This window comes from Cajanus cajan, chromosome 7 (assembly GCF_000230855.2).
Source record: "Cajanus cajan strain Asha chromosome 7, NIPB_CcT2T_4, whole genome shotgun sequence".
NCBI lineage: Eukaryota > Viridiplantae > Streptophyta > Magnoliopsida > Fabales > Fabaceae > Cajanus > Cajanus cajan.
Window position 1 is genome coordinate 52557617 of NC_138523.1, and position 60948 is coordinate 52618564.

Below are 60948 nucleotides of genomic sequence, written 5' to 3' on the forward strand. Positions count from 1 at the left end.
TAAACAACAACATTCATTCACCAAACAACTTCAATCTTATCTTCAAGTACTACACAAACAACTTGCAACATAATACAACATATAACAATTTCAGCATATCACATTCTCAACATCAACATTAATAATCAACTAATGTGTCGTCACACATCAAATAAAAGGATCTCTTTCAACAAAGGTGAGCAATTTAAATGGCTAGACCCTACCGAATCATAACATTTGACCTATTGTAATCCGGTTAGGTATAGACAACTTCATGTCTCTTAGAGAACCTATTTAACAACTTAATTTGATTTTTCAATTTTTGCTACTTAAACTAGGAAGTCTAGTACTATTGTCAGGGTAAAACAGTTTAGGTATAAGTTTATATTACGATATTAACTTGGAACACTAAACCTCCTATGAAATTAGCCCATCAATTACCTCCAAATACTACGTCCTTCTAGTACCCATTTAGGAGACTAAGTTCTCGACCCTATACCTTACTCAGTTGCTCACTTTATACACGTATGTCTTGACCTTACCCACATACGGATACCACATAAAATTAGAGAATACTACTTTTAAACAATTACTCATTCAGAAGCCAACTTACTTACTAAAGGGTTTTAACATGGACTCTCAGAACATCGTAACTTATATCCACACAATGAGTTATTCTAATTTCTGAAACAACTTTTACTCTCTAATTTTTATGTATCTCAACAAAGACATATATCAACACCACATGCCTAAATATTTTAACATCTTAATCAAATATAGCATCATACGACTTCACAACTTAAACATCTATCAACTTGCAACTTAACAACATAAACACAATCATATAGTATATCAACTTGATACACAATGAACTATCACAATATTATCTTCATCATACAACTTAATCATCATCTTTTAATCATAAAACAACTTAAAAAACACATCAAATCATGCAATTCGCGCTCAACGCACGTTCGATGCCATTGAGGTAGGGATTTCTTTCCTTGCTCATGCTCGATACCAAACTTCCCATGCCTCGCATGGCGAAGGTAGAGAGTCTCCCACCTCTCATGCTTGGTATGTCAAAATCCACGCTTTGCCTCAATTAGGTAGAGGGTTTCTGCTTGAATCACACTTAACATCACTCCGCTAGTGCTCAGTGTGAGTTCAAGTAGAGACAATTTTCTCTCCTCATGTCTGACACCACTAATCTTACATCCAATGTGAGCAAGATAGAACCTAATAATTGAAGGCACCCCTAGCATGTGATATCAATTTTTGCACTACACAAAAACTTAATTTTTGCCTAATCTACCTAAAACTAAGCAATTTTCTCACATGAACACTTAGACAACACCACAACCCAATTCCACCATCAAAAGCAACATGCATTCATCAAAATCAAGAATCATGATATTTAACTCCTAAACAACTTCAAGAATCCCACAACTCTAAAAAAACTTTTCACTAACTTCTCTCTAAAATTTTTAAAAATGTGAACTTATGAGATCTAGTCTTAAGAAAACATTATATATCCTTCTTGAACTAAACCTACTTAACTATGTCTGAGACTACTTCAAAAATAATTTAACTTTTTGAATCTATTGACGTTAGAGTTCTCAAATAACATGAACAACACAACAATATTTAATCAAATAATTAAATTAAAACATCTAAAACTAACATCATTAGATTTTAAATTAATTATAAATTGTTGATGTATATTACTCTTAATTATTAAATATATATATATATATATATATATATATATATATATATATATGAATCAAAAATATATAACTGATCAATCGGTCGTCTACTGTTCAAATTACGAAATTTCCTGTGACCCACCCAAAAGTCCGTTGAAAGCTTGAAAAGCTGTCATGGGACATACAATACATAATTTCATACCAATCAAGGTCATTTGAATCGTAACTAGTAAATATAGTATGGTTTATACTTTATTGCAAACCTATTTAAATCAAGACAAAAATATAGGAAGCTGTCATCCAAGACTATAATTCATGATAAACATGATCTTTTTAATCTAAAGTTTTACTTACGATATTAATTAGAAAGGCTTAAAATATAATTTGTGACGAAAATGCTTTGAATTGTGCAGGCGCTCAGTTTCTAAATTTCTCTGTCGGGTTTTTTTCAGTCACTCTCAATTTACGTCCGACAATTTTAAATAAAAAGTTACCTGCGGGAGCACACATACTATTCAGACTGCACGTAGACAACATCAACAAAAAGAAAAGGAAATAAAATAATCCAATCTTTAAATGATTAAAAGTATTTAACTTGTTAATGATTTTTTTCTTCTTCTTTCAAACGCGAAAACATTATCTTGATTTACTTGAAATTTGAGTAACAGATATATGGAGAGAGAGAGAGAGAATATAATTTATTTAATTATATAATAAGTTTTACAACCCCTGCAAACGCAGCTGGTTGAAAACTACAGTGCATGTATTATTGATTAACAGGAGTGCGTACATGAGCATGCAGAGCTTTACAAACGTTTAAATAAAAATTAAAATACAGCGAAACTTATAAAATAAAGAAAAAGAGCAGCTATGATAGAAAAGAAATAAATATTTTGATGAAAGACAAAACGCGGAAACTTTGCTTCCATTTTTCTCTTTCGTGCGTGCATTGCGAACTCTTCCATCGCTTTCTTTATTTGCACATCCTACAAAAATACGAACACATTCACATATTATTAGTGTGTCCATCGGTCAACGTCAGAAAGTGGTCCCTCGACTGAAACCGAACGTGAGAAATCATTTTCGTATCAGTGTTTTCTTAGTTTTTATTGAGAACAAAACATGTTAAACAATATTGTGTTAAGTTAGAAGATGAAAATGTGTAGTGATTATTATAGTAATATGGAAAGTATAGAGAATAAGCTTACCACAGAGGTATGGTAATTAAGTTGAGGAAGCAGTATCTAGTAGTGGTAAGGCGGAGGAGGTGATGCATAAATGTAAGGCTTCTTGTGAGGAGGAGGTGGAGAGTGGTAGACTGGGTGAGGAATGTAAGGTGGGTGAACTGGTGGTGGAGGAGATGGGTACTTGTAGGGCTTCTTAGGGGGTGGAGGAGGAGAGTGGTACACATAAGGAGGATGAGGGTGAGGAAGAGGGTGTGGGTGTGGGTGTGGGTGTGGGAGAGGGTGAGGGTGAGGGTGTGGAAGAGGGTGGGGATGGGGGAGAGGATGTGGGTGGGGGTGTGGAAGAGGGTGGGGGTGAGGGTGTGGGTGAGGGTAAGGGTGTACTGGAGGTGGTGGAGATGGGTACTTGTATGGCTTCTTAGGGGGGTGGTGGAGGAGAGTGGTAAATGTAGGGAGGGTGAGGGTGTGGTTGGGGTTGGGGGTGGGGGTGGGGGGTGGGGGTGGGGGTGAGGATGGGGGTGGGGGTGGGGGTAAGGGTGGTGCACTGGTGGAGGAGGAGAAGGGTACTTGTATGGCTTCTTTGGTGGTGGGGGTGGTGAGTGGTAGTAGTAAGGCTTTGGAGGAGGAGGTGAAGGTGGAGGTGGAGAGTGGTAGTAGTATGGTTTCTTTGGTGGAGGAGGGGAAGGTGGTGGTGGGGAGTGGTAGTAGTAAGGCTTCTTAGGTGGTGGGGGTGGAGAGTGGTAGTAGTAAGGCTTCTTTGGGGGTGGAGGTGAAGGTGGGGGTGGTGAGTGATAGTAGTATGGCTTCTTTGGTGGAGGAGGTGAAGGAGGTGGTGGAGAGTGGTAATAATATGGCTTCTTGGGTGGTGGGGGTGGGGAATGGTAGTAGTAAGGCTTCTTGGGTGGGGGAGGTGAAGGTGGAGGTGGAGAATGGTAGTAATATGGCTTCTTAGGTGGAGGAGGTGAGGGTGGTGGTGGAGAGTGATAGTAGTAAGGCTTCTTTTTTGGTGGTGGTGGAGGAGGAGAGTGGTAGTAGTATGGCTTAGGTGGAGGAGGTGAAGGGGGTGGAGGAGAGTGGTAGTAATAAGGCTTCTTAACTGGAGGAGGTGGTGAAGGATAGTGGTATGGAGGAGGGTACTTCTTGGGTGGTGGAGGTGATGAATACAAGTAGTTGTCTGCTGAGATTTGAGATGGCAAGCTTAGAGAAACTATTGCCAATACAAGAGTCAGTGTGGCAGAGGCCATGAGAGACCCCATTGTTTTTCCCCTCTACAAGGTGGGGTTTTCTTATGCTCTTTCTGAACCAAGTGCCACCCCTTTTATAGATACATTCTTTTACCCCATTCAACACCAACTAATCATCTTGGTAAATTTCTTTTCAAAATCTGCATTCCAATTAGCTAGCTGCTGTTCTCTTTCTCTTTTCTGACCAAAACCTAATGACCTATCACAAAAGAAAAAATATCGATTAAAATACAAAAGTGTATGGCAATCTTTTTGATAAATGGTCAATATTTAATTAGATAAAAGGAAAGGAAAATTAAATATGCGTGCAGAGAAAACTACATTCCCCGATATTCACGTTCGAAAACAGAGATTAAAGCCATAAATTATGAAAATTGGTCTTTGTTTAAATAAATAATTTTTATTATATTTTTACCGATTAGATCCAAGTGGGGTTTGGAATTCAGATTTAGATTTGACGGGGCTGCTAGCTTAGCGAAAAATATTTAAAGAAGCTATTAATTCTGATTTGTGACTTGAACCTTTAATTATTTAGAGTGTGTAAGGTGATCTTGCTAGCTAATAATTTTAAAATATTGAAAGAGGAAGACATGTTGATTAAATTGTTGGGTATTTCTAATTTGTCATTTATCGTCTAAACTTTGAAAACTACATGGGTGTGGTGTGCCTAACACTGATATTTGTTGCCATTCGGAAGAATTAAAAGACTTACTTGTGCTACATGGCCCGTAGCAGCCTTAATGATTTTTAATCTGTTTCTCTCTCTCATCAATTAATTTATGGTTCTCAAGAGACTCTAGAGTCTCACGGCTTGCACATGTTGCATGGCATTGCTTCTGTCCTTTTCGGATAAAGACAATAGTAAGACTAGCCGATGACTCCTTTACTTTCCATTTTTTTTTTTACTGTCTAAAAGTATATAACTTTGTTATAAAATTTGGGTCAAATATCTTGTACTTCTTTATAATCATTTTTATAATTGAGAAAAAAATAATTTCTTTTCTTAGGATTACATGATTACACTACAAAATAAATATATTATTATGTAATGACATATATCTTATAATAATATAATTATTGTAAAAATTACGTTTACTTATAATATAAATATAATATTTATTATTATTTTCTTTATATTTAACTAGAAAAGTCGAGGCGTGTCTCTAATAATTAGGGGTGAGTAATGGGTGGGTTTGGTCGGGTTTGGGTGAAAAATGTCCAACCCGTTGTAAACCGACTTTGAAAAAATGTGACTCATATCCGACCGACTGAGCTTTCGATTTGAGGCGGTTCGGGTTGAAACGGATTCGGATTTAAGCGGGTGGGTATAATCGGGTTTGAATTTTTTTGTAGACCAATTTATCTTAACGAAGATGAAGCTTAAAACGATAAAAAAATATTTTTAAAATAGTGTATAGAAATAGAATGAAGGTGACAATAGATGGTGTAAATAGATTCGTAGTTGAAACATTTACAAACTAAAGAAGCAAAAATAAAAGATAACAAAATTCATAGTTGTTACATGGAAAAGAAATATAAAGTTAGATTACAAAACCATAAGAAATCACAGTCACACAAAATGTACTCAAAATGGAGATAAGAAGATGGAAAAGAAAGACAAAGAAAGAAGCAAAAAAATAACTCTAAAAATGGACTAGTGTGTTGAGAAGTTGAATGAGGAAGGAGAAGACAAAATAAATATCTAAGTTATGAGAAAAAGGAAAAAAATAAGTTACAAATAGATGGCTATATTATACTTGAAATAAAGACTTTTAAATTTGGACCATTGTTGTTTAGTTATACAAAAGTAATAAAAATTTAAACTTATCTCATTTTCGGTTGGGTTCGTTTTTTAGCGGGTTTAAAAATTCAAACCCGAACCCGCCCAATATAACCCGTATAAAATCAAAATTTTAACCGATTTACCCATAAGACCCGTCCGAACCCACCCAAAAGTAATATTTTTTTTCGGGTTTTTCGGGTTCGGTTCGGGTGTCGGTTTAATGCTCACCCCTACTAATAATTATACATAAATAAAAATATAAAAGATTGTGTGTAATTATTTAGAAAGAATATATAAGATTTTTTTTTATGTTTGAGGGATATAATGATCTATTAAAAAGTGGACACTAAAGGTAGTTACACATTCAAGTATTCCTTTTATACATTAATATAGATTATGAGAAAAAGATTCACTTTACATATATTAAAAAAATTAGTTATATATATTATTTTATTATTTTTATAATATTTTTCCTAATCAACTCTTGTTATAAATTAAGTATTTAATTAATTACTTTTCATAAATTAAATATTATGACAAGCGAATCTAGTTTCCTTTTTAATATGCACGTAACATTTTTTTTAAGACTATACATGCAACAATTTATTTATTAGCAAATAATCATGAATTTTTTAAGGCTTAAATATGTTTTTAGTCCTTTAAATTTAAGATTTTGTTTTTATCCCTCAAATTTGAGACGGTTGATTTTAGTTTCTGAAAATTTTAAAAATTTTGTTTTAGTTCTTTAAATCATCAATAACATGTCTGAAAGTGATAAATTAAGATGGTTAAATAATATCAATTAAATTTAATGTGATGTTTTCACTAATAAGAATATTAGTATGTAAATTTTATACAATAATATTTGATAAATTTCTTAACAAATTTTAAATATAAAAATTAAAATAAATTTTTTTAAAATTACAGGGACTAAAAACAATAATTTTAAATTTGAGAGATAAAAATAAATGTTTCTTAAATTTAAAGGACTAAAAGCATTTTTTTTTTAATAATTATCATTCAATTAATATATTTTTTTATCCATCAAAATTATAATGATAATATCAAATTTTAAATTTAAAACTTTGTACTATTTCAATTTTATCATCAAATCCGCTCTAATTATTTTCTTCCATAAAACATGTGCATGTGCCATTTGTATATAAAAGGAAAGTTGTCAAATTATTATGACATGATACATATAAATAACGAGATCTCGTGTATTGTTGTTCAATTTTTATAATATTGACCATATACATATCAAGCAGGGTGGGCTCTTACAAATATTTAGTTGATCAATTAAAATATATTGGATAACTTATTTAATTCTTAGTACTTATCTTTAGGGACCAAAACTTTCGATACTGGTTTTCCTGTCCTCATAAATTATTAATACGGATTAAATAAATGGTGAAATGATTATTCAACATGCATGGTGTATTCCTTATTCAGCAAACTTTTTTTGAGTGGAAAAACCAAAAATAATTATCAACAAAAATAACTAAAAAAATTATTTATTAACAGTTTTTTGTTTGATTAACCCTCGTTAGTGTAGTTTTTTCCCTAAATAAAATGAACAATAAGTACAAACAGTATAAGTTATTTATTAACAATATATAAAATGTACTATACAAACAATTGATATATTGGATATATATATCAATTTTCTATGTTGAGAAAGTTATTTACCAGAGAAACATAATATCTTGTTAGTATAAACTCTTATGGTGTGTTTGCATGCGATATTTTAAAAATACAGAAAATTTTAAAGTTTTAGAATTTGATTTATTTTTAATTGAATTTTTTTAAAATATTTTAATTGAGTAGAGCATTTTTCAATGATTTGTAGTTATATTTGAATTAACTTATTTGGATAGAGTATTTCAACTTTTATTGAGTAAAAATTTATTTTTAAATATTTATTCAAAAAATTAAAGTTTAATATTAAATTTTATTAACAAATATTTAATAATTAGAAATTAATTTTAATATTAAATTTTTTAATAATTCATAAATAATACTAGACAGTATATTTAATTTTTTTTAATAAATCTACAAAATATTTTAAATTCATGATATATTTTAAAACTTCAAAACATCATTAACATCTAAAACAATTAATACATTGATTCATGGTACAAAGTGAGTCCATTTTAAATTAAGAAGAAAAAAATAGGAGTTTTTAACTTTGACTATAAATGGTTCAAAATCACATTATCATATACAATTCAAAATAAACACTAATAAAATCTCAATTGTATAAATGTCCATATCAAGATAACAAAGAGAGAGAGAGAGAGAGAGAGGAGAGAGAGAGAGAGAGGGAGAGAGAGAGAGAGAGAAGAGAGAGTTTCTCAAAGATATCATGATCACATATACCAAAGATCTTCGTCGCCCCATAGATATAAAATCTACATAAAAATAAAAACAAATAACAATTATAATAAAATCAAAGATCAAAAGTCAAGTAATAAGTTTTTTGTTATCATCCTTCAAAACTTACACAAGTATATAAGATATCATAAACTACAATAAATGTCTAGTAGAGTAACACTAGAACTATTGTATGTCATCTTAGAAAAGGTATTAATCCAAATCAAAAACATAATAGAATAAAGAGAGAAAAAGGAAACTGAATAGGAAAATTTAAATGAGATCCTATAATGAGAAAAGTGGTCATTAAACTACATTATCCATGAACAACAACCGATTAAAAAGGCAGAACAGGTTGCCATCATGAGATTCACTAAAAATAAGAAAGTTGCCAAAAATATTGTCCATGAATAATAACTGTACGAGCTAAGTATAAAACTTATAAAGTAATTGACCTAATGGTAACATCAAGTATTGCTGGAATACTTAAAAGCTCCAAACATGGAATATATATACGAAATACATGAAAAAGTTAGAGAGTTAACTTGTAACAATCAATCAAATTAATTTAAAAGTAAGAAATTATGTTTAAAAAAATTACATCAAGAAATATATGTTAAAACATAAGTCATTTTTTTCTCAATTGGAAAGACTTTCACAATAGCTATCTACTTTGGAGTGTCAAATAACCATTTAACAACTTTGACCTATTGATGTTGATTAAGATTTGGTATCAAAGTTGTCTCAACTAGCAATTCTTGAATAAGAGCATCTCCATCAACTATAACATCAATAGTTTATAGATTAATTTTTAGTCCTGATGCAATTTATGTGACTCTAGAAGAACATATATAATGATTTACCAAATCAATAGTAGGAATTGAATCTAAATAAATCATTACTTTTCAAAATCCTTTTTTCTAAGTAATATTCAATCCATGAAGAATGGGATGCATTATTTAAAACTGGTAAATATACAAGAGCTTCTAAAAGATATGAGAGGACGTAATCAATGCTTAGAAGCATCTGCAACTACAACAATTAACTTTGTTTTCTAAGGATCATTTCACTCTCTGTGGTTCCTTAATAATAAACTACAAGTATTAGAAATAATTTTTCAACCAAAGCATATATTGACACATAGTCACAATATGATAAAATTAGTACAACAAGCAAAAATGAATCAAAATCTCATCAAACAAACAACTAAAAGAAATTAATTACTAAACAAACTTACAAATTAGAGAGGAAAAATCTAATTGAAAAACTCTATTTGAGAGAAAGAGATTGGTCAACCCTGTACAAATATAAAACAAATGAATCAATACACTAATTTAATGAAATCAAACAAAAAATTGAAAATAAAACCCGAGATCATTAAAGAATTCAATAAAAAAAATCAAATAAACCCTAAAATTGAAAGAGAAGAAAGACAAACCTCAGTAAAGAGAGAGAACAAGGATTGTGAATTAGATAATGACAATCACGAACAAGAGAGAAATCGAGATTATGAGCGCACGAGAGAATGAGAATCGCAAAAGAGTCAATTATGAGTGCGAGAGAGCTAGTCGTGCTAGTTGCGAGAGCACAAACATATGTGACATAACATGCGACTCTGTGTGAGAAATTTCAAATCCCTCACTTTTTTTGTGAAATTTCAAATTTTATTGATTTTTTAGTTAATTTAAATACTCCAGAATTTAAAATTCTTTTAAAATAAATCCAAACAACACAATTTAAAGTAGAGTATTTTAATTTCTTTTAAAAAATGAATTAATTCATAAAAATGATTTATCTAAACGTACTGTCAAAGATTAAGAAAGTCATAAATTACTTGGAAGAATATATATATATATATATATATATATATATATATATATATATATATATATATATATATATATATATATATATATATATATATATATATAGGGAGCATATCAAGTGAGAAGAATTTATTATGAGAGGGTGAGAAGGTTAAAATATAACCCTTAGATTAATTTTCTCTCACTTGATTAAATCCCAAATTTTCTCTCACTTGATTAATCTAAGGGTTATATTTTAACCTTCTCACATTCTCATAATAAATTTTTCTCACTTGATATGCTCCCTATATATATATATATATATATATATATATATATATATATATATATATATATAATTGATCAGTTTAACAAAGGAGTTGAGAAGAAAAAAGGCGTTATTAATTTCGTACTCTTATTTTAGTAAAATTCAATGGGTGTAAGTGTTATCATTTGTCCATGCTTCCTAACGGTTGGTAAGCTTGTAACTTTTGTTTCAATGTATCCCAAAATAGAAAAAGTCATTAATTAGCTATATAGTCATCATTCATCACACACCTAGTATCATTACATCACTATTAATTAATATATAACCTAAAACAATAAAAGAAGTGGTATACATATATTGCATTTATAGAGGGATAAAAAAATAAAAAATAAAAATGAGATAAGATAAATAATGTAATAAAAGAGAATTTATAAAAAAGAATATGAATAATATAATTCAATAAATAGACATTTAATCAAGTATGTGCGAATCTTGCGAGTTCCTATACCAATGCTAAACTAGTAAAAAAAAATTATGATTTAAATATATTTTTAGTTAAATTTAAGGTAAATTTGATTTTAGTCTCTTAAATTTAAAATTAGTTTTTTAGTCTCTTTAAATTTTGAAAATCTTATTTTAGTCTCTCAAGTTACTAATAACATATATAAAAATAATAGATTAAGACAATTATTCAGTATTAACTGAATTTAATGTGATATTTTCACTAAAAAAAATACCATTAGATATATTTTATATGACAATATTTGATAGACTCCTTAACAAAATTTAAATATAAAGACTAAAATAAAATTTTTGAAAATTATAAGGACTAAAAAGACCAATTTTAAATTTGATGAATTAAAAAAATATTTAAATCTAAAATTTATATAATATCACATTTACTTTATCATGTAATATAATCTTACAAAATACTCTAAATACTAGTTGTAGCACTGTGTTGTAACTTATTGTTTTATAATTAGCTTTATATGTTTCTATATTATGATGTTTTCTTGTTTTCAAAGTTTATCCTTATATTTTTTTTTATTTTTGAACTACAATAATATGATTATTGTGGGAATAGGATAGGATTAGGTTGAAGAGCAATTTGAATTTGAGTTCCATATTGGAGATGGCGGCATTTTGTTTGGTGTTGTTCTAAGTTAGCTTGTGTATAATAGATGTTTGACTGGTATTAAAGTCTTTATGTTTTTAGCACTTATTACTAGATATATATTTAGAATTAATCACCTGTATACTGTCAGTGTAAAAATTTTTTATACTGCAATCAATTATATCTTTTAATTGTGTCATGTCATTGTAAACACATTTATTTTTAACAGTGACATGTCATAATTAAAAGATATAATTGATTGCCAGTATAAAAAAACTTTACACGGTTAGTATGTAAGTGATTAACTCGTATATTTATATATATGTATATGATTTTATTGTAACTCCATAAGAAATTTTTTGTTTTCAAATTAATTTGAGAGGAACTATATTCATATTTTTTGTGCTATTTATATAAATTTGTTGCATGAATAACGATAACTCTAATGTAGTTGACTTATTTAATTATATTCTATTGTTTAGTTACTGAATTATAAAATATACTGATTACCGACTCATCAGACAACTTATCACAATTCGACGATTAATTACCTGAAGTAGTTAAATTAATCAAATCTAAAATAGCATGGACAGGTGGTTAATCTTAAATAAGGATTGACTATGCAGCTCGCAGTTCAAAAACGCAACGCGTTGTTAGGGAACTTTTATATTTATGATAAAATTAAAACAATTTATAATCACCGTCACAGTGTATCAGTAATCAACTATGAAGCATATATACAATAAGAAATAATAAAATTATAAAAGCATATGAATCCTAAAAAAGGAAGGCACCAACTCGAGCAACGATATCTAGACTTTAGAGGTTGATCATATGTGAAAAACATTTAAAATATAAAAAATATTGTTTAGCTTTCAGATCCAGTCTGGCCATATAATTTGACCCTTCATGATCACATACATGTCACATTCCCATTGACCAATGTCCTTTTCCATATGTGTGATTGAGACATTTAGAGATAATACTGTGTCTCAAGCAAATATCGTATTCCTAATTTTTTATTCTTTCACTGTAGCTTATAGGTGTAGGTCATCACTAATATAAACTAACTAATCTCTCTTTCTCTGGTGATAATGAACAACGGTTTAAAGAGTGGTAAGGTTGATGTTGTGGCCATTTTTGGAGTAGAAATATATCTAAGAAAGTAGAACAAGCAAAGGAGCAATCACCAGCTTCTTCAGTACTGTCTTGCAATGTATTAGGGTAAATTCCCTAACTTGAATATGAAGTGAAAGTGACTTGACAACACACAATTTGAAAGTTAATTTAAAACGAGATTCCTTGTGTAAAAAGACAATATGAGAATCTAATAATGGATTTTAAAATAATGTGTTTTAATGGTGGGTAAGTGTGCATACTGAATTTGATGTTTTCCGAACCAAAGTAAATATAAAACCAGGTTTTTTTTTCTTCTTTCTCAATGGCTTCAAACACAGTTTAAAAAGATTTTTAATTATTAGAATTGAATTAAGGCCTTTACTTTCTTGTGACTTATTGTTTAATCGATCAAAAAATATAATTTGAAGGGACAAAAATTGCGAAGTTAAAACCCAAACCTGAAACGATTATTAATGAGCAACAGATCTACCTAGCTTGGTGAAATTTTGGAGGGTTTGTCGTATAAAAGTCATGATTGACTTGTTTGGGGAAGACTTTTGCGAGTTATTCATAATCCTTGGCCCATGCACACTCTATAGTGGCAACATGCGCGCATATGTACATAATGAAAACGAAAATTATTATCTATTAGGATATTATTTATATTTTATAGGGTAAATGATTGATTGTTTAAATAATAAATAATAAATAATAAATATTAAAAGGGCAATGAATATAAGATAGGTAGGGTAGTTAGGATGAGATTTTGGACAGGATGTCTGGAAGATGGGTGCAGAGTCCAATAGAGACCACGCATCTTAAAATTTGAGTTGGATTTTTACAGCTAAATTAAAACGTGCAGACAGACACCATGCAGGTCCAATTCTGATTTCTGAGATGTTCGTACAGAGTCGTTAATGAAATAATAGTACAAAAATATTACATCACATGCTTGCTTTAACAAGATAAGATAACCACGTACTATATAATATAAACTATACATCTACATATGTGCGCTGTAGTTAGGAGAGTAGTGATATTCATTTATCCCAAAATCAAATGAATTGAGTCCGTCGGAAACAGTAGAAATTGAGAGGTAAAAACTAGGAAGAGAAATAATAAAAAATATAAGTATGGTAATGAAAATAAAAATGAAAAAGTAGACATTTCAATGAGTACTCTTGGGCCATAACAAACCCTATTTAGGACAAATAATTTATTTTCTTCTAAGCATTTCCGTGATGACTGACAAGTTATAATCAAAATTTTATTACATAGAAATTCAAAAAATAACATATATACTTTTCATGACATTTTTAATGTAACAACAAGAATGCTTGATATTAATTTTTTTTTCATTGTCATTTTTATGGCCTAGAGAGCTATTATAATAATAATAATAAATAATAATAATAATATTATTATTAGTAGTATTATTGTTAATCACATTATTATTATTATTATTATTATCATTATCATCATCTTGTTATTATACTAATATTATTATTACTATTATTATTATTACACAAAAATATTTTTTTTTAACTTAAAATTAAGAATTTATTAGGATTAATTTATTAGCCTTCTGTTATAATTGAATTTGTTAGAAACTAATTCAATTAGATAATTAGATTTCAGTTTGTTAGATTTCTGTTATAATTAAATTTCAGTTTCAACTATTATATATAGTTGAATTTGTATTCTTTTGTTTTGTGTGTTGATCAATGAATCAAAGAGAAATTCCCAAACTGAGTTGTTTTTCCTCTATTCCTCTCTGCCAAGATTCTTTCATGGTATCAAAGTTAACAAACTGAAATCTAATTATCTAATTGAATTAGTTTCTAACAAATTCAATTATAACAGAAGGCTAACAAATTAATCCTAATAGAATTAATCCTTCAACATATTGAAATTTGTTAAAGTTTTTCATACAGATCAAGAATCATACATCTGATCGCATGATTAAATAATATAATTATATATTAATTATGTCGCACTTTATTAAAATATTTTGATACTTTTATAATCAATAAAAATAATTATATGACTTTTTGAAATTGGATTCTTTTTTTTTAGATTTCATGTATATTTGCAAATATTCCGAACAATGCACAATTTCTTTTTAGCTTATAATTACTTATGTGTGGGTTGTGGGCTCCTATATATGAACATGCAATTTGCTTATAGATCATATATAAAGTTTACATATCATGAGAGGACGTAAAGTATATAGGTGATAAGACATATTTGTCCTTGTTTGTTAAATTTGTACTACTTAATATTATAAAGTATCGATTTAAAATTTAAAATAGCAAAGTACTCATTGTAATTTAGTACTATATAGCTGGAGAGCATTAGATTACCAGTCATTTATATATAATTTATTTCTTTTATTTTTCTATCACTAAACACAGCTGAGAACGATTTCCTTTATCTTAAAATTAGGATGATTCGAGTAGGATATTATTCTAGTTTTTCAAACCCATTTACAATATCACATAGTAATTTTAGTATTTTTTACCGTAATTTTTATATTTATTTCCGTACCTTTACAAAATAATTAAATATTTATATTTATAATTATTTTGGTATGGAGGATAACAACTTGAAAATCTAGCAACTATCTTGATCTAAAACACTCGGTAAGTATTGTTTGCCTCTCCCAAGATTAAGGAAATATGTATTTTCTATGTTGTCTATTATAAGAAAAAAAAAATACATGTTTTATATTTTTAAATATAAGTAAATTTAACTATTTTTTATTATTTATTGATATTTTTTCTAAAATATGTTTCATTTAATATAAGACTTTTTAATTTCACGACTTCTTTTACCCTAAACCCTAAATCCTAAACTTTAAACTTCTTTTACCGTTTATAATAAAAATAATTTAGAAAGAATTTTATGAAAGTAGTAAAATTTAATGTAAATAACTTACTTTCTTAATATACATAAAATCAAGATTTTTTACTTATAATTAAAAGTAGGGGAAGCATATATTAAGGCTAACTCTTCAATAAAAATCCTATTTCTTGCCTCAAGCCTACAAATCATTAATACCCTTAATAACTCATAAATTTTAGTCATTATAATTACTATCATAATTGATGCATGAATTTCTAGAGTTTGTCCATCATTGTATTAGGGGTGAGGTATTTTGATTTTTGCTCGAGATCACATAGTCAAAGTAAATAACTAGGCTACAATTTGAAAAGCCGATACAATCAAGACATAACCGAGTTTTGTGAATCATGTCCAAGAAGAAATCATCGGTTTGATATAGTATAATTATTAATATACAAAATCTTAGGTATCATTTTCTATGATCATAGAGTATTCATAATAAACAGTCTAGATAAAATATCGAGTAGTTAAATATATGACTTATCCTTAATTACATTGTGTGCTTTAAAAAATATTCGATAAAATATCAAGATGGTACATTTATCTCCTAGTCTTAAATGTTAAAATACAAACAAATAGAGATTTCAAAATAGTTTACACTCAGTAAAACATTGAAATAATAAGGTAATATAGACTTTATTTACATATTTATAATAAAGTTATTAAAAGAATGGTGCAACACATCCACAAAATCAAAACAGAAGCGTTAGATAATAATTATCACTTAAATTTTGAGTTGAAAAGACTAAGTCATTGATTTTTTAGTTATAAAGTTATAGGTATAATTGTAATATTAATTTAAATTTAATACATTAAATAATAGTATTTAAGTATGAGGTGAAACGAGCAATAAAGCACTTCAAATCATAGTTCGCACACTTTCAAAGATTCGATGCAAAGGTTCAAATGAATAGATCAAAGCAAATATATAATTATGATCAACAGGGTGAAAGCAAGAGATTTAGTTTTGGGATGCTATTGAAAAGAAGACGCACGCCTTCTATTATTGTACGAGCATCAAAAGTACCCAAAAAAAAAAAATGAAACAACGTCAAAAAAGAAATGTGCATTATTATCATTATTTAGCACTTGTTTTATTGTTTAAAGAATTACATAGAGTGCGTTAAATTCTGGTGCATGTGATATAGTTACCGTGTTGTTCATCGTTCAGTCTTCATTCAATGACTCAGAATGAGCCACGTCAATTTAACGCTGACAACGTACCCATGAAAACAAATTAATGTAAGCCATTAGATGAAATATGAAGGGTGCGCGCAAGTGAGGACTAAATTAGATACAGTGAATCCAACCGCACCAAAGTTTTCATCTGAGTTACCGACACAGAAAAGTTGGCACGAGATGGAGTACAGAGTTTAGTTGTACACTGTGATGACCGTGGGATGGATCAGACGGTCACGATTAGATGATGTGGAGTGAGTCGCTATTGTTTAGGTGCATCGGCCACGTCACGTGTCTAGAATCCATAAACAAAAGTCAAAGTAGCATCACATCATGGGCTTGGCCCCTAGTATATGCTCTCTTCGAAAGTTCCCCAGTTTGAAGAGTCATCAACACTTCAAAACAAAATTCAAAAATATTGATAACGAAAATCTCAAAGTAATAGATAAACATGGTTTAGTTCGCAACAAGTGCCCAAGATTTGGTTCGATTTTCCCATGTAGCATTCTACAAAGAAGTGGAGATTTTTAAGTGTGACTTCAATTTTTTTGTTGTTTGAGCAAAGAACCAAAAATTAATGAAATATAGTAAATACCCATTTTGCCAAATCCCTGGTATGTGATGAAGGCATGGCCTTGTTGAATGTTGATTCCATGATGTGGACCACATTTCAGTATGAGTGTAAGGTCTCTCTATCATATTTACCTCACACTGCAAAGAATCCAAAGATTTTTCCTATAAGATTCCATGTGCTTTATTGGCCTCGACACCTCCAATTAATTCAATACATATGATATGACCACCTTCAACTCCTCCTTAGTCACCGTAATAACTCAATTTTATAAATAGACAGGTTATATATCGAAGTAATGTTTAAGTACTGTAGGAAAGCATTACATTAATATATAGAAAATTATTCATGTGGCTAGTCACCGGATCTGTAGTTTTGCATATATGAAGTGAATCACATAGTGTAGTTACAAGTTGCAAAAGTGATTTTGTTTTTAAACAAATTATGTGTATGTGGGCAATTGATTATTGACATTAGTTTGGCAAGACAATGATATGAGGTATATGCTTTTGAAGATGCCATGCAAGGGAAAGATAAAATTTCTGAATTTGAAACTATGCTTTTGCACATGGGAATTGCAATGATAGGGGGCCAGGATTTATCTAGATGTTGCCTTTTTTCTTTTTTTCTTTTCTGTTTTTCATTTCCCCTTTCCCTAACCCGGGAGCTTTGAGTGCAATCATGTGCATCATGTTGTATACAACGTAGGAGTATGAAGTTTAGATAATTGAATATTTATATATTTGATGATAGTCTGATAGCAAGTAACTCAATAAACCTAACAATAATTGTCATAATAGACTTTGATATAATTTTAAAAAAGAAAATCATTAATTTATGAAAATAATTCAATTCTACAAAATTAATTTATAAAATAATAATTATTTTTTACTTGTATACATTAATTTAATCATACATACGAAATCTCTATAGTTGATGTTATATATGAGCTTTCATTTTATGTAAATCAAAGCATTATAATACCCTTAATAAAGGACATTCATAATGATTGTAAGGAATCCCATTTAATTGTGGAAGATGAGAAAACTCACAGCAGCACCAGTACAACTGAACCAGACCCCACTGTAATTTCACCGACGAATAAGGAAACATTATCTTAGCTGTGTTCATGTTGGCAAGGTAAGTAATAGGGATCCGCATTATTTTTGCTTGGTTGATTACTTTCAGAGACTAACAATGTACTTAGTAGGGAAATGAGAAGAAAAGTCAGACACCAACAGCACAAATGATGCCAAAAAATGATAGAGATCGAATAAGCCAGCACTACTACTTTTAATAAATGTATACAACAAGACTTTAACCATTTCAATTTAGTCTTTTAATATCTTTCCTAGTATATTTTGGCCTTTCTCTTTCTTCTAATAGTGAATAAAGCCATTTGGGCACGTAAATAACACCATTCAATTAATCTATTTTTAATGGCCCTGAAAAATGCAGCAACGTAACATCGAAAATTGAAATTCATGGTCCAACTATATGGTACCGTGTAACTTTCATTGCAACTTTTTAAGTATGGTCATGTATGTATGTATGATTTGGAGGGCTTTGTTTTTGGATGAATATGATCGAAATGGTTTATGGAATAAAAATAGTGATAACAAAACAACGTGAATAACCTATTGTTTCTGACACCATCAATAATTGCATTTACTTTTACAAGAGCCGTACGATATCTTTAACTTTTATTTACCCGCGCACGTCAAAGTGGACCACCTGCCGACACATATTAACCGTTTAGGAGAATATAAGTCAAGCTCAAGTTACCCTTCCAAAGAGATATAAAGCTTTTTCATTATTATAAAATGCTATCATTAGCTTCAAAATCACCAACCTCGTGTAAAACAAACATCTCAAAATAATTAAAATATATTTCTGTTTTCTAAATATTACTTTTCTCTTTAAAAACGACAAATGTTAAATAATTAAAGAAATGTTAAAAGGATTCCAACAAGCCCAATAAGAAATGAGCCAAAAAGAAGTCAAACACGAATTTAGCAAGTTAATAACTTGAAGCCACGATCAAGAGATTACAATATATTCGGTAAGTATATATATAAATATATCAATAAATGAGAATATAGCCATTTGCACTATTTTAATATTCGATAATTTTACATTAAATTTAAAATTATATTTAGCCAAATAAAAGCATTAAATAATTTATTATTGTACATATAAATTGTTATACAAAATTTTAAAATTAATAAAATAATAATTTTACCGTATTTAATTGTTATCCAAATTTTACAAGATTTATTACAAGCGATCCAAGAAATGAAAATTTACAATTTAAAGAATAAATACAAATATTTTAAAAAAAAATCAGCGTTAAATCTTACAATGTATCTAACTAAATAAAAAGCTATCAAATGTAATGAAATTAAAGTTTGTTTTTTAACATTATAAGTGCAATTAAGCATACAACACAACTTATTTGTTTACAAATAAAATAAAATAACAGTCACCCTGCAAAATGGTATTTAACACCTTTCCCATCCACATTAATTAATATTTTTAAGAAATGGGTGAAGGACTGAAGGGGGTTTGTAAGATATTAACAGTTTAAAAAAAGAAAAGAAAAAAAAAAAGAGGGTTGAAACAGTAATAAATATGAACCGAAGATAATATAACAAAAAGGAATTATGTATAAAACACATTTTATTTTTACATTAAAAAAAATCAAATTAACAGTCACCCGGCTATTTACCATCAGGCTACAGCGTTCTGGTACTGGGTTAACAAAAAAAATTAACACTGAAAAAACACCATGGTAAAATTTATATAAATATTATATTAATATTCGGTGAATCCATGGTACTTTTTAATTATAATAATACTCAAATAAATTTATAAAAATGAAATATTTTCTTTTAATGTAATAAAAAAATATAACTCTTACTCACCAAGTCAAATCTAATAAAATTAAAATGATATATTAAATCGCAACTGTATATCTAATTCAGAGATCAAATTCCTTTTGAAAAAATAAAAACTTAACATATTTAGAAAAGTCAAATACATTTCTAAAAATGAAAAAATAAAAAGATTAAAACATTTTTTTCTTCATAAGAAAACATATCCATATAGTAAATGTTTGAGTGGAAATCACCTATTTACAACATCTCTCTCGGAAATAAATCATTATTTTGGAGAAAAAAACTTTTATATTATAGCATGACCATGATTCTCTACTATATGTTAGGAAAACCAACAAAAAAGAAACACATGTTCCGATGTAAGAAAAAGAATAACTTATGTGCAACTTTTTTTTTTTATCAGTTAAATTCATCTCAACCGAACTCCAAATACACATACAATAATTTAAAACTATGCGTGGTAAAAATATTAATAGCGAAATACCAGAATTTTTAGATACTCACCGCCGATTACCACAAATTATTTTCACAAATAAATTATCAAAAGGTAAACGGAACCTTAACGGATGCAACTGCAGGAATGAACAGTAGGTGATCATATCGTGAGTTTTTATAACACATCCCAAATTCCGAAACTCCCTTGACCAGAGAAATTATCACACACCTTTTCAGTTCAATGGAGAAAAATGGGAAAACAACCATGCTATACGTGGAAGTGAAACACAATCCTTTTCAAGCTCAATCTTCGTACTAGTCAGTATATTTCCTATCTTTTGAACCGTGGCACTAAAGCCAAAAGCTTGTAACAGTTGTCAAATATATGCCAGATATCAAGGCAACAGAATTCAGGGGCACAATGTGGATAAACTTTTCTAAAATTATTTCTAAGAGTAAAATAAGAAAAATAAACAAATAAGATTCTCTATAAACTAAAATTAACTTATACATGAACTATTTTTAAAAAAAAAAATTCATATTAACTTCTCCAAAATTTTCTTTTTAACTCATACATAAACTACTTTCAGCCTATTTTAATTTTTCTCTCTTATAAATGCTTTTAGATAAGCTTATCCAAACAAGTCCTAAACTACGACAGCTCCCACAAGCACACAACCAGTATAGCAGATATTATTGAGAAAAAGTACTACATTTAAACCTTTATTTGGGCAACAAAAAGCAAATGCTACGATATGACATTGTTCATACATAAATTTTCAATATTTGTACAACACAGTAAATTGACTAAAACAATCCCCAAAATCTCCATGTTAGATTTGCTCAAATGCAATTTTGTACTTTGATCTCATCCTGTTAAAATACTATGTGCACCTCACGATCTGAAATTAGGAGGGAGATACTAAATTTGCATGTGGTGAACATTGATTCATGAATTCTCACCCCAGAACGATATGGGTAAAGGAACACTTGAGACATTGTGATAAGCATAAAACCTAAATGCCATGGGTGAACCAGCTCATCTCTTGCCACGAGGTCCAGGTCCAGATCTGGGACCAGGAAACCGAGAAAACTGAAGTCGTAAGTGGCTAGACTCGGGATTGAGTTCATCAACTTTGTAACCTGTGCCGTCCAACCACAATGTTAGCAAACACACGAAATTTTGGGTACATAATTATGTGAAAATTATATACACTGAATGACAAAATCCTAAGTAACACGGCCATTAGCTTGCAGACATAACTTAGATCAAACTTCATTGTTTTTTCACCCTTGTGTTCAAGAATTAAAAAAAAAAAATCCAAGTGTCATCATTAATTAATTGTAGTTGGTGACAAAGATACAAGAAACTTAATCTAAATTTAGTCCTTAACTTGCTAACTGCACGTACAGCTGACTGTTATAATGACAGAATTTTGGGCTTAGGTAACACAAAATATGCATGGTATTGGTGAGAATGATGGTGATAACTTACAATACCATACCTTTAAGAAGCAGGAGTATATTCCTAGTAATGATCATTAGTAAAGCAAAGAAAGACACCCTAGAGAGCAGGATGACGATGTTTCAAAAGGAACAGATATATTCGTGTGATAATTTTATGTACAAATGAAAGAAAGAGGATAACAAAAGGAAACATAGAAGTTGCCATGTTGGCACCGCACTTGGCACTCCTTTCTCATGTGTTCTATGAAGTACCAGTTTGAATAAACCTTGACATCACACTTTACATTAAATACTTTTAGTTCAATAGAATATTGAGAATTTTATGAGTTAGATAATTATCATGCTTCTACACTTGTAAATGTGGAATTTTACTGATAAATTACCACATCAGTGCAGCTTAAAATGCCCACCCACCAACACCAACCCCCCCCCCCCACCCACCCAAAGAAAATCTGAATCAAAATTATACCAAAGCATCCAAAATTCAGGACAACTTAATAACCATATATTGGTTTCAAAACGCCAAAAATCTAAATGCAGTCTTCCAAATACACAACCTCCATCAAGTCGTCTTATGCTGAGGTGATTCCCTATTATATAACTTCAACAACCAAAACACGAAATTAATTTACTTTTATAGTCAGCAGGTAACAAAAAGTGATACCTTGCAATGCACTCAGAGCTGTTGCTGCACAAGCCGGATTTGCAAAATCCACAAAACAAAGGATTAGAGGATCTCCCCCACGCTGCAATAAGCAAGCATTTCATCATAAAGAACATAATGGAACTTTCAACCAATGAGCAGAACAGCAATAACCTAAGTTAAAGCGGACATCCAAACAAGGATGAAAAACAGTACACTTACATGTTTGGATTCTTTGCTCACGAGTCTTACTTCTCTATATCCAACAAAAGGGCGAAAAATATCTATAGATAACATTAAGGAATTTGAATAACTAAATTAAAATAAATGCTCATAACCCACAGTTGAAAGTATGATGATACAATTCCTAAACATTATCTGAGAACAAAAAGGATACGAGCCACTTCCCTTCTAGTGCTGTCAGATGGGAGACCTTCAACATATAAAGTACTTGAAGCATCTGGGGGTAGAGGTACAGTCTCAGGTCCAGGCCTGGAAGCTGCATCAACTGGTAACTGACCACCATAATTGACGTTCCGTCCATTTCGTGCAAGGTCAGGACCACCACCAGGATGCCCCATGACAGCAGGATCAGTTAGTGAATGGTTTGGCAATCCACCAACACCTCTTGCCAATCCAACACCACCAATTGCACTGCCTTCCCCAGAATTAAACGAAGTAAGCTGCTGCTGCTGCTTCATAACCAAAAAAAAGGAAATTGCAGAAAATAAGCTGTGAAAGCACATCTAATCATACATTTATGCAAATAAAACAAGATGTTACCCCTGTGCTCTGAAGGTAGCGGTCATAAGCAGATCCAAGTGTCTTAGTGTCCTTCAGCATTCGATGACCAATATGGTCTTCATCTCGGGAAATATAATTATGCATATCATTTCCCACTGAAGTCATACCAGAAAGTGACATGTCTGCAATGTAACAGAATCTAGTTTAGAAACATCTCTAGTAAAAAAATACAAAGCTGAAAATGCCTACATTCTATCAAAAGAAGTTTTGTTCAAATGCAATATCGTATATTATTGCTATGCTAGAATGCCAATCGCTGACTATATATATAATACATCTAAAAACTATGGCAGATGCTAGCAAAACTCAGATAACTAAACAGCACATGCTCCAGAATGCAAAGTGCTCATAACAATACAAAGAGCAGGGTGCGGAAGCACACGTGTTGACACCTTATCAAATTATCAGTATACACCAAGTAGCATAAAATGTCAACTATCGTTACTTGACTCGAATTAGAGTAACCACACAAATTTTTGGATCTGTTTCCACTCCATGGCTTCACAACTGAATCCTTTCCAATCTTCAGATCCACCATTATCTCTCAGTGGATCTTCCACCCCAAACCACTCTTCTGCTCCTGTCTCAATGTCACATCCAATTTCAATTTTCAATGCGACTTGATACAAAATTAATTCCTACTTTGGAAGCAGTAGGTGGAGGCAGTAATTAAGACTAGCTATGAACTCAATAATCCAGCTGCAATTCTATTGAGGATGATAATGCATTTTGATATGAAAGCAAGAGCTGCTTGCAGTGGGAACATCAGGATCATTATAAAGGTTTGACTCTACAAAAATTTATTCTTATGAAACAGACTTACGTTGTGCAAGGCAGAAAACAGAGAAAAATATTAGCAAAGACACGGACACAAGATCAGAACAGAGAAGAGAAACTAAATCAAAGAATGCTCAAACAAGGCACCAACATAGCAAAATGTGAGGATGGATTATAAATTCAGAACAGAGAACATGATCACAAGGGGAAAATGATTTTGACAACAATCATTCCAGTTCCTCCCCTGTATAAAATACAAAATAGCAAAAGTATTTCCAGAGACATTGGCAGCTTGCAATAATCAGCAACAGCATACCAAACCATATAAAGTAATTTAATCAAATATTGTTTAAGGATGATTTAGAGTTGAACTTGAATTTTCCCAATGCTGTCACTCGGTCACAGTTGCACCTCCCAGAAAATCACAGCTCAAAAATGCGCAAAACGATCTTCCTCTCTTTAGCACAAATTAAACCCGGTAAAATTTCAATCACTAAAACCCGAAATAATAAAAATACTTTCCACAGGGTATACCTCAAAAAGCCCAGAAACGCATCTATATTCTGCGTCTGTCCAACTAGTTAACAAAGAACAAAGATTATATACTACACTCAAACTCCATAATACCATACATTGAATTGTTATAACATAAAAAAATCCAACTTTGAAAAGTCCAAGAATTAGAGGCCAACTATCAATCTGACAAACCCTATATAAATGAAACCCACAATCTAATAAATCATAAAGACCTAGTCCAGACACTAACATTGAAATTCAAAATACTAATTGGCTTAGGGTATGTTCGGAAGGTCGAAAATGTAAAATAGAGGCATTTCTTGTGAAGATAAAGAGAAAAGAGAGCGAACCGTATTCAGTGCGAGGACGTTTGAGCATGGCGGAAGAAGGGTGCATTGGCTGCTTCTGCCGATTCCAGAAGCCGTCCGTCATAGCGAGAAAGAGAAGACGAAGGTGGTGGATCTGACGGTGAAGAAGGAGATCCAATTACAAACCCTAATTCGCAAAACACCAAACCCCAAGTCTCGACCTGTCTCTGTAGACAATAAAACAAAAGACAAAATGTTCATCCGCACTCTTTTCGTGTTTTTTTTTTAAAAGACTTTTTTTTTCTTCTTTTTTTGATTTTACAATTTTTAAAGAGTTTAAAAGGTCTGCTTATAAATATTTACACTTTAAGTGAACTAGTATTAAATTTTAAAATAAATTATATATACAATAATTACTATATTTAAATTATAAATAATTTATATTATAGTATAAAATTATTGTTAATTATTAATATTTTATTTTTAAATATTAAATTTTAATTCTTAATTAAATATAATAAATTTAAATTTAAATTAGATAAAAATTAAAAATAATTTAAAATTATTTTTGTCAAAAAAATTTTTTTTTAAATTCTCACATAAAATAATTGTTTGTATTTAATATATAAAAGTTGATTAATTAATCAAATATTATTTTAATATAATTTATTCAAGCACATAGTACTGTTGTGTGACAATCACACAAAATCTGGACCATAAAAAATATTTTTTTTCACACAATTATGTTAAAAAAAAAAGAAGATAAATTTAGTATTATATGCATCTGTTGGATGCATCTATAGTAAGGACGTGTAGAAGGGGGATTTGATGATGAAGAAGGTGACCAAAACACATACCTAGTTTGCTAAACATCAAACCCTAAGTCTTGACCTATCTCTATAAACAAAAGACAAAATGTTCATCCACACTCTTCTTTTGATATTTTAAGAATGTAATAGATGTGTTAAAAAAATATAGAGTGTCTTTTGTGAAATTAAATTGTTTCAATTATCAATTATATAAATAATTAACTATTGTTATAATAAATTATAATTAAAATAAAATTTTGGTTAAATAAACTTGATCATAAATGTGTTAAATGTTTGATTTTGTTTAAGTATAATAAAAAATCAGTTTTTATTTAATAAAAGAATTTTTAAAATAATCCTAATTTTAAAATTTTTAACTTTTTTAAAATAAATTTTTTTAAAAAATAGTTTTTTATAAGTCTTGGTTAATTTTTCAAACAATTAACTTTTCTTACAAACAATTTTTTTTATAAAAATAATTGAACAACAAAATAACAAGTTATCTCATGCACATATTTATTGTAACAATGTATATTTGAGGTGCTTAATTTAATTATATAGTTAGTTGTAAGTTATTGTTAGTATTATTATTTGAAAATTATAAAGACAAGGAACTCTCAGAGTTGAGATACCTTCATGGTAGTGGGAGTATAGTCAAGTTCGTTAAGCTTATGGAATGGTATATAAGATTTTTCTTGAGATGTGAGCTTCATAATTTCATGTTTTAAGAAATTATAAAGAGAAGTTCTCTAAACCTAAATTTTCTTCTCTTTCTTCTAAACTAAAAATATTTTTCCTTCTCCCTCCATGTAGCTAATTCACTTGGCTAATTGGAGAATCAAAGATTGCAAAGCCAATAATCTCAAGTCAGAGGTTGTATAAAGTTCTTCCTTATCTTCTCCTTTTTTCAGTTTGGATCGGCAAGAGGTAAGGAAAACTCTGTGGTTTGAATCCTTTGATGTTGAATGTTTATTGTTATTGTCTGAATTCATCATTTGCATGTTTCAATTGGTGAAGTTTATGAATTGAATATGTTGTTGAAGGTGCTTTTGAAATGGTGTTCTTGAGTCACTTTGAATTTTTTAATTTTGTTGGTTGCATATTACATATGATGTAGTTTTTAAGTTGTTTACAGTATTTAGATGTTGTATATCATGTTGCATGTCGATAAATTTATGGTTTTAGGTAGATTAGGCAAAAAAATGAGTTTTTGTAAAGTGCATAACTTGTCATCACGTTAGGCACACTTTCATGGTGTTGGGAGTGGTTCGAAGTTAGGAATTCTCATTCTCCCGGCATTGGATGTAGGATTAGTAGCAACAGGTATGAAAATAGAGAATCATTTCTACTAGTATTGACGATGGGCGTCGCCAATGGAATGGCGTCAAATGTGAGTCGAGCAGAGGCCCTTTTTCTTAATTTGGATCGAGCGTGGACTTTTGTCACACCATGCACGAGAGAGTGTGAGACTTTTTGCCTTAGTCACGTCGAGCATAGGTAGTTAGGCATCGAACGTGGGCCAGACAGGAAGTCCCCTACCTCAATGGCACTGGATGTCTAGGCAATGGTGTCAGAGGTGAGTTGCTTAATTATAATGTGATGTTTCAAGTTGTTTTGTGATTGAAAGATTGTGATTAAGTTGTATGATAAAGATGGTATGATGTTACTTATTATGTTTTGAGTTGATATACTATTTAATGATGTTGGTGTTTGTTGCAGGTTGCATCAATTGTCCCGTGGCGGAGGCTAGGTGGGCCAAGTCACTGTCGAATCATGATGCTTGGGCTACTGCACTCTTAAGTAAAAAGAGTTGCGCCCTGACTATCAACTATAGCTTTTGGCCTAGTGGTAAGCGCTCGATCCAACAATTGGTATCAGAGCCAAGGTCATGAGTTTGATACCTAGCGGGGAAATTGCTGAGGGGGAGATTGTTGCAGGTTGCATCAATTGTCCCGTGGCGGAGGCTAGGTGGGCCAAGTCACTGTCGAATCATGGCGCTTGGGCTACTGCGCTCTTAAGTAAAAAGAGTTGCGCCCTGACTATCAGCTATAGCTTTTGGCCTAGTGGTAAGCGCTCGATCCAACAGTGTTGACAAGTTATAAGCTACTGGGCATGTAATGTAGATACATGTCTTTGTTGAGATACATAAAAATCAGATAAGAGTAACAAATGTTTTAGAAATTAAAATATGTCACTATGTGGATATAAGTTGTGGTACTTCGAGAGCCTAGTTGAAAATCCTTCAAGAGTAAGTTGTCTTTTTAAGTGGATAATTATTTTAAAGTTGTCTCCTCTAAGTTTTATGTGACATCTATATGTAGAAAAGGTCGATACATATGTGTATAAAGTGATCAATCGAAAAGGTACAAGGTTAAGGACTTAGTCCCTAATTGAGTATTGGAAGGATATATAGTATTTGAAGGATAGTCGGTAAGTTGTATTCATAGGGAGCTCAGTCTTGCAAACTAACATCGTGGTAAACTCATACCCAAATTATTCATGAATATTATACTTTGTAGTTTAAATGTTGAAACCTGAGAAATCAAATTAAGTTTTATACTTTGCACTCTTTGAGGCTTAACACTATTTGTACTTGACATGGTTGTGATAGATCAGACGATGTGTTTCAATAGAGTATAACCACTTAAACTGCCCACTTTTATTGTAGAAGATTTTCATAGTTGATATGCGTGATGAGGCATTAGATGTTTTACATGTTGCTTATGTTGAGCATGTTGATTGAGTTGAAGTTGATAAGTTGTGTTATGTAGAAAGTTGTATGTGTTTTATTGATGATAAGTTAAAGTTGTGTTGTTGAGTTAATTGTCAAATATGTTGTTTTGTTGTCCCTTGGTGTTGTTTTAAGTTATTTTTTCATAAGTTTACCTTTCTTTTCCCTGTGATTGAAATAGCAATGATCGTACTTGGTATAGAAGTATAGCAAAATTAGTAGGTTGTCTTATTTACTTGATAGAGGATTTTTTATTGATAACTTCTTTTGATGTCACTCTATTATGGCTTAGTAGTTGTATAGATGTTTGATCAAAAACCATGATCATTTTGTGTACAATTATGTAAGTGATGTATGTTTTATATGTATACATGGTGTGTGTATAACCCCATGAGAGAATTTATAATTCCAATTGTTTTTATCTATTGTTCTATATAGGTATAAATTACATGAATGTTTAGGTGGCTATCACATAGTAACTATATGTTAGTTGATTATTGTTTTTGTCTTTCCATTGCGTATTAAACTAAACTATAGTGAGTATAGTAACCTATTAAGTTGTTATACTTATAGTATTATGGTTAAAATATCTTTTTAGTTCATATTATTTCACTTACTTTACTTTTAAATCTTTATAATTTAAAATAAATATTTTTAGTATTTATATTTATATTTTTGAATCCTCTATAGTCTCATAGTTTAAGATAATTTTTTTTAGTTTCTATATTTGCTTAATCCTTTCAATATCTATCATTATTTTTTTTTTGTAGTCTTGTCTATTTTATGCTAACATGATAAATATATTCAATTTTGTGAGAGTAAAATAAAAAGGGACAAAGTTTAAAAAAATTAACAATAGAAACAAATGATTAAAAAACGGTAAGTATAAAAATTAAAAATATTTACCTATAAGTACTAAAAATAGTTGAAAATATAAATATAAGAATTAAAAATATATTTTTAAATTACAAGAATTAAAAGATAAAATAAACGAAATTATAAAAACTAAAAGAATTTTAACATACAGTTATTAATTCATTTTTAATATAATACTGAAATAATTATTATAGAAATTATAAAGAAATTATCATATAACAATACTAAAATTTTAACGAGTATAATATATAAGATAAATATTTATTTAGATAAATAAAATTATAACTAGTAAAAATATTCTTATCTTATATATGAGAACTATATTATAATTAAAATTTATAATAAATAAATATTTTAAAGTATATAACTTATAATTTAATTTTTAATAAACAAATGAGATAAAAGTATATATAGTGTAAAAGTTTTTTTTTTTTTTTCATTCAATATATTTGTTAAAATCGATAATAATACACCTAAAAAGATAAAATCTTCACTCTCATAATTAATGTGACAGTCAAAGTATATTTTACAATTTAAGTTAGATTGAGATCGGACAAATGTTAAGCATCCGAATTTATTCATCATACTTTAAGTAAAAAACATTGCGTATCTATTAAAATTAAAAATTTATATTATCTTCGTAATACAATATACTACTTTTTTAATTAAAAAAATTACACTTAATTACTTCATAGAACTCACTTCCTTATAAGATAGTTGCAATTTTCAATTAAAAAGGTGCTATGACAATTAACACTAAACTCGAGAAAAGTAAATGTAATCCCCTAAAAATACTTGCATTTTTTTTTTCTTTATGTTTTGGTTATCTTAAAATAATGAAAATATTATTGTTATTTCCAACAATTAGGTGGGGTAGTATTTTAGACTATGATCAAACCTCAGTAAAGTGATAGATTTTTTTTTTTTTAAGACTGTTATGAGGGTTGGGCTTACAATTTGATCGTTCCCATGTAAGGGTACAGGATGCAGTGTTTTCAGGCTAATTATGAAATTCAAAATAACCTCTGCCGTTCCATACCGATTAAGAGTAAACAATTCAATTGATGCTAAATTTATAAGAGTTTGTTATATTAGTTTTTAAAATTTAAAAATTATAAATAAATTTTTAAAAGTACAAAATTATAATTATAGTTACATTATTTCAAAATTTTAAAAACCAAAATAATACTAAGTAGTTAATTTCAATGACTTATTTAACATTCTATAAACTTATTGGTAATTTTTAATTTTAAAAATTAATACGATGACGCCTTCCAATTTGATGGATCAAAATGGTATTTAACACCCTAGGACGGGTATATATGCCTTATATCAATAACAATTAACCACAGTTTTTGTTCCCATCCACATTAATTAATTTTTTGTAAGAAATGGCTGAAGGGAGTTTGTAAGATATTAACAGTTTGAAAAGAAGAAGAAAAAAGGTTAAAACAATAATAAATATGAATCCAAGATAATATAACAAAATGGATTTACTCTAATATAAGCTAGTACCATTCAATTCAAAACTTAATATTAGATTCGTATTTTAGAACATTGTTGAATTAAAAATATTTTATCATAATTCGTAAAATTTTACATTAGTAAACAATTATTTAATACTTTTTATAGTACATATAAATTAACATTATATAAATGTTTGTAATTGATAAAAATAATTGATATATCCTAACTGTTATACAAATTTTACAACATCTATCACAAGCAATCCGAGTAATGAATATTTCCAATTGAATGAATAAATCCAAAAATCACAATGTTAAAATTTACGTAACTGTATAATCTCTAAATACTATCAAATTTAATAAAATTTCAATTTTTTAGCATTATTTGTGCAATTATGTATAAAACACATTTTTATGTTTACATTAAAAAAAACAAATTAACAGTCACCCGGCTATATACCATCAGGCTATAGCGTTTTGGTACTGGGCTGACCAAAAAAAAAAACAACACTGAAAAACACCATGGTAAAATTTATATAAATATTATATTACTATTAAGTGAATGCATAACTTTTTAATTATAATAATACTCAAATAAATTTATAAAAATGAAATATTTTCTTTTAATGTGATAAAAAAAGTATAACTCATCCTCACCAAGTCAAATCTAATAAAATTAAAATGATATCTCAAATCGTCAGGCCAGATATTCAATAAGGCAATTAAGGTTAATGCTTAGAACCCCCAAACTTATAAGGTTTCCAAATTCTTTTAATAGTAGTATTATTTATATAACATATTTTTTAAAAACTAATAATATTTGAGATAAGACCCAATATTTTATAAGACACATATCTTATATTTTTTATATTATTATAATTACTTAAAAGATCACAACCTATTTATTAGTTTTTGTAAATGAAAAGTCACTACTACTTACTTTTATCTTTTACAGATGACAGATTTTCAACTTCTTTATTTCCTCTCTAGTCTATCTCTTTCTCATTCTCTCTTGTCGGGAATATGTCTAAATATCTTTAGGAGAATAAATTAGTTTTTGATAAGAATATTTTATTTATATTTTAAATATTTAGATTTAATCTGTTTTGATTATTTTAGGATTTGTTTCCTGGTTTTTAGAATAAGATAATATCAATATTTGATTTTGTGTAACAAATCTTCTCTATAAATAGAGACCTCATGAATAAAATTATATTATGCTCCTCTGATAAAAATAATTCTTATAAAACATCCCCTTAGACAAATACCATAAAATAATCTCATCATCTCTCCATTCTCATTCTCAATTCCTTCTTCTAGTGTAATTTAAGGGCTTGATTGGAAGCAATACGGTCCTACTCTGTCTTTTTTCTTGGTTGATTCCTATTTTGTAAGATCCTTTAAACTACTAAGTTAGTGTAATTCTGGGTGCTGGTTCAATAACATCAACACATTTTCTTAGTTATCACCATTGACAATCCATTGTACTGCACTTCTTGCATGATATTGCATTGACAAACCCTTCTATAAAGGAGAATTTTGAAGATCCTAAGATAAAGAGTGAAGTCATGTATTTAGCGACTTATGAGATGGAGAATTTTGAATTTTTATTGGGAATGAATATTTGGTATGATATACTTTTTGCGGTTAATTCTGTAAGTAAGATTATGCAATCTAAAGATATGTATATAGACGTTGTTATAGATCACTTAAGAGGCCTTATAACTTATTTAAAAATTATAGGAAAAATGGTTTTGCATTTGTATTAGAATCCACCAAAGAAATGGCTATTGAAATGGATATAGAGCCTAAGTTCAATGAAAAACGTAAGATTCATAGGAAAAAATATTTTGATGACATTGATAATGATGAAATATCTCATTCTGCTGAAGATTCTTTTCGCATTGATTATTTTTTGTATATATTAGATCAATTTATTTCTTCTATTGAAAGTCGATTTGAACAATTTTTAGAATATGAAAATATGTTTGGTTTTTTATTTGATTCAAATAAATTTAAAACTTTAGGGGAGATGAATTGAAAATTTTTTGTAGCAATCTTGAAAAGATTTTGAGTTTTGAGGACCATTATGATATTCATGGTCTTCATTTGTTTTCAGAATTAAAGTTATTGATATAAATTCTAACAAATGAAATTAACACACCATTAAAAATATTGAACTATATAAAAAGATCATGTTCTTTTCTAAATACATACATTGCTTATAAAATATTATTAACATTACATGTAACTGTTGCGACTGCTGAAAGAAGTTTTTCAAAATTAAAATTGATTAAATCATATTTAAGATCAACTATACTACAAGATAGATTGAATGAATTAGCTATATTATCTATTGAGAGTGAGATGTTAGAATTACTTGATTATAAAATTTTAATAAATAAGTTTGCAACTTAAAAAGCCAGAAAAATAACATAAAAATTATTAGACTATATTAACATAGGCCATGTCTTAATTTTTGCCTAAGATCTCAAAATTCTTAAATACGGCTCTGCAAATCGTAACTAATATAATTTAGAGATCAAATTCCATTTGAAGAAATACAACTTTAACATATTTAGAAAAGTCAAATACATTTCTAAAAATTCAAAAAAAAAAGATTAAAACATATATTTTTCTTCATAAGAAAACATATCCTTGTAGTAAATGTTTAAGTGGAAATCACCTATTTACAACATATCTCTTGGAAATAAATAATTATATAGGAGAAAAAAAGTTTTATACTATAGTATGACCATGATTCACTACTATATGTTAGGAAAACCAACAAAAAAAATACATGTTCCAATGTAAGAAAAAGAATAACTTATGTGCAACTCTTTTATTTTTTATATCTCAGTTAAATTCATCTCAACCGAACTCCAAATTCACTCATATAATAATTTAAAACTATGCGTGGTAAAAATATTAATAGCAAAACACCAGAATTTTTCGATTCTCACCGTCGGAACACATAATATAATACAGTAGAATGGCAACTGCAGAAAATCTGGACCACAAATTATTTTCACAATTAAATTATAAAAGGTAAACTTAACCTTATATGCATCCGTTGGATGCAACTGCAGGAATGAACCGTAGGTGATCATGGTGAGATTTTTTAACACCCCAAATTCCAAAACTCCCTTGACCAGACAAATTATCACACGGACCTCTTCAGTTCAATGGAGAAAAATGGCAAACAACCATGCTATACGTGGAAGTGAAAAACAATCCTTTTCTAGATCAATCTTGGTACTACTCAGTATATTTCCAATCTTTTAAGCCACGGCACTAAAAGCCAAAAGCTTGTAACAGTTTTCAAATATGTGCCAGATATCAAGACACCAGAATTCAGGGGCTCAATGTAGATAAATTTTTCTAAAAGCATTTCGAAGAGAGCAAAATAAGAAGAAAAAATAATAAGTTGCTCTATAAACTAAAATTAACTTATACATAAACTATTTTGTAAAAATTTTCTTGTATTAACTTCTCCAAATTCTTATTTTTAACTCATCCATGAACTACTTTCAGCCTATCTTAATTTTTCTCTCTTATAAATGCTTCTGGATAAGTTTATTCAAACAAGGTCCTAAACTACGACAGCTCCCACAAGCGCACAACCAGTATAGCACATATTATTGAGAGAAAAAATACTACAATTAAATCTTTATTTGCGCAACAAAAAGCAAATGCTACGATATGACATTGTTCATACATAAATTATCAATATTTGTACAACACAGTAAATTGACTAAAACAATCCCCAAAATCTCCATGTTAGATTTGCTCAAATGCAATTTTGTACTTTGATCTCATCCTGTTAAAATATTATGTGCACCTCACGATCTGTAAGTAGGAGGGAGATACTAAATTTGCATGTGGTGAACATTGATTCATGAATTTTCTCACCCTAGAACGATATGGGTAAAAGGAACACTTGAGGCATTGTGATAAGCATAAAACCTAAATGCCTTGGGTGAACCAGCTCATCTCTTGCCACGAGGTCCAGGTCCAGATCTGGGACCAGGAAACCGAGAAAACTGAAGTCGTAAGTGGCTAGACTCGGGATTGAGTTCATCAACTTTGTAACCTGTGCCATCCAATCACAATGTTAGCAAACACACGAAATTTTGGGTACATAATTATGTGAAAATTCTATATACTGAATGACAAAATCCTAAGTAACACGGCCATTAGCCTACAGACATAAATTAGATCAAACTTTATTGTTTTTTTACCTTTGACCTCTCCATTCAAATGTTGACATACGAATGTTCTATCCAATAATAACTAACTTCCATCAAATGTGTTCAAGAATTAAAAATAAAAAAATAAAAAAATCTAAGTGTCATCACTCATCATTAATTAATTGGAGAAGTTGGTGACAAGGATATAATAAACTTAATCTAAATTTAGTCCTTAGCTTGCTAACTGCAGGTACAGCTGACTGTTATAATGACAGAATTTTGGGCTTAGGTAACATCAAAAAATATGCATGGTATTGGTGAGAATGATGGTGATAACTTACAATACCATACCTTTAAGAAGCAGGAGTATATTCCTAGTAATGATCATTAGTAAAGCAAAGAAAGACACCCTAGAGAGCAGGATGACGATGTTTCAAAAGGAACAGATATATTCGTGTGATAATTTTATGTACAAATGAAAGAAAGAGGATAACAAAAGGAAACATAGAAGTTGCCATGTTGGCACCGCACTTGGCACTCCTTTCTCATGTGTTCTATGAAGTACCAGTTTGAATAAACCTTGACATCACATATAATTTATTAATTTACATTAAATCCTTTTAGTTCAATAGAATATTGAGAATTTTATGAGTTAGATAAGCATCATGCTTCTACACTTGTAAATGTGGAATTTTACTGATAAATTTCCACATCAGTGCAGCTTAAAATGAACACCCAAAAGAAAACCTGAATCAAAATTATAGCAAAGCATCCAAAATTCAGGACAACTTAATAACCATATATTGGTTCAAAAGGCCAAAAATCTAAGGGCAGTCTTTCAACTACACAACCTCCATCAAGTCGCCTTATGCTGAGATGATTCCCTATTATATAACTTAAACAACCAAAACACGAAATTAATTTACTTTTATAGTCAGCAGGTAACACAAGTGATACCTTGCAATGCACTCAGAGCTGTTGCTGCACAAGCCGGATTTGCAAAATCCACAAAACAAAGGATTAGAGGATCACCCCCACGCTGCAATAAGCAAGCATTTCATCATAAAAAACATAATGGAACTTTCGACCAATAAGCAGAATAGCAATAACCTAAGTTAAAGCAGACATCCAAACAAGGATGAAAAACAGTACACTTACATGTTTGGATTCTTTGCTCACGAGTCTTACTTCTCTATATCCAACAAAAGGGCGAAAAATATCTATAGATAACATTAAGGAATTTGAATAACTAAATTAAAATAAATGCTCATAACCCACAGTTGAAAGTATGATGATACAATTCCTAAACATTATCCGAGAACAAAAAGGATACGAGCCACTTCCCTTCTAGTGCTGTCAGATGGGAGACCTTCAACATATAAAGTACTTGAAGCATCTGGGGGTAGAGGTACAGTCTCAGGTCCAGGCCTGGAAGCTGCATCAACTGGTAACTGACCACCATAATTGACGTTCCGTCCATTTCGTGCAAGGTCAGGACCACCACCAGGATGCCCCATGACAGCAGGATCAGTTAGTGAATGGCTTGGCAACCCACCAACACCTCTTGCCAATCCAACACCACCAATTGCACTGCCTTCCCCAGAATTAAACGAAGTAAGCTGCTGCTGCTGCTTCATAACCAAAAAAAAGGAAAATTGCAGCAAATAAGCTGTGAAAGCACATCTAATCATACATATTATGCAAATAAAACAAGATGTTACCCCTGTGCTCTGAAGGTAGCGGTCATAAGCAGATCCAAGTGTCTTAGTGTCCTTCAGCATTCGATGACCAATATGGTCTTCATCTCGGGCAATATAATTATGCATCTCATTTCCCACTGAAGTCATACCAGAAAGTGACATGTCTGCAATGTAACAGAATCTAGTTTAGAAACTTTTCTAGCAAAAAAATACAAAGCTGAAAATGCCTACATTCTATCAAAAGAAGTTTTGTTCAAATGCAATACCATATATTATTGCTATGCTAGAATGCCAATCGCTGACTAAATATATAATACATCTAAAAAATATGGCAGATGCTAGCAAAACTCAGATAACTAAACAGCACATGCTCCAGAATGCAAAGTGCTCATAACAATACAAAGAGCAGGGTGCAGAAGCACACGTTTTGACACCTTATCAAATTATCAGTACACACCATTTAGCATAAAATGTCAACTATTGTTACTTGACTGAAATTAGAGTAGCCACACAAATTCTTGGGTCCGCTTCCACTCCATGGCTTCACAACTGAATCCTTTTCAATCTTCGAATCCACCACTATCTCTCAGTGGATCTTCCACCCCAACCCACTCTTCTGCTCCTGTCTCAATGTCACATCCAATTTCAATTTTCAATGCGACTTGATACAAAATTAATTCCTACTTTGGAAGCAGTAGGTGGAGGCAGTAATTAGGACTAGCTATGAACTCAATAATCCCACTGCAATTCTATTGAGGATGATCATGCATTTTGGTATGAAAGCAATATCTGCTGGCAGTGGGAGCATCAGGATCATTATAAAGGTTTGACTCTAAAAAAATTTATTCTTTTGAAACAGACTTAAGTTGTGCAAGGCAGAAAACAGAGATAAATATTAGCAAAGACACGGACACAAGATCAGAACAGAGAAGAGAAACTAAATCAAAGAATGCTCAAACAAGGCACCAACATAGCAAAATGTGAAGATGGATTATAAATTCAGAACAGAGAACATAATCACAAGCGGAAAATGATTTTGACAACTATCATTCCAGTTCCTCCCCTGTATAAAATACAAAATAGCAAAAGTATTTCCAGAGACATTGGCAGCTTGCAATAATCAGCAACAGCATACCAAACCATATAAAGTAATTTAATCAAATATTGTTTAAGGATGATTTAGAGTCGAACTTGAATTTTCCCAATGCTGTCACTCGGTCACAGTTGCACCTCCCAGAAAATCACAGCTCAAAAATGCGCAAAACGATCTTCCTCTCTTTAGCACAAATTAAACCCGGTAAAATTTCAATCACTAAAACCCGAAATAATAAAAATACTTTCCCCAGGGTATACCTCAAAAAGCCCAGAAACGCATCTATATTCTGCGTCTGTCCAACTAGTTAACAAAAAACAAAGATTATATACTACACTCAAACTCCATAATACCATACGTTGAATTGTTATAACATAAAAAAATCCAACTTTGAAAAGTCCAAGAATTAGAGGCCAACTATCAATCTGACAAACCCTATATAAATGAAACCCGCAATCTAATAAATCATAAAGACCTAGTCCAGACACTAACATTGAAATTCAAAATACTAATTGGCTTAGGGTATGTTCGGAAGGTCGAAAATGTAAAATAGAGGCATTTCTTGTGAAGATAAAGAGAAAAGAGAGCGAACCGTATTCAGTGCGAGGACGTTTGAGCATGGCGGAAGAAGGGTGCATTGGCTGCTTCTGCCGATTCCAGAAGCCGTCCGTCATAGCGAGAAAGAGAAGACGAAGGTGGTGGATCTGACGGTGAAGAAGGAGATCCAATTACAAACCCTAATTCGCAAAACACCAAACCCTAAGTCTCGACCTCTCTCTGTAAACAATAAAACGAAAGACAAAATGTTCATCCGCACTCTTCTCGTGTTTTTTTTAAGACTTCTTTTTTCTTTTTTTATTTTACAAGTTTTAAAGAGTTTACCAGGTCTGCTTATAAATATTTACACTTTAAGTGAACTAGTATTAAATTTTAAAATAAATTATATATACAATAATTATTATATTTAAATATATAAATTATATTTTCATTTAAGATAAATACTTTATGTTATAATATAAAATTATTGTTAATTATTAATATTTTATTTTTAAATATTAGTATTTTAATTTATAATTAAATATAATAAATACAAAATTGAATTAAATAAAAATAAAAATTATTTAAAATTATTTTTGTTAAAAAGTAATTTAAAATTATTTTTGTTAAAAAATAATTTTTGAAAAGACTCTCAAGCAAAATGATTATTTGCATTTAATATGTAAGAAGGAGTTAATTAATTAATCAAATATCATTTTAATATAATTATTGTAAAATTTACAAATCTCACTTTTCTTTTATAATTATGATATTGATATGAAATATTTATCGTTAAAAATAGAAAAACATCAGACATTTTTGATTAAAAAATACAAGTCACTATCACTTATATCAAATTATTGATTCACAAATCTAATATATAATAATATCACATTTTATTTGTGTAAGGTAATAAATATTTATTTATATTATTAAATTATGATGAAAATATGTTTTTAAACTTTGAGAATATGTTTTAAATTTGTGATAAATACATTACAATGTAATATATTATAACATAACATTATTTTAATATTAAAATTCAAATATAAAAATAATATATGAAAATGATAGAATTCTTAAAAATATTTTCATGTAAAATAATTATTCTAATTTGTTTATAAAAGAGAATTATATAATTGAATGAATACAGAATAAAAAATATTTATGTATTTTTTTTGTTTAATAAACATCCATACATATAATAGATATAAATATATAAAGAGTTATATAACTTAAAATTAAAGTATATTTATAAAAAAAATTAATTATATATGAACATTTATATAACTTTAGATTAAATAGATAAGAATTGTTCTTTATGAAAACAGTTGAGAATTTTAGCAAAACTTTATAGCTGAAAACAGTTATTCTTTCAAAAGAAATTTGAATTAGCAAGGAAATATAGTTGGATAAAAAATTTAGCAAAAATCCCACATTTACTTTATTACACCTTCCAGGTGTGAATCAATAGAGAGGCAGCAACGAAGAAACCAACTTAAACAAGCCAAATTAATTAATCAGAAGAGCAAGATTTGATCATTTAAATATCAAGAATCCATATATTCATAGTTATTGTCGCTATTAACATTTTATGGGTACAAGGAGAAATGATAAATGTGCAAGATTTTGTCATGCGTGAGAATCACTATTAGTGCAATTTCATGATCTCGGGGGGTGTGATACAAGACACATGCTCTTTGTCTTATTGACGTCTAGCATAAGATTGGTAATGTCATGTGAGTTAAAGAGAAAAACTCTAACTTAGTCACATTAGATATGAGTTGAGGGGTGTCAAACGTGATTATCCTAAGAATTCTTTGATTTTGTGACATTAGACCTACGTAGAGTGGCGTTAGGCGTGATTAAGTCAATGAATCTTTATTCATATGACATCGAGTGCATGTTTTATGGTATTGAGCACGAGTCAAACAAATGCTTTTTGTAAGGTCAGACGTAAGTCTAGTTATGCATGATTGACATAGGGGTTTTCTGCTTCATTCACATTGAGCGTAGGTAGATTGGAATCGAGCGTGAGCAAGTTAGAGACTTTCTACATTAATGACGCTAAGTGTTGGGAGAATGGTATCGGACTTGGGTTACTTAATGAAAACTTATGATTTAATTGAATAAGTGTTGAGCATGTGTAAAGTAGATTGAATTACTCACATGATTTATGTTGTTGTATGACTATAGTTCATCATGCATTAATTTATGATAATGTATAACGGTGTTTAGGTTGCTTAAGTTGTAAGTTGATTATGAATGAAAGTTGAATTATAGTAGAGTGGTTTGATGATAAGATGTGTAGTGTTGAATAGAATGATGTTGTAAATTTTGAATGCATGTAGTTGTGTTGTGTTGATTAACTCGAGACTAAAAGAGATGTGTTGTTTTAAAATGATGAATATCCCATTGTGAGATATGGTGTTGTGGTGCTTTGAAAGGCTAGTTGTTGAAAAACCTTTATTGGGTATATTTGTCTCTTGAAGTAGAATGTTGAGTTTTCACTAGGTCTTTAGTTGATACCATATGGTGTATAGTCGAGTCATACTAGTTTAAAAGTGACCAATTAAGTAAGGTATAAGATCAAGGTCAAGGCCAAAATCCTTAACTAAGTACTGAAAGGGTCATAATACTTGAATGGTAGTTGGTGGACTAATCCAACATAGACTTAGTTATACATGTTAAGGTTGTGGTAAACTCACACCAAAACTATTTTATCCTTGACAAAACACTAGACTTTCCTAGTTTAAGTGACGAAATATGAAAAGTCATCATCTTATATTGGATTTATATCAAAATTTGTTATTGATCTAACAAGTCCAAAAAAATCACATTGTTAAGTTGGTTCGGTAGGATCAAATTATGTAGATTGCTCATTTATGTTATAATATATCTCTTAATTGAAATGTGTGACAATACATCACGTTATTGTGTTAATATGTTGTTAAATTGATTGCATTGGAAGTTGATATTGTGGTTATATTATGATATACATGTTGTTATGTTGTGAAAATATTTAGTTGTTGAATTGATGTTGAATTGTGTTGGTAAACTATGATGTAAGTTGAGAAGCTACCTTATTGTAAATTTGTACACATGTGTTAATATGTTGATAGTTACTATTAAGTTGAGCTTAAGATGTTGTTAAATTGTATTGCTAAATTTGTTGCATGTTTAGTTTATGAGTTAATCATCTATATACTGTCAGTGTAAAGTTTTTTTACACTGACAACCAATTATATATTTTAATTGTGTCATGTCACTGTAAACACATTTACTTTTAACAGTGACATGACACAATTAAAAGATAAAATTGGTTACCATTGTAAAAAAAACTTCAAACTTGCAATGTATAGGTGATTAACTCTTAGTTTATTACTTCTACATTGTGTTGATTCTCTTAAATTCAAGTTTACCCTTGATTTTTTTTCTTATTGCTAGACTACGATTATTATACTTATTATAGGAGTAAGGTGGGAATAGATTGGAAGACGAGCAAGTTTATTTTAGAGTCATGTTGGAGATGATGATGTTGTTTGAACTACTATAGCGTAATTGTTTTTTTTATAGTTATTTGACTGACAATCTAGATTTATGCTTTTAGTCCAGATGACTATATAGTCTCACTGAGGGATTTATTTTCATGATTCCAACTGTTAAGATTTATACATATAAATAAATATTGTTGCATGTATATCCAGTGATTGTTTGCATGGTAAATCCTAGAAAATTAGATTTACATTTTCTGGTGTCTAGATTGTTGAGTTATAAAGTGTAGAGACACGCCGAATCCTTACATAATAGGACCCACCATTTTTAATTTCTCACTTCTTATTTCTTATCCACCAAACTTTTCAACTTATTTTCACTTCCTCCTTCTTATTTCTTATCTATTTCATACCAACCAATCAAGCACACACACATTTTAATTTTGTTATAAGAAGTTACTAAAAATTAGAATAAATTATGTTACTTAACAATTTTTTTTTGGACAATAATAATCAATAATTATCAATAAAAATAAAATTTTTACCAAATTAGTTATCAAGGCAATAATAATCAATAAGAATTGAAGACAATAAAGTATTATGTTTAGTCACAAAGAGATGAGAAAAAATATAAGAAAAATTATTGTGAAATATGATTTTTTTTATTAATATTATTTAGAGTTTAATATGTCAATATTTTATATAATGTAGTCTTATCAACAAATATTAATAATAATTTTTAATTTTCAAATCAAATAATTAAATTCATACAAAAGGAATGAAAATAAATTCATTTTATTACAAATATCATTATTTATAGTTTTTTAAATTGCTATAAAACTTATATAAAGAAAATAAACAATTAAAAAAATCAATTTATGTTAGTAAATAATTTGCTTAAAATAGATTTTTTTTTTTATCTAAGATCATAAAAAGAAAAACAGAATATTTATTAGTAACCCATCTCACTCTCAGCTTAAATTCCTTGTTAGTAATGGCAAACTTGCACGCAAACCACATCCACCACCACCTTGCAGCAGTGCTGCTACTGCTAGTCTGCTAGCATTTTTGCTTCTGAGATTTAACATCAACATCATCATCTGCTAGGCCCTAAAATTATCATTTGTAAAGTGATTTTTCAAACAGTCGCTGAGATACATGAACTTGATTTCTGGATATATAGTGATTTATTATTATTATTATTATTATTTATTACTTTCAAGACTTAGTTTTCTTAAAAAACACAAAAGGAGATTTATTTTTAGAAGAAATGTGAGTGAAAATAGCAATTGTCCCTGTGAAACTGTTATGCACAAACTAGCTTGTTGGGCTTCATATATAGTCCATTACGCAATGTTTCCCGGCTAATTATTAAATTCGAAAGTAATAGAAGCACAAAGCCTTTGCTTCTTCCATATGACTCATATAATTATCTAATAATAGAATAATTATATATATAAATAGAGTAATAATGAAGGTTAAGTCTAAGATGTCATATAATTATCTAAATCTTTTGTCAACTTATGGTATTTAAACTTTCCTTATTTGCTAAGTACACTCCATATTCCTTATTTGTTTTTTTAAGTCAACATATTTAAATAACCTTCCCTTTTCAAACACTTTCCTCTCCTTGTACATCCATTTTCACAACATACTTATATTTTAAAAAATATATAATATTTTTCTTTAAAATATTAAAGATTGTTTTTCTACTCTCATTAAAGAAGATTTTTGGATTTGTTATTATTTTTAATTATGTTTTTTTTATCTACAAAATTCAAACATAAAATTTTACTTAAAGATATTAAAACTAGTACGATTCAGACCAACAATAATATTTTTATTTTTATTTTTATAAAAAAAAACTTTTGATATAAGAAATATTTATGATAATGAAAAATGTGTACTTAACAAACAAAAGAGTGTAAATAGAATAAGTTTCTCCATCCTAATAGGTAGCTATACCAAAAATATACGTAGAAAAGCCCAAGTTTTGGCTGCCTTCTACTTCCTTGTATCATCAAGGTCAAGGATGAGTGGATGAACCTTCACAATTTGAAGGAAGAATAATTTAGATTGTATCATATAGCTACTGCTATTAATTATGTTGAAGAAAAAAAATCACAATTTTTTATTCACAAATTGTAGGTTGCAACAGAGTGCGGTAGAATAATTTGAGAGACGACTATTTTCACTGGTCATGATTTTCATTTCATCTCCTCATATTCTCATATTCCAATTACTTTCCTATAGCCTTTATTATTTACATATGATCCTATATTTAGTACTAGCATGTTTTTATTATGCATGGTTGCAAAGTATATATATGTTATTGTAAATCAATACATAGTGCAAATCACTGTGAAATGTGTTGGAATTTTTTTTGAGGAATATGGAGTTTATGTCATATGTGAAGCACCAATATTTAAGGGAAGGAACTAAGAAGTGTTAGAACAGAGATAACAGGGGAAATATAAATGAATAATAATATACAGGGATAGAAAAATTCGCAGTACCCTTTTCTTTTTCTATCTTGTTTTGGATGGAATATATTCTCTATTATTGTGAATGTAACTTCTGTATTGCCTTTTTGATTTTGAAGCACTGCAACCTCACTCTCACTGTAGAAGATAGGATCATTATTGAATAGAGTAGTATAACTGTGGTTCCAATTTGTACCCCCCCAAAAAATAAAGTATCTGGTATAGTTCCAATATTTTGTTCTTTTCTTCACTTCAATAGTGGGCTTAGAAAGTTCTCAAACCCTTGTTTGCATTTTGGAAACAAAAGGGAAAGAACAAACTAAACTAAAGCAAGAAAAGGGAATGTAAGCAAATGATAGTATAATAATTTTATATATATATATTTATATTTTGTATCTGGGAGGAATAAATAAATTGTATTTGTAAATATGTTATATAAATCTTACAATAAATGAGAAAAAAATGTCTTTTTATAGCAAATATAAAATTTGATGTGCAAGAGAATATTTTAGTTACCTTGCAAACCCTCGTGCCACCCAAAAGAAAATTATGAATATGGATATTGTCGTTTTTAATCGATTTACCTCTCTAAGTTAATGAATTTAACATCTTCATACAATGTCTTTTCCATTTACATGCAGAAATACTAAAGTTTACATTCCAATTCTTTGTTTATGTGCACAAGTCTTTTATTCTTGGGCATTTCTCTGTCAAGAAATGGAAAATTGTCAGCATCAACAGGCTGTTTGGTATCAATAAGCATTTTAGGCGTACATTTAAAGTTTAATCTCTTATTTTTTTTTAGCTCTAATATTGATAAACTGCGGGTAGAATAATGAAAGAGCTTCCAATCCGTATAAGGACAAACTAAGCACACAAATATTTTCTCAACATTTTTTTTATTAAAAATGATAGAACAGAAAAATTCCCTTAATACTACTAGATAGGACACTAATAATATGTTGTGAGCAGAAACTCATCTAAGGAATTGCTGCTCACTCAAACTTCAAACAATTTCACCCAATTGTAATTAATCAACATTTATTTAATAGTCTTAAAAGAAAATTTTGATCTAGGACGTGTCTTTTATTGTTACGATCTAATTAATACCATCTTTACAGACACCCTAGCTAACATGTCCCCGACCACATAAGTGTCTAAATTTTCAGCCCAATTAACTTTGTTTTCTTTCTTCTATTAGCATAGGTTACGAGCACTGATTACAACAAAATGCACCCCTCATCAATCTGTCTCTGTTTCTACACAGAAAGTGGGTCCAACTTTATCCCTCTCTTCTTATTTTTTGCATTTCATGGGTCCCCTAACAAAAACTCATTTCTTTTGCCTACCCTATTCCTATTCATGCACCAGTCGCCTCATTCATCAATATTCAATACCATTGTGCATGTCTACACTGACACTCGGACCCTTTCCATTTAAGATAAACAACCTTAAATAAATTTAGGAGATTTGTAAAAAAAATTAAAAATATGTAATTTTTTTTAAAAAAAGGCAACCATGGTGTTACACATAATTACTTTATTTTACTTAACTAATCATCTTTTTCTATATGGTTTTCTCATAATTGGAAGCTATGACATCACCTCATTGAATGCCCCTATAGATTTTAGTCCCTAAGTCATTGATGAGGGAAATATGAGACTAGTCTCACAACAGTTTCGGACTTTCAGTTCCATAGTCGGCCATTAATTTCCATGCAGGCCCACAGATTCACCTAACCAAACAACATTCACCCTATTATGCTCCCTCTATATTCTATATATAAACTATATAATATTTCCCCTTTGATCTTTTTTATTTTCTGATTCATTTGGCCATACTCTTTTGGCTGGTTTCTATACTGTCACAGCTTGTGTGACTCATAACACCCTCGTCTCTTCTGAGGACTTGTTTCAAGGTGAAATATATATATATATATATATATATATATATATATATATATATATTCATGTAATATTTTAAAATTGATAACTAATAATTTTTTTTTAATTTAGTAATATTAGCATCATCTCTACTCCTCTTGTCTTAGGACAGGTGATACTACCACGTAGATAGATGAATTGATTTTTCCGAGTTGAAATATATTCTTAATCTTTTTAAAATTTTAAATATCGAATAAAAGTATTACTGTTAATTCATATCGTCTCATTTATTGCTACAAGCCACCAAAAGCCTTACACAAATATCACTCCCAACAGCCAAATCTTAAAGCACATGACATTGCATTTACTCCCCCCATGTTTCCGCACACACCGGCCTCGTTCTTCATTGTTGGTACCATTTCCACTCTTTCACATATACTTCACAAACAAGCCATTCTTACCACTCCAAGCACCCCATAAATTCCTTTCATTTATTAGGAATGTGTGAAACTCAAACCATTTTGTAGCGTTTCTTCCCTTCAACAAACTCTCTCTCTCTCTCTCTCTCTCTTTTATTTCCTCTCTCAGGTTCAATTCTCTTGCTATAAGGGAATTAAACTCCTATTCCTTAATGGATAGAAGAGATCTCAATGTGTTGATTGTGTTGCTGCTTATGGTGATATATTTTGTTGGCCATAGTAATGGTTCTAGACACACTCTTCAAGTTTTCAAAGTGCAGCCCAAGGTTGAGGCGTTGCCTCCAAGCTTCTTTGGTTTCTTGCCAAAAGCAATGCCAATTCCACCTTCAGGTCCTTCTAGGAAACACAACGGCATTGGATTACAAAGCTCAATGGGGGAACCATAGAGGGATATATATAAAAATATATTTAAGGGTAATGTATATTATGCCTTAATTATTTGTATTTTGTCTTTACCTTTTTTTTGGTTTTGTATTACATCCCCACTTTTCTGGTTATTATTCTCAAGATCATTTTCATGGGACAAACAGTTTCATCAAAATGAACTGTTAAAGGGTATGTGTAGGTTATTACCTTCTCCACATAACATGTGAAGGATATGTATGTATATTGGACAAGCTTTAGCTAGCTAGCTTCATACTCTGATACCCGAGGGTTGATAGCAAGAAATGTTTAATTTGTGCTTGGCTTAAAGATAAAAGGTGATGTACTTGAAAGCAAAGAGAAAAAAGGTGACAAACTCGCAAAGTTGATGTATATCTACTCGTGACAACCCTTGCAAAGTTGATGTGTATCTACTTCTGCATCTTCTGTTTCTGTTTCTGTTTCTTTCAAGTAAGCTTTTGGTTTGGTAAATACATGCAAGCTGGCACATTATTCTTCCTCTGAAGAAAAGTGGAACTTTCAATGAGTTTTTTCAATGAGTTTTTGTTGACATATATGTTAGACGAGAGAGTTAAAATATAACTCTTATATTAATTTTTTATCACTTGATTAAATTTTAAATTTTCTCTCACTTAATTAATTTAAGGATTATATTTTAATCTTCTCATTTTTCATAATAAATTTTTTCTCATTTAATATGTTCCATATATATATATATATATATATTTGTGTTCATCTAAACTTGAAAGTTGTTTCTCTGAAATCTAGAGTTTGAATGCGTGAAAAACTAATAAAAGGTTGTAACTGTAGCTAAGAGTGACCATACATTCTCATAAACTTTGGGGAAGTGACGTGAGAATCGTCCATTGTTGCGTTTTGATTTGATTATAGTAAGTAGCTAATTAATGTTCGTACGAGGACTTGTTTTCCTAGCCATCCTGCACTACACCCCCTATATTGCTTCCACGTTCAACGTGTCATTTGTGTCAAAGATTTGTGAAATTTTTACTGTTATGGAATTTTTTTTAAAAAAATTTACAAAAATAGACTTCCAATATATTTCCCACAATAGCCTCGTTTACTGTTGTGAAAATTTTCCTGCTGGAATTCAGTCTCCGGAATCTGAATTCCGTGCAGATTTTCTTTTTAATTTTTTCTGTTTTTAATATATATAAATTAAATATTAAAAAAAATATATTATAAAAAAGATTCGTAATCTTATGTACTAATTTGAAGTTTTGGGAGGATGAAAAACTTCTACGTTGATGAATTTAGTGATGGAATTCTACATAATGTATGTAATTATGTCTAAGTTCGCGTGTACATCGTTAACAAATCTTAATTGCAAACATATGGGAAAAACAAAATAGATGACACGTTCAAATTAATCACATGATTAAACTGGCTTGTTCTTGTTCATTTTTTTTTCTGGATTTAAAAGACAATTGAAAAATAAATTAGCCCCTCAAAATGATAAGTGTTTTGGGTGGGTAGGTTGTTTCAAATCATGTCAAATCATCATATCGTGATTACAAACCTAGCTTATAAGCCATGTGAAACACTGAAACCCATTAATTATAATTGTCAATTTCAACGACCAAATGCAAAGGAAGGGTGGTCAAAATTTGATCTGTCTTAAAATGAAATTGATTCGACTTTTTCTTTAGCGCTTTAGCAAAAATATATTTAATTATTAATAATCTCTTAATTATTTAAACACATAATTCACCCGATTGAAAGTGAAACTTATAAAAAAAAATTGAACAATTAAAGATTAATAATAAGATATACATATGTTTTCTAATCTTTTCTAACATAAGTTAAAAGATGGAAATAGAAATTGTAAATTAAAAAACATTATCATCTTAAATTTAATAAACTAAGAAACTATAATAATTTAATAAATGTGCTCTAAACATGTAAATTTCTAATCTTGAAAGTTTTATATAAATTAACTTTGGATTGTATGTTCTTGAATATTGAGATTTGAAAAAAAAATTCAAAATCTTTTAAAACTAATTTTATTTTTTTATAAAATTTTCATTACTTTTTCTCAAAAGCTCATTTTCATACAAACATTATTTTGCTTTGAGTAAAATTGAGTTTGATTTCTTAAGTTTATAAATAGAAAAATCATGAATAGAAAAAAGTGACTAATCATATTTTTTAATTGAAATTAGTTGTAAAGAAAACTAATGAATATTTCACACTTATAATGTTTAATAAAAAAAAATACTTTCTTAAAATCTTATTTGATGGGACTTCTAAGGAAAAGTCCAAAATTAAGTGGATCAACCACTACTTACTATTATGTCTAGAAATTAAAGGCATTTTCTCAATGAAAATAATAAATATAAAAACAATTAAATTTATTAATGTCTATAATTTTTTAACATTATTTATGCGATTTTCTTTTTCAATTCATGAAAATTAAACTCAACACTTATAAAATTTACAACAATTCATACATCTGATCAACCAATTGATGCATACATCAAGAGAAAAGATATAAAACGACTCAGATTTTAATTGTTCGAATTGTAATTGAGTCAAAAGTGATTAATTAATATTAACCTTTGCGGAGACAAATTTCCAGTGAGTTAGGTGAAACAATGAGAGTTTTTTTTTTCAAATGCCACTGGATTTGGTTAAACAAAGATGGCTCCTCCCCTTCCCCTCCCCCTCAAATTTTATAGACATATAGTAGTAAATAGGGAATGGGACAAAGCAATTAGTATTCTCATGTTACTTATCTATGAATATTTGATAAAATATAAAATTTTAAATAAAAAATAAAAATAAAATAAAACTAAATAAATAATTTAAAACATATATTTATATTAAAAAAATAATTTTATAACATATGTTTATACTAAAAATAAATAATTATGATAAATATATTTAGCTTAAAAATAAATTAAATCAAATTATTTTATATATAATTAAGAGTACTTTTAATTTTTTTTAAATGTGAATATTCACAAATATGTATATTTTATTATCTGTTTCCACTCCATTATTAAGAAAGTGCTTATTTAATTATCAATTTAAAATTTATAACAAGTTTTATCTGCATATATCTACAAATACGAGTATTTTTCATTTCTTCAACCGCACTATTTATTATAATACGTACATATGTTTTTCCAGGTAAGAACGTTTCTTGCCAACCATCGAAATTAATCAGGTTTGACTTGACTCATAAAGTTGTCTCTTGACTATTAGCGAAATCCTTTCTGAATTTTATGCAAAGAGAAGACAAAGAATACATTATATTATTAAATTAGAAATGTGCACCTTTGTAGAAAAGTTTTGTTGTGTTGCTTATGTCTCTATGTCGTAGTTCTTAATTTCTTATATATATTATCAGTGCTTTGCCCTACCAATCAGGACCATTTCCACCTCAATCCATTTCATTTTATTCCCTATCAATTATCAGTTTCATGATCAAGGTGCACTTACTTGACTGGTTCTACTAATAAGTGTAAATTTGATAATGAAACCTTTGTTTTTAAATGGATACAATAAACCCAATAAAGTGCTCGTTCAAACCCACTTGAAAATAAATAAATAAAATGTCGATTTTAACATTTCATGTAGGATGTAGTTAGTAGGCCAATCATCTAAGCAAAGGAGACAAAAAATATGATTCTCCGAAGATTTCATATTGCTAAGAACGATGTATTAAGAAACTGCATATGCTATGTTTGTCTGCTCTTTGTTTTACCCGAAGTTTGGCATGGGAATTTGAATGTTTTTGGCCGTGTTAAGATATGAGTGAGACTAATTCCTACACATATATACTGATGCGACTATATCCTCTTAATATTTGGTATCTGTCTTGAAATTATTATATTTTCTATAACTCTGATCTCTGCTAACTAATGGGAGGACCCCTTCCTTCCGGCGCCGTCACACACGCTACTGCATGTCAATTAATGCTTCTTTTCTGCTACAGTACGTGTAATGCTAATCCTGCCCAGCAAATATGCAAATATTTATGAAACGTTTGGTGAACCAACATGTTATAATTAGATGAAACAGAACATGATTTTTATTTTATGTTTGATGCGTTTGAGATTGAAAAAGTGATACACTTTAATATATTAAAAAAAAATTAAACCAAAATGTATTATTTTGTTCTATGTGCTAACCAATCATAACATTGAATTGAACAGTAGATGACGTGTCATCTGGTTAAGGAGATTGCAGAACCTCAATCAATACAATTAGATTTGGTTTGTTTAAATTGATGCTGGCGTCACTAATTTCCACTGAATATTTTTCAATTTATTAGTAAATAGCCCTTAAACAGTCGCACGTAGAGAATTTATATTTTCCGTCCTGAAATTTTAATATGCATAATCGTATTATAAAGATAATTATATCCTTCATGGTTAAAATTATATGTGGCTAGTATTGTTGCCATCCACTATGGTCGGGTATTTACTCGGCCTCATTTATGAACTAACTAGATTATACCTACGCATACCAACCCAAAAGAACTACCTAATAGGATTGACCCTAAGCTGAACATCTAGAATATTTGCAGGGGACTTTTAAGTTTTAACTAACTCATTGCATCTAGAATGTTTCAAAAGTGATGCCATGGTTAATTCAACTAAACTTTTGGCATCTGTTGGTAATATTAATTTTGCAGCCTAACATAGCAGGGCATACATATGTCTTACCCTTGGTGATGATATCTACAAGGGCTTTCCAAACTTGGAAAGCTTTTCTTTTCACAACCAATTTTGCATAAGAGTACAAAATGTAATACCTGTAGTAATAATTAAATAATAATTTACATCAAATATCACCACGCATACACTTTATTCCTGAGGTATACATATTGAGGTAACAAAAAAAAAAGTGCAACGGGGGATAAAAAACCAAGAAAATAGGAAAGGTTATCTCAACTGATGATTTTATATACACTACAATACAACAGATATGTAAAGGGCACCTGCCCAAATAAAATGGAAGACATTTAACTTAAAGAGAGAAAAAAAGGTGAGGGAGCAAAAAGATTGGAGAGAAAAAAAGGATAGACAATAAAACTCAAAAGGGGTGCCTGGTTCCTTCATATTGATTTTTGATTTTTTTCCTACAATGCTCACTGCAACAAAAAGTGTTAATGGAGAACTTCCTTCCATCTACTTCCCTGAACTTCCTTCCATCTACTTCCCTGAACTTCCTTCCATCTACTTCCCTAAGATTATAAAACAGGTGAACCAGAACCGTCTGCCCTACGAGCTGTCTGGCTGGAAGACTTGTCGGTGCTTCGAACATTGTATCTTTCGTATACTCTATCGCGGTTCTCCGACCACCAAGTCTCCGCTTGGTGCTCTCCAAATCTTCGCCGGCTGCACACATATTCACCAACAAACATCTTACACATGCAAAATAATTAAAACTTCTTAGCTTAAAGTGGCAATAGTAATGTATTGAGTTTCAGGAGCCAGAAATCGGACCAACCAATAATATATTGACCTAGTGGAAGATATCCACATGCAGAGTTGGCACAACAAATAGAATATTTACAAAGCAGTTGACCAGTAACTATAAAGATCTTTAAATTCCAATTATCACTGCTACACTATTAGAAGCTATGACAATTGGCAGTCATATATACAAAGAGAATTCCTTTTATTACCTGAACCGCACTCGCTTCAGATCTCTTGTTCCATCACGCAGGGCAACCAATGTTATATAGACGCCAGGTTCATATTGTTCAATCCATTCTGCCTCAATTTGATTACTATTAGCAGGCACTACGGCATTCACGTTCCTTGATCTCGATCCATTTTCGTCATCTTGGAAATTCCCAGAATCCCTAGCATCAACAGTATCTGATACAGTACTGCTGCTTGCCTGAATCATGCCGCTTCCATTTGGCAATTTAACATCAGGGTAATCATCAGTCCCATTAGAGGTTACATATCCCCGGTTTTGTTGGTAAAGATGAGCCCCATAGCTTCCGGGCAAAGTGCCCTCGGTTCTATTCATCAGGGATGATTCAAGTCCTATGGAAGCCAAACTAGAGCCACTGATTGATTCTGCCCTCGTGTGACGTTCGCCATTTAATTCTGGATAGTGGATGCCATTTGACTCCAGACCATTTGGCAGGTAAGCTGGTCTGATGTTCTCAGCATCATAAGCACCGGGAGGAAGCCTCTCAGCAAGATCTTTGAGCTGAAACAATGTAGCAGGAAAATAAGCACAACTGTAGAACAGCAATGCTATAAAAAAATAACAAATAGATGTAGGGAATCCTTTAACTTTAAAGAAGACAAGGGTAAACAGTATTCAGCACGATTCAGACTCGAGTATGTATGTTACTCCCTAGCTCCTCCTCCCACAAAATAAAATAATGTAAATATGTAATGTATAATAATATTATAATAAATAAACTAAAAAAATCAAAACAAAACTAAAATGAAATAACTATCAGAAAGAGATGGGATAAAAAGACACACCTCATCATGCAAATAGATCATGGTGCTCAAAAACAAATTCTAGATATCTTGTTAAAATGATAATTTTTCATGTAACAGATTCCTATCTAGGTATTCATTTTATTCAAATGAAAACAAGAGAAAATAAAATAACACAATGCGTTGCATAAAGCTACATGCATAAATCACCACCAGCACAAGAAAGAAACTTTCAAAAGACACATCTAGCTCCAAGACACGTAAATTAACCAAAAAAAGTACCTGTGCTGTAAGAGACTTTATAACTTCTTTTGCAGCCTTGGATTTGGCAGATTCCTCAGCAGCCAGTGCCATAGCTTCCTGAGTCTTTTTTGCAGACCTTTGAAGTTCTAATTCTTGGAGTTCACACCTCTGTCTCAGGGTCTCAACCTAACAAAACTCATGTTAGATTTCTCTCGATGTCATGACAAGTAAAGATATAAAAGCATAAAGACATTAAATTAACTTTTCTAGCATAATAACGCTCAAAAGGGAAGAAAGCTATGCTATCAAAGCAGCTAACTTCTACTTGATTGACATGAGAGGAAGGAAGGGGAGGGGGGAGAACAATATACCTGACCACGTAACTTCGACACTTCCTGATTCAAAAGTTCATTTGTTTTCTTCAAACTATCAGCAATACTTTTTGAGAAGGAAAGTCCCGATGTTGTCGGAATAGGTGTAGCTGAACGAGGGGGACTTGGTCTTCTAGAGAAAGGGGACACGGACCTGGAATTCACTCCGGATGATGTCAGGACAGGTCTTGGAGCTGCTCGCTTCAAGTCAATAGCAGTAGACAAGACAACATCTTTGAGTTGTAACATAGACGGTGCTTGTGAGTTGCGAACCAGAGAGAATGTATCAGCCTTCTTCCCCTGTTTGGCTGCCTTACTATCTAGCTGCTTTATCAAATCCATATTAGAAGGGACTGCTGTCTTGGTCAATCTTAGCTCAGATTTATCTAACCTGTCCTTGTTTTCACCTGATAAACGAGGCAGAGCATTCCTCCGATTATTATTACCCAATTCTGCTACCTTGTTCAATTTTACAAAACAAGAATCACAAACACGATATGGCTTCCCAGGATTAGGAGCCAGGGCAGCTCTTAATGCTTTCCTAGAACTACATGAGTGGCAGTGCACAAGTCCACAATTATAACAGTTGTGCCTCTTTCTAGTGAACCCAAATGCCTGTCTACAAGCTGAGCACTGAGACTGCTCAGCACCAGATACCCACTTATGAAGGCAAATGGCCGCAGAGTAGTTTGAACCACACGCAATATATTTCACATGTCTATCTTTCAAGGCTTCAACCAAAGTTGGTGTTTTTCGATCTTCAACATCTCCATGACCCAATCTCCCATTTGCACCCTTCCCCCAAGTGTAAACCTCATTTTTGGATGTTAAAACAGTAACATGATAAGCCCCACATGCAATTTCATCAACAGATTCTCCTGCAAGCTTGTCTTCTACCAAACACGGAAGCTTTCCATCAGACTGGGGATTCCCAAGCTGACCATAAACAGTGCTTCCCATTGTAAAAACTTGTCCAGATGTTGTCAAGCCTACTGTCAAACTGTGCCCGCAAGCAATTCTATGAAAGTTGTAATCAATAAGTGAAGGTACACAAGTTGGTTCAAGACGGGCATCCTTGTCTCCATGTCCAAGGCGATTTTTATCTCCATCACCCCAAGTAAACAATTTACCTGATGATACACTAGCACTCGATTGTGTCACAATAACCTCTACAACAGCTGCAGTATGCCACACTCCACATGCAACAGCTATTGTCCTCAACCCAGATAATGATTCTACTTCTCTAGGATATGAAATATTTTCCCTATCTCCATGGCCGAGGACACCAAATGTTCCATCACCAAATGTGAAGAGCTGCCCTGTTGAAGTTATCAAGGCGGTGTGCCATGGACCACAAGTGACTAAAGCAACTTGAAGCCCCTCTAGTGGTCCAGCAATTCTCTTTGGTATCCAATGACTAACATCAGTGCCATGACCAAGAAGCCCAGCATTATGAGTACCATCACCCCATGTATATAGTTCCCCAGCCATTGTAACAGCACAGGTATGGAACTCCCCACAGGCAACAAAATCAACAGTTGTAGATGTCATTGCTTCAACCAAACGAGGTTGAATCACATTCTTGCCAACACCATGACCAAGGCGCCCTCCAGATTCTTCGCCCCATGTAAAAAGTTCACCTTGCCTAGTGACTAAAGCAGCATGTTTAACACCACATGCTATTTGAAGCACATCTAAAACCACATTTGACTCAAGTGGCCTAGGAAGGAGAATATCAGTCCTAGGGCTAAAATAACTAGCATTTTTCTCGGCACCAACTTTCACAATATTCTCACAGATAACCTCCCCCCAGATGTATACATCCCCGAGAGCATCATAATCATCCGGTGCAGACCCATGACTGGATGTGCTGGGGGCACTTGAAACACTAACACGAAAAACATCTGAACTAGACCCTTTCACTTGCATATTTGATGGGTTTGATGGTGCATGTGACCTTTCAAAATTTAAGGTATTCTCAGAGTAAATGGATTGTGGAGAAGTATTTGATAGACTAACAGAAACGTCAGGAGAACTGTTGTCTCGTGAAGCACTAACTGAACTTTCACTAGGACTATTTGATGTCAAGTCTCTACTGTCCTGAAAGTAATTGAGCCAGAAACAATTATATGCAACTGTCCATGTATTTTATCATTCAAGCTATTATCCATCATAATGGGAAAGCATGAGGAAAAGTTGATAAATTTAGGAAAATTTCTGATGTTTCAGTCCATAAATTCCAAATAAATGATATCACCATAGTAAAGTTAAAGTAATCAAATACCACAATCAACTAATCCTACATCTTAAATTGTGTCCAAAGAAGAGCAAGAGAGAGTTGCACTTTGTTTCAGAAAACTGCAAAATAAATTCTTCCAGGATAAGAGCAAATCCATAAAATAAAGATTAGCTTCCCTCAAGGAAATTATTACCCTTCTAATGAAGCAGATTTATTTTGATGAATATGATGAAACAAACCACTACTGGCTCTAGAGTATGATCTATCATCTTTCTCAGTTCATCATGGTAGAAGAAACATAACTGATAACACGAGTAAAATGATAATTGCAAAGACAACAAGCAAGTGTTTTTACATCAAGGTCTAGGCCTCCGTCACTCCATCCATCAATTTTGGAACGCCCACCTTTACCAGAAGATATCAGCACCTTAAGACCAGCAATCCACACTTCTGCCTCAACTTTATCCTTGCAAATCTGAAACACAACACAAAACATTATATAATAATGAAAAATGCAGAAATTAGAGACAAAATAATGGTGTAGTTATCCAGGGAATTTCAGAATTGATCACCAACCAAATCAAGGGATCGCTTTCCGTTGTTATAAATAAGTGAAAAAGACAGATAGTCCTTCTCAGGACGCAGATATCGTTGGAAGACAGCCTGATAGAAGACATGGCAAATTAATCATATAGAAGAGAAAAAACAGTTTATATATCACTTTTTCTTCCTTTAAATCACTTAGTTAATAACAAAGAATGCCAAGGCATTACTAGTATAAGATAAAACAGTAATGTAAAAATCTCACAGTTCTTTGTCCTGGAATAATTCTTGAGACAGAAGATAGCTTCAGATTTCTTTCACCACTACTTGATATCCAGATTAAAGACAGTTCATCCTGTGGTTTTCAGATATTCTAATGAGTATAATCAGAAATAACGCAATTGTGTGTCAAAATCCAAGCCTATTATATACATGACCATTAAGTTTATAGTCTACAACCAAGGAAGCAACAGAAAATAAACATTCATACTAGCAACCATGAACAAGAATGTATAAGCATTGAGCAACATTAAAGCTACGAAATCACTATTAGATAGCACCAAAGTGAGGAAATTATGCCACTTCAGTAACAGGTCAGTGAATCAGACCTGAATCAAACAAAAAGATCTGAAGTTTTATTCATGTCCAGTTAACTACTGATTGCCTCATCTGGTTATACTAAACCCAGAATGTGGCATCAAAAACCAATAAACTGCCCTGTATCCCTGTAAACTCTTGAATCCATTAACAAACTAAAAAGTCTGTGCTAAATTAGCAAATTTTGGATATAGTAATTGTAATATTAAATAATGACCCGCAGCCTTCCCCTGAGAAGCAAGGATGATTGCAGAACCAAAGTCCAAAGAAATCCACATGCTAACTCGGGAATCAGGATTCAGGAAAGTATTGATGTTATCCAAGAAGAGCTCCTTTTTAAATGCCATACTAGTAAAACTAAAATGCATCAAATTGAATACATCTAACTAAACAAGGCGAGTATCCGAAAAAAAGAAGAAAAGAAAATGGGCACAAAAAGATTAGAATCAGGCTGTAGAGGCAATACATTAAAGTTAGTCACAGATTAAAACTTAATAGTCACTCCCAGCTAACAAATTTTAGGACATGGAAACACAAAGCACCCCAGTATGACAAACTTTAATCTATAGAAGAATGCAATAGTGCCTTGTAAGGCCTTATTACAGAAATCTAGCTTCAATTACATCTGATATAATTAATACAACAATAACCTTATCATACTATGTGGGGACAGCCACATGTATCAATGGACATTATCATAAACAAAAATCTCAAATAAAACCATTTAAAGCAAGTTTTTTTTCTTTCTTGTTAATGGTTTCAAATAGTACATTTCTACTAATGCACATAAAAATAGTTTTACCATGTAATAAAAAAGCAGATAAAAGTACAAATTAACAGTCTTTCAATACCATACTTTTCAAACATCAGGTAACAAGTAAAAGCACCTATCTTTCATAGTGTAACTTTAACTGAGCATATAAACAGTTGAATACAGTCCAACCAGAAACTAATGAAGCAAGAAATATAGGGAATCCACTAAATTTTTTATGAAAAGGATTTCATTTAACTTACATTGGAAAGTCTAAAGGGACAAAACTTAGGCTTTCCTTTCCGACCATATTTAAGCAGTTGAGCACCCTTTTTCAAAGCAATCAATGCCTGCAAAATGAAAAGTAACATAGTAACCCATAAGAAAGATAAACTAATATATATATATATATATATATATAAGAAATACGGTAGGCACAGAAAAATGAGAAATAACAATGATCTAGGACATCTTATAGTACAAATGAGAAAGTTTCATACGAAATCCTTCCATGTTTTAAAACATTTAGTTTCTTTGAGTTGAGAAGCATCTCTCTCTTCCTTCTTAATATTTTGACCCAGATTGACGATTTGAAAAAATTGTACAGGCGACTGATAATTCTGGGAGCACAATCATCGTTGTCCAAGCAATCAACATTAATCACATGCTCAATTTCACTAGATGAACACTAATTTAGCCATCTTCCATCAACCAGTACAACAACATTAATGCAAGTTTCAATATCCCATAACAGACAATCCAACACATTTTCATAAGGTGCTGAATCAAAAGTTTAACAATAAAACATCTACCCTATAAGCAATAAGCTCCTAGTGCTAACAATTTAAACCAAGCCCCAACCACAATATCTCACGTTCAACCAAACCTTTCCATTCAAACACAGACAAGAATGCTATGACCTATCTTTCCTTTCTAATATATACCATATTCCACGGCAGTTGATAAAGCAAAACAACTCACTAATCAGCCAAACCCCATTTAACCTCTTCAAAAGGATCACAACCCGCAATTCACAACACCACCACCAACAAGATGAAATTCCAAATCAAAAACTCATCCTAATTTCGGCACCCCCATACCAATTAGCCCCCATACATAAATTCACTCACTATGCCTTCACTCCCACACCCTCACATCCCTCAAATTTCCCAATCACTTCCAACAGAGAAACGCACTACATAGACAGGCACCTGATCATAAACCAAGCATCAAAATTTAACTAAAAAATCAAAACTTTGAGATTAAACAATTAACTGACTTGGTCGATGTCACGGTCGGCATTCCTGTAGCTAACAAGATCTGCCATTCCATGTGAGAGATTCACCGAAACGCCACCACCCTCTGCGATCGCTGCACAAAGTTCCGTACATCATAAACCTCAACCTCTCTCACTCTCTCTTCACTTTCTCTCTCTGCAAACCAAAACCCACTTCTTATTCCCACTTAAAATGCCAAAAGAAACAACGTCGCGGATCTGTTCCTCTTCAGACAACCCGAAACCCCATTCACAATTCCGAGTCAAAGACGCAGCCTTTTTAACTCATGCAGCGACTTGGACCAGTTCAGGAAAAAAAACGGTTCGAACGAGCCGGTTCGGTGAAAGGTTGAGAAGAGGATATTTCTGAGCGGCGGAAGAGAATTTCCGGCGAGGAATGCGGGTTCCGGCGGCGTCGCCGAAGCGGGAGGTGAAGGGAGAGAGGAGAGAGAAAGAGTTTAGAGAGAGAGTATCGGAGCCTGTAAAAGTACAACTAGTCAAAAGAAGAAGAGAGAATGAAGAAGCGAAATTCTTTTTTAAAAAAATGAAAATAAAAGTTTTATGATGTGGGAATATTAAATTAAATAAGGGAAAGCAGAAACTCTCCTGAAAAGAAATGAGAAGACATTTCCAAAGCGTGACTCCTATTTTTCAATTAATTAAGTAAATTAATTAATTGTTAATTAATTATAAAGGTTTAATTATTTATGTTATTCTTTGTTTTTATGTCTGGGAAAGAGGCACGTAGATGCGAAGGACGGTTTGGTAATTTGGTGGGGGACAACCCGGGTTATTAAACATTAATGCTTGGTTAAGGTTGTAATGAAGGAGAGAATGGCAAAAATGCCCTTCAGTTCTTTTTTGGTTTTTCTCTAAAAGAGGAAAAATAATTATTATCTGTACCAAAATCCACTGTATATAACTAGATAAAATTTATGAAAGTTTCACCAAATATATTGGCTCTCATCATTTTTATTTTTATTTATCTATTAAAATTATAATGAGAATATTAAAATTTAAATTTAAATTCATATATATTCAACATCCAACTCTACCCACTGCACCAATCCTAGAAGTATAATATTTTACAAGAATAAATCAAAAATAATGTTAATGGTCTCATTCTTTATTTGTAAAATAATAGGATTAATATGGATTAAATGTTTAAATATATTTTTAATTCTCATAAAATTTTTTAGTTTTGATCTTTATAAAAAATATGTTTTTCATTCTTTTAAAATTAAAATTATTATTTTTAATCCATATTTTTATGTGATTATTTTTAAT

The 60948-nt window shown here is 30.7% G+C and overlaps 4 protein-coding genes and 1 pseudogene across 7 annotated transcripts; 1 reads left to right on the top strand and 4 right to left on the bottom strand.

Annotated features, from left to right (window-relative positions):
• Positions 1 to 2373: 2373 nt before the first annotated feature.
• Positions 2374 to 4176, bottom strand: LOC109816839 (uncharacterized). Its single transcript, XM_083060053.1, has 2 exons — positions 2897 to 4176; positions 2374 to 2674 (listed from the first exon to the last, which is right to left on the bottom strand). Exons 1-2 carry the CDS (start codon positions 4126 to 4128, stop codon positions 2662 to 2664), a joined length of 1245 nt encoding a protein of 414 aa, XP_082916179.1. The 5' UTR covers positions 4129 to 4176; the 3' UTR covers positions 2374 to 2661.
• Positions 4177 to 21233: 17057 nt separating this feature from the next.
• LOC109814450 (RNA-binding protein 2) lies at positions 21234 to 25334 on the bottom strand. 2 transcript variants are annotated; one of them, XM_020378885.3, is made up of 6 exons: positions 25122 to 25334; positions 23458 to 23600; positions 23072 to 23369; positions 22897 to 22958; positions 22696 to 22777; positions 21234 to 21707 (listed from the first exon to the last, which is right to left on the bottom strand). In XM_020378885.3, exons 1-6 carry the CDS (start codon positions 25201 to 25203, stop codon positions 21604 to 21606), a joined length of 771 nt encoding a protein of 256 aa, XP_020234474.1. In that variant the 5' UTR covers positions 25204 to 25334; the 3' UTR covers positions 21234 to 21603. The 2 variants fall into 2 exon arrangements, with proteins under 2 accessions (XP_020234474.1, XP_020234482.1); XM_020378893.3 differs by having other exon boundaries at positions 23072 to 23366; positions 25122 to 25332.
• A 7410-nt stretch (positions 25335 to 32744) lies between these two features.
• LOC145950077 (uncharacterized) lies at positions 32745 to 34000 on the top strand (annotated as a pseudogene).
• A 615-nt stretch (positions 34001 to 34615) lies between these two features.
• Positions 34616 to 38782, bottom strand: LOC109814465 (RNA-binding protein 2). 3 transcript variants are annotated; one of them, XM_020378905.3, is made up of 6 exons: positions 38537 to 38782; positions 36873 to 37015; positions 36485 to 36782; positions 36310 to 36371; positions 36109 to 36190; positions 34616 to 35054 (listed from the first exon to the last, which is right to left on the bottom strand). In XM_020378905.3, exons 1-6 carry the CDS (start codon positions 38616 to 38618, stop codon positions 34951 to 34953), a joined length of 771 nt encoding a protein of 256 aa, XP_020234494.1. In that variant the 5' UTR covers positions 38619 to 38782; the 3' UTR covers positions 34616 to 34950. The 3 variants fall into 3 exon arrangements, with proteins under 3 accessions (XP_020234494.1, XP_020234499.1, XP_082916180.1); XM_020378910.3 differs by having other exon boundaries at positions 36485 to 36779; positions 38537 to 38781; XM_083060054.1 differs by lacking the exon at positions 38537 to 38782 and adding an exon at positions 37309 to 37438.
• A 13174-nt stretch (positions 38783 to 51956) lies between these two features.
• LOC109813815 (PH, RCC1 and FYVE domains-containing protein 1) lies at positions 51957 to 60185 on the bottom strand. The gene is made up of 9 exons (XM_020378077.3): positions 59665 to 60185; positions 58649 to 58735; positions 57303 to 57392; positions 57071 to 57157; positions 56850 to 56969; positions 54256 to 56355; positions 53924 to 54070; positions 52861 to 53399; positions 51957 to 52570 (listed from the first exon to the last, which is right to left on the bottom strand). The coding sequence occupies exons 1-9, from the start codon at positions 59710 to 59712 to the stop codon at positions 52423 to 52425; spliced, it is 3366 nt and encodes a 1121-aa protein (XP_020233666.2). The 5' UTR covers positions 59713 to 60185; the 3' UTR covers positions 51957 to 52422.
• Between the last annotated feature and the right edge of the window lie 763 nt (positions 60186 to 60948).

Coding starts and splice junctions, on each gene's coding strand:
- LOC109816839 (XM_083060053.1), bottom strand. CDS start 4,128: ATGGGGTCTCTCATGGCCTCTGCCACACTGACTCTTGTATTGGCAATA.
- LOC109814465 (XM_020378905.3), bottom strand. CDS start 38,618: ATGACGGACGGCTTCTGGAATCGGCAGAAGCAGCCAATGCACCCTTCT. Junction 37,016..38,536: donor ACGTCCTCGCACTGAATACG/GTTCGCTCTCTT, acceptor GTTACATTGCAG/ACATGTCACTTTCTGGTATG. Junction 36,783..36,872: donor GCTACCTTCAGAGCACAGGG/GTAACATCTTGT, acceptor TTGGTTATGAAG/CAGCAGCAGCAGCTTACTTC.
- LOC109813815 (XM_020378077.3), bottom strand. CDS start 59,712: ATGGCAGATCTTGTTAGCTACAGGAATGCCGACCGTGACATCGACCAA. Junction 57,158..57,302: donor TTATTCCAGGACAAAGAACT/GTGAGATTTTTA, acceptor GTCTTCTATCAG/GCTGTCTTCCAACGATATCT. Junction 54,071..54,255: donor TGTCGAAGTTACGTGGTCAG/GTATATTGTTCT, acceptor GAGTTTTGTTAG/GTTGAGACCCTGAGACAGAG.
- LOC109814450 (XM_020378885.3), bottom strand. CDS start 25,203: ATGACGGACGGCTTCTGGAATCGGCAGAAGCAGCCAATGCACCCTTCT. Junction 23,601..25,121: donor ACGTCCTCGCACTGAATACG/GTTCGCTCTCTT, acceptor GTTACATTGCAG/ACATGTCACTTTCTGGTATG. Junction 22,959..23,071: donor CACTAGAAGGGAAGTGGCTC/GTATCCTTTTTG, acceptor TGTTATCTATAG/ATATTTTTCGCCCTTTTGTT.